The sequence below is a fragment of the Puccinia triticina genome, chromosome 6A (assembly GCF_026914185.1).
Source record: "Puccinia triticina chromosome 6A, complete sequence".
NCBI lineage: Eukaryota > Fungi > Basidiomycota > Pucciniomycetes > Pucciniales > Pucciniaceae > Puccinia > Puccinia triticina.
Window position 1 is genome coordinate 2580843 of NC_070563.1, and position 70891 is coordinate 2651733.

The window sequence follows — 70891 nt, forward strand, 5'->3', positions numbered from 1 at the left end:
CCCTCATGTACAAAATTAAAGTAAAAGTCAACTTGGTATTATTGGGTTTAGAATTTTGGAATGTGGTAATGTTGCAGTAAAATTAGTGAAACCCATTTTCTTGGAAATGCTGTAATTAATTTGAACTAGAGGCCAAGGCGGCTTTGCCGCTGCAGGTTTATGGTCCACCCTCATAGCTGAGTACTGCATATAAATTACTCTATTTAGGTTGTGATGGATAATAACTTTACCATAAGTTCCACCTTGACCAAATGCATATTCTACAAATCAGCCTTCATGCCCAGTTCATTATGCTTTAATTGAACATGATTGAGCTAATCTCTTAGATTACCTGCATTTTAGATTAAATATGCTTGTATGTATTGATGCCTATACTGAGACTATCTTGTCTAATCTCTATCACATGAGGAATTACAAGGTAACTTTTGAACTGTGGCCTGACTCCAAGAGAGAAAAATATAAAATCACTTGCAATTAGATTTTATTCAAGTTGGCACATCAAAACCTTTTTCCCCCAACCTGAAAGTATGCCACCTTCATCATATAGTTCATACCAAACTAAGCCTCAACCTTGATTAATTATAACTCATCCATTGGCTTGCTCTTGCAATGAAATCTGATGGACAAGTCATCAATCCATACAGTAATAGATCAGAAAATATTGAATGTAAATAAAGGATATATAAGAAATAATCAGGAAAGGATTTTAAAATAGGAGTGCTTTGGAACTGCTAATTGAGAGAGAAAATAACAAATCTGCTCAGCCAGAACAATTAATCCGGAGGAGCAAATGGAGAGTCTGTTTGGCTTTGATTGTGTTGGCAAGGGGGTTGAGTACAATAGGCTTGTTGGAGTCGCGCTGGAAGACGGGCTGGACCTGCTCGCTGGGGAAGGCGTTGTCAAGGGAGTGGGCAAGTAGCTGCTGGCCGTGGTCGACAATCTTGACGCAGTCAAGGAAGCTATTGTTGCGCGACCCCGGCTTGCCGTCCTCCAGCCAGCCCTTGCTGCACGCCACCCTGTGAGCCAAAAAACACGTCAGTCTGGGCTGGGGGCAGGGGGGAGAAAGAGGAGGGGGACATACTCCCGGATCCAGCAACGGTACTTCTGGTCCCACTTCGCCTTTGTGATCAACGGCTTGAACACCCTCTTGTCCGCCGAATGGGTCGCGAAGAGCGTCTCGGGCCGCGCCAGGTCAGCCAAAGAGGCTGATGGCGTGCCCCGCGAGGAGGGCGGCGCCCAAGGCGGTCGTCTTGGGGAGAAGCCAGAGGGTGAGCCCTGGCTGGGAACAAGGAGAGAGAGAAAGGGTGTGAATTGATCACTCACTCTTTCATCAAGGAGCGCTTGACCACCACGCCCAGCAGGTCGGCCTGGAGCTGCAAGAGGGTGTCGCTGGCTGACATCCCGCCGTTGACTTTGAGCAGTTGAGCGGGCTGGCGGGGGCGGGGTCATAGAAGGTGAGGCACTCGCGGGTCTGGAGATGGGGGCGTCTGGGCAGGGAGCGTTTAGCGGTGGGCGTCTGGGGGAGGCCGCAGGTGGGAAAGGTGGAGGTGGTGGAGGAAGTGGAGGCTGAGTGGCTGTGGGAGAAGCGCGATTTGGGCGGGCTGCCATGGCGATGGAGGTGGTGAGACTGGTGCAAGGCATTTGCATGGCGACAAGTATTTGCCCGTTTGGATAAAGCAGTGGTGCATTGTGTGACGGTTCGGTGGGCAAAATGGTTGAGGGGTTTGTGCTGTTGGGCACGTGTACATCATTGTAGTCAAGATGGTCCAGGTGTATCGTCTCCACATCAGTTGCCAGGGTTGCATCGAGGCATGTGGAGGCGGTCAGAGCTGCAAGTTCGGAGCAATATATAAGGGGAGGGGGGGCCGCGTGAGGATTGATTCCCCAGCCGAGTGCTTCACTCGGCTCACGCCTCTCCCCTGTCGCACTTGCGCAGTCCGAGGGGATATACATAATGGTGACCCCCCTTTTGCATAATGCCTTGACTGCGCGCGCTGGGGGTCATCCGTGTTTTGTCTTCTAAACCTGCTAGACAGGAAGGGACAATTCACAAGTTTTTTGTATTTTTGGGGTTAAACTGTTGGTATTAAATATGTAACTATCTAATAATGTTGTAAAAAATACTTAGTGGCCCCTTTTTTGTTTTATTGATTATTCAAAAACAGGGGGAACCCTTGATCCTGAATTCTATGTTTTGCTGTCTTTAATAAACTTGGATTTGGCTAAAAAAATGGTGATAAACTATTGTATTGGGGTGAAATTCTGAGGTAAGTCAAGGTTGGATTGCAGTGCCACCCCAGTTTGGCCACATATCCTGGCCTCTTCACAAAAATGATTGTGTGATTTTTTGTCTTTTTTGCTTTTCAAAATCCACAGGTGCACATGCAAGTGAACTTTTTTGCACTTTGCTAATAGTCGCCCTAATGTACGCACGTACATTGAGGTGGAAATATCACAGGATGGGCCTTTCACAGCCACATGAAAAGTAAAAACTTTGTGTTGAGACACCAATTTTCCCCCTGATTTACGCGAGTACATGAGGGGGACAATATGACATACTGCCCCTTTCACATCATGAAAAGGACACACTGGTCATGGAGCCAAGAAAGGCCTATATTTTGGATGAGTTCTGGATGAATTCCAGATGAGTTCTGGATTATTCCTTGGCAATTTATGGTTTATTTTAGGATGATTTCCAACTGATTTCAAGCTGACTCCCAGTCTTGTTCATACCTATTCAATATTTCTTTACCAAAGTCCTCCAGCAAAGTTATGGAAAAAAGTTACGGTAAGGCACTCCCTGGGGAGTGGAAACATATCTCCCCTGGTGATACTAGCATTCATCAACTTTATCCTTGAGAAATATCATCAGAGACAGATAACCATCATTGAAACTAGAACACATTGCCTTAGTGAATAATTGACAGAGAACCAGACACTTCCTTGAATCCTCAACCATTCTCCCTTCTCAAAACCCTTACTCCTCTCTCTTGCAGGTTTGTCCTAGTAAGACTCCAGTAATAGTTCTCACTAGAATAGAAGTCAGCCACAAAATTATTTTATTCTTAGTGAACCCTTTCTCCCAGAGTTATTCCAGGAGGGCAGTCTTACCAACACCCAAGTATATTATCATACTTATCCCCTCCAAGCTCATCTCACCCAGTTGAGAGGTTCCACACTGGATGGCAGGTCGCTGAAGGGAGTGTGTACCTGACAATGATCAAGAGGATATTCACACTCCCCTAAATGACCAGAATAGACAGGCCATCAATGGGAGTGTATACCCCCTCTTGATGGCCGGCTATCAAGTAGTGTGTTGCTCTCAATGACCTGTACAAGCGCCGGCCATTGAGAGGACATTTCACACTCCTTTCAATGGCCGGATGTACGTGGAAGTAGAATGTACACACCTGGCATCAAGAGTTCAGTCTTGATGACCGGTATGGACCAGCTACCCGGCCATCAAGCGTGATTGCTGATATATGCTGACACATGTATGTAGATGAGCGGTACAACCGGCCACGGGGAGGGGGAACACATAACTCCCCTCAATGGTCAGGTTGTTCCGGTCATTGTGCCTCAATGAATGGTCCGTTCCAGCAGTTAAAGCACCTGCTTCCCAGGCAGGCTACTTGGCATGTTGGTTGCTTTTTTTTGTTGCACATTTTTTTTGCTGTTGTTGCAAATCCACAACCAAATTAAATTGGTGATCTTTGTCTGGGCTACATTCAGGTTTGCAACAACTGCCTCACGGTTTTTGATGCAGCCAAGAAGAGCAAAAAATTTCATAAAGACCAAATAAAAGAAACCTAGAAAATTTCCCCCTTCTTCATTTTTTTTGGTCTCTCAATAGCATCAACCTATACATACATGATACAGAACAATCTTGTAGTGCACATATAGACGAAAATATCAGCTCAAATAGTCCAATAAGATCATTTACTGCCCCTTGACAGCGCTCCAAGTCGCTTTATAGCGACATTAACACTGCTAAAATAGTGTTTTTTGCTGCTACTTTAGCAAATAGCGTAGAGAATTGCTGCTACTTCAGCAACCCTTTTCCATGAACTTCTGGTCAAATCCCTTCAAGAAGGTCCGCTTAGTGTATGTGTAATTTTGTGCTGAATTTTTGCTGAAGTTATGCTGAATGTTTATGAAGTCATGTTGGAAAGGGTCTGATATCATATTGATACCAACTGCAACTTGACCGTATATATTAATTTAACTCTTTAAAAACATATGTACAACCACACTGCAATGAATTGTCAACTGCTTGGCAGAAACAATGGTTTCTTCTATTGAAACTATACAATATATTTTGATTAATCATGGGTTTTTACCAGGGGAGCTTTCTCAGCACTTGCATGCAATTTTAATTATTCAATGATTTCTTTTACCTTTTAAATTTCCTGGCGGAACCCTACTAAGGAGACAGTGAATGTTGTGAATTTGGAAATTATCAAGGATGGCATTTCAAGGCTTGCCTGATGCGGTGGAGCATACATTTTGGTTAATTGGTTATGTGGTTCCATTAGGGGGGTTCACAATAGGATAAAAGTAAAATTTTAGAGTCAATTTTAAGGTCTTTATCAACAAATTTTTAAAAATCTGGCAAGGTGTACAGGACTGGGTATCCCCTGAGAATCAGAGCAACATCTTTATTTTTTAAAAAGTTGTTCATAAAGGCCTTAAAATTAGCTCTAGAGTTTTATTTTTATCCTATTGTGAACCCCCCTATTGTGTTTGTTGTGTGGCACTTGGTTTGCAATTAAAACAAAGTTGTGTTGCGTTGTTTCATTTGAGGGTGTTGGTCGCCGGTGATACAGACCTGGTGTTTGGATATCTACCCGCTGATGGTGCTGAGCTTGGTAAAGGTGGTGCATGGGGTGCTGGTGATCATTTCCTGATTGGGAGCACAGCACAGCGGTGTGTTCCCTAATTTCATAAGAAATACATCAAGCATGTAGATCAACTTGATATATGATCTTGGAAAAGAGGATTCTGATAAAAAACTCTTCAGCAAAATTCCTGGTAGCTTACAGGAGCGTAGCGGATGTGGGCCGGTCCATGGAGTGGCGACCAGTGAGCCCCAACACGCGCGCGTGCAGGCGACGCAGCGCAACCAGGGAGGTGTTGCGGCTGCGGGCGAAGAACCACGGCGTGGCTATCAGCGCCAAGGTCCCGGCAGCTGAACCTAGAATATCTAGGACCCAGCGCCGAGGACTCATCGCCGGATCAGCATCCTTTCGCCGTCGCCAAACCGCAAGAGAAAAATTTGCCCAAATGGCTAACCGATTTTCCAACCTTGCAAGCCTCGCCAGATTGTCAATGACAGGAAGTCGCCAACAACCAGAACCAGAAGGAGAGCCGACCCAAACACAGCAGGATCCGCTCACCCAGCAACACGACGAAGAGGCCCAACAGCCAGCTCACCATCAAGAAGGCGAGGAGACGAGGCAGACCAAGAAAGGGAAGAACAAACCCCCCAAGAAGACCATCCCCCCGACAGACCGCGCAACAAGGTCGACCTCCAAGGCACCAGCCGGATCGAGCACGCCCCGGGATGATCACACTACCCCTGAGGAAGGTCCGTTGACCAGCGGCGCCCCCCCGGTACCACAGCTCTACCGAGACCTGCTGGGGGATAAGTCGCAGAGGCCCAAGGCGAAAGGAACGGAAGCTGGTAAGTCGTCGATGGGAGTAAAACCAAACTGGAGGAAGAACTGAGCGCATGTTGCTACCACAACTTGGCTGCCCTTCTTGTCGACCCCGACAAGATTGAGTTGTTGAACCCACGACAAACTCAAGCCCCAGGGGCCGGTGCGCAAACAAAAGTGTCCTTGATGGTTGATTGGGCGCTAGCAGCAGAAGCCGAAGGGAACGCCGAACTAGCGTTGATGTTCTTTAAGATCAGCGAGAATCTAGGGAGGACCGAGCCAGCGACGGATCACCGACAAGCCCCCCTGACCGACCCGGTCAAGCGCTTGTCCGAGGGAACCAAGGCGCTATCCAACAACGATAGGACAGTCACCGTGAACCCCGCATCAAATCCCACAGATGCCCCGACCAAGGAAACAATCCCTCCCATCGGCCCGGTGGACACCATGCCTTCTGGTGTGGTTTTCGATGATGCAGCACGACCGACAAGCGGTGACGTCGGCTTCACGCCGTTTTTCGAGCGCAATCTGCGGGAGCTGAGGAGTCCGCTGCCCTTGACAATCTTTAATGAAGTGTGGCAAGATAAAGCCATCATCCACTACGCGGAGAAGCACTCCAAAGCGGACGATAACAACACCGATAAATACCGGTACACGGGATACCCATACCCATGCGAGTATACCCAGACGTAAGCCGAATGGTCCATCAACCATCAAGGTTTCCAGGCAGCATTGATCAAGGTCTGCAACTACGTCAAGTTTGCAGGGTGGGTTCAAGCCCACAAGAGGATTTGCGATCAACTCGTCACCCAGCACGGGTTCATGACGGGGCTCCGGTACGACATTAACGTCCGGATGAACGCATTTGCCCATCGAGTCGTGATGCCCGACGGGCGGATCTCCATCAGCAACATCTCAGTCAGGAATGAAGAGATAGCCCAGAAAATCATTGCTCGGACTAGGAAATTTGATGAAATCAACTTCACCGAAAACCCCTACGCCAAAGGAGGCAAGAGGAAGACATGGGATCCAGTCACGGCTCAGGACCCCGCCAAAGCCGCCAACCATCCAAACCCCAACCCAAATCCGAAGAACGGCAACAACAACCAGGCAAGGCAGGAAGCATCCTCGAGCAGGGCACATTCACCCGGAGATCAAGGGCCGAGCGGAGGCAGGCAAGGCCAAACCCAAAGCTATAAAGGCAACCATTGGGACGTCGGCTACAACGACAGAGGTCGCGACCGCAGTAGGGGCCGAGAGGACAGAGTAAACAACCAAGGGGACACGCGAGGAGAATGGCGCGGCGGCGGGAAGGGCAGAGGCCGACAAAACCAGTAAGGCCCCGTTGGTTGATACCATCATCGTCTAGTGGGCTGGTTCGCGCAAGCAGGACCGGGGAGTTGCAGAGATCAATATTGGATCTCCTGCCCCAATACCCTCACCAATTTTGGTGGTTCACCCCTCATCCTTGGCGGAGCGCCCCCCCCCCCCCCCCCCCCCCCCCCCCCCCCCCCCCCCCCCCCCCCCCCCACTTTTTGGTTACCCCCCAGCCACTCGTGCACTTTGTACCTCCCGGCCACCAGCCCTCCTTGTCCAAACCAAGAGTATGTACGGTTGCCTGATAGATTTGAATCAAAATTCCGTTTCCTTTGTTTTTCCTACGCAATCCAAGCATGACAGGTATTGAGGCCATGAAGCCTGAACCATGTGAGAATGTGAGAACCCGGAGAAGTAAGGGAACGGCCACGGGCAGCAGGTGCGAAGGAAGGAGAAGCGGAGACGGCGCAATGTGGCCAACCTCAGTGTCATGCGAGATGAACGTTGCAGAGTGGAAGAAGGCGCTCAAAAAGTGGGACCTGCTACCCGAGTACGAGGACGTACTAACAGGCTTTGCTAGAGGTTTTACCCAAGGAATCCCTCCACACTTCATAGAGTCGGCGGGGAGCTTCTACTCGCCACCGAACCACGACTTGGCATGGCAGGCAAAGGCTAAGATTGAGGAATCCTTCCAGAAGGAACTAGCGGCAGGGAGGATGTTTGGGCCTTTCAAAAAAGAAGAGGTATCACAACATTTCAAGTTCTTCCGGACAAGTCCGCTTGGCACCGTTATAAACGGTGACGGCTCACTGCGCCCCATAAACGACTTATCTTTCCCCCACGGACGGCAGGGCATACCCTCAGTTAACTCGTTCGTGGACTCAAACAACTTCCCAACCACCTGGGACGACTTCAATACCGTAGCCAAGTTCATCCGGGAACTGGAAGAACCAGTCCTCCTCGCCATCTTCGATTGAGAAAAGGCATACCGCCAAATTCCAACGGCGCCGGACGAATGGCCGTACCTAATGGTAAGAACCTTTGACGACAAATTCATGCTAGATACAAGGATAACTTTTGGTGGAGTCGCTGGATGCGGGTCGTTCGGCCGGCCAGCAGACGCATGGAAGTCGATAATGCTGAAGGAATTCGAGGTCCTCGCCATCTTTCGGTGGGTGGACGACAACTTGTTTGTCAAAAGCGCACATTCAGACCTGGAGATGATCGACATCGTGAAACGCTCGGACCAACTAGGCGTGAGGACAAACAAAGAACAATTCTCTCCTTTTTTGGAGGAGCAGAAATACCTCGGGTTCATATGGAATGGCCGGCACAAGACGGTCCGACTACCGGCAGATAAGCTCAGCAAGAGGATCAACCAGATTCAAGCCTTCCTTGAACAAGGGGCAAAGTTTGGCTACGGGGAAGTCGAGATATTAGCAGGTCGGTTGAATCACGTAGCTTACGCGCTACCGCAACTACTGTTGAGGTTGTGTAGTTTTGTTTCTTTTCTTCTCAAGTCTCTATGCTTCAAACCTTTCTTGTACATATCACAGCCTGTGACATTTCTGCTTTGTAGTCACCTGGAGCAGCAGACGTGGAAGGACCTTTCCTCATCCTTCCACGAACATCCTCATCTATTCTGCTGTTCCAGATTCATCACTGCAACAGGTTATGAGCGCCATTTGCCGCTAAAGCCGCAGTATCTCTATCAGCGTGGAGGATCCGTACGCTTCTCGTTAAAGCTTCTGGTTCATGACACCATCACTACCGAAATCTGAACCCAAACCACCAACCAACCTGCCCACTAATCAACCCACTCCGACTATGTCATCTAAACCAGACCCGGAGACCTGGACTCATCCAGCTCTCAAGACTTCCACCATCGAGCGACTCAAACCTCCCGGACCAGAATCCAACTACAACGAGTGGACCTGGTTTATGAGGGCTCATCTCAACACAACAGACGTCATGTACGTTATTGATGACGAGGTCGCGAAAGCTAGAGCGAACCCAAATTGGGCCCGCGACAACCAAGCAGCCTTTGGAGCAATCTCAAGTACGATTCATGCCGCGCATGTTCGAAAGGTCCGTCATATCACAACGGATGCTCGAGCGCTTTGGATAGCTCTCAAGGAAGCCCATCAAGACTCCTCCGCTGGTGGCATCACGTACTTTCTTCGCAAACTCACAACCGCCCGAATGACGGGCGACGATCTTCTTACCCATCTGGAAGATATGGCTAAAACTTTTGAAAGCCTTTCAGCCCTTATCACCGCCGATGCCCCGCTGACTCTAGACAATATCTACTCCTCGTCCATCCTTACATCTCTGCCATCCGACTGGCTCTCCTGCGTCTCGGCCATGATGAACAACCCCCGAGTTTCCCCCATCAAAATCTTGGATGCTCTAAAGGCCAAACACCTTCGCCAAAAATCCAGGAACGAGGAGCAATCGATAGGTGAATCGGTTGCACGTGCAGCACCTCCCCATCAAGCCCCACCCAGAAACTCTCGACCACCGCTCAACCACTCTCTTTATTGCACCTTCTGCAAAAGGTCCGGTCACAATCTTGAGGTCTGTGAGAACGCCGCCAGGATTCTGGCAGATCATGACCGTCAAAACTCCAACTCATCTCGCTGCCCTGACAACTCCGGCCGACCAGGCAGGCCGTCCGGAAACCGCTACCGACAAAAACCCCCTGCTAAGGCAGGCCAGACAACCGTAGTGGATCTCGGTGGTGACAACAATGGCGAAGATTTGGATTACTCCGGCTCAGATGTTGACGGACCCGCACACTCTTCAGCACGAGCAGGAAATGCCGTTGCGGCTGTGGAACACGTTGCGAACATGGTTGTGATCCCTCACAAGGATGCAAATCTCGACTCTGGTTGCTCGAACTGCATGACGCCTTACCGAGCCAATGTCAAAAACATCAAACCAGATGCCACTCCTATTCGCCTGGCCGACAACTCAACTGTGAAGGCTTCTCACCACGGAACTGCCGTCCTTCCCCTCGCCACAAACGTGTCTGTCCCGACCCTGGTTGTTCCGGATCTACACAAGCCGCTCCTGTCAATCGCGGCAATGTGTGATGCCGGCCTCACCTGCATCTTTCAAAAAGATGGATGTGACATCGTCAAATCCAACTCTCTCACCGTGGATGGCGAGATTGTCGGACACGGCTATCGCAAAGGTGGCTTATACTACCTGCCATCCAAAGAGGTAAAGTCCTTCTCCACCCCAGTCCACGGTCTGTCCTCCGTTGACAGTACCCTCCTCGGCTATCATCGGCGTCTCTCCCATATAGGCCTCCGGCCTCTCAAACGCCTACTCAAAATCTTGAACGTCAAACCAAGCATCATGAACAAAGTGGACGTCCAACGGTGCACGACTTGCGTACAATCAAAGATGAATGGCTCATCCTTCAAGTCTTGCTCGATGTACCGGTCAGACGCTCCCGGAAAGCTTATCCACTCTGACGTCGGTTCCTTTGAGGTGGTATCCAGAGAGGGATACAAATATTTTGTTACATTCGTCGAGGACTTCTCCAAAGCTGTTTCTCTGTTTCCCATGAAATCCAAATCACATGTTTTCTCGTGTTTTAAAATCTATCGTGCCCACTTTGAGAAGGATGGTTCTCACAAGATCCTGGCGCTGCGGTCCGATAACGGCGGGGAATATATCTCGAATGAGTTTACCTCATACCTTAATTTTGCTGGAATCTCTCATGAACCGGGCCCTCCTCACTCTCCCGAATTGAATGGGGTCGCCAAGCGAACCAACCGCACACTCGGAAATTTAATCCGCTGCTCTCTTCAGAGCGCTAATCTCCCAAAATTCTTCTGGGCGGATGCAATGCGCCACCTTTCTTTCACACTGAACTCAATTCCTTGTTACACCCCTGCAGGCTTCAAGGCGCCAAACAAACTTCTTCATCTACCTCTAGTGAATCTCTCGACCCTTCACCCATTCGGCTCCCTGGTATGGTACAAAGTACCAGAAGCAAATCGACAAAAACTCAATGCAAAAGGCCGCCCATTGCTTCTCCTTTCCTATCTCAGCAATGGAAATGGATATTGTCTCTGGGACTTGGAGAAGAAGTCAGTCGTAAAGTCCCGGGACGTTTTATTTGACGACAAATCTTTCCCGTATGGAGCCGAACTAAAACTTCAGCCTCCTCCCTTGTTTGTTGAAGTCCCGTGGCCGGCGCATCTCTCTTCTCCTCCTCCTTCAACAAAACCGCCAGCTCCGCCGGCACCTCATCAGACTCCTTCAATTCTAGACTCCCCGCCGCTCAACATTCCGCTCAAGCCTCGTTTTGATTGACGTCTGACCGCATCCATCCACGCCCCTAAGGATATTCCAACCTTTCCTCAAAATCCCTCCTCTCCTCCAGTTTCTCCCCAAAATCTCCCCCCTCCTGTCCTCCCTCTTCCCCTCTCTCCTCCCTCCGTCCCTCTTCCTTCCTCTCCTCCTCCTATTCTTCATTCCCCTTCTCCCTCACCCTCCCCTACACCTCAGACATCCGCGCCACCTCAACCCCCATCCCCACCTACCCGCCGCTCCGGCTGTCAAAGGCGAGCTCCAAATCGTTACGGGTCATGGGCCAAGTCCGCCTCCATCGACGACGAAGTGGACACTCCTAAAACTTGGAAACAGCTTCTCCGGTCTCCACACAAGGCTTGTTGGCTCAAATCGGCAGAAGAAGAATTTCTCTCTCTTCTCGGCATGGAGACGTGGCGCCTTGTTCCTCGGCCCCTCAAGAGAAAAATCATAAAGTCTAAATGGGTCTTCAAAATCAAACGACGACCCAACAAGTCGATACAAAAACTCAAAGCTAGGCTTGTCGCGATGGGGTACACTCAGGTACAAGGTGTCGACTATGAGGAAGTTTTTGCGCCCACCCTCTGGCTCAAGACTCTCCGATTGATCCTCAGTCTCCTGGCCATCAAGCAGTGGAAAGGTAGGCAGGTTGATTTCAAGACGGCTTTCCTTAACGGCCGTCTCGAAGAGCCCGTGTACATGGAGCAACCTCCAGGTTTCGAAGATCCCAACCATCCAGATTGGGTCTGCGAGGTCCACCGGTCAATCTACGGCTTGAAACAATCTCCTCGCGAATGGAACCTCGAGTTGCACAACGGGCTCTTACAAGCGGGCCTCACACAGTCAAAGTATGATCCCACGTTGTATTTCCGCGTTGAAAACGGGAATCTTGTAGGTGCGGTGACTGTCCACGTTGATGATCTAGCAATAGTCGGAGAACCTTCTTTTGTGGATCTGCTCATTGTCAATCTCGGACGGCGTTTCAAAATCGGTGCGGATGAAGATCTCCATCATTTCCTGTCCATGAAAATAGACAGAAATCTGGACGGCCGCCTCCTCTATCTATCTCAAACCCACTACATTGAAGACCTTCGACAGCGATTCCTAACCGATTCCCACATCTCAGTGAAAACTCCCACAGACGTGTCTTTTAAGGATCTTGTTCCACGGAAGCCGGCCAAACAGCCATCCTCCGGTCCCTACTCGCAACTCATTGGTGCCCTCCTTTGGGCATCCCAGTGCACCCGCCCGGATATCGCATTTGCGGTAAACCGACTGTCTCAATTCCTCTGCGACCCCTCCGAAGGACACTGGAAAGCCGCCGTCCGGGTTCTCAACTATCTCATATCCACCAAACATCTCAGATTACGTCTAGGGGGTTCCTTAACCTGTTCTGGTTACTCGGACTCAGACTGGGCGGAAGATAGACACAACAGACGTTCCACTTCAGCATACACATTTCGCCTCGGGGACGGAGCGATATCTTGGAAGTCACGAAAGCAAGCAACCGTGTCATTGTCGAGCACAGAAGCCGAGTATAAGGCCTTATCAGACTCTTGCAAAGAGGGGCTCTGGCTCCGCTACGTCCTGACAGAACTCAAACTCCGACCAAAGTCCGCAATCCCGCTGCATGTCGACAACGCTGGCGCTGAAGCTCTCGCCAAAAATCCGGAACATCACGCGCGCACCAAGCACATCGATGCGCGATATCATTTCTCCCGTGAATGCGTCAAACAAGGAAAAATTTTGGTTCTCCACGTCTCAACAAAGGATATGCTCGCCGACATGCTCACCAAACCTCTTGGTCGTACCCTCCTGGAAGAACATCGCGCACGATTTGGGGTTCTCTAATTTCCTTCTCTTTCTCTGATATTGTTGTTCTTCTCTTCCTTTTTTTTCTGGTTCTCAGCAAGGGGGGGTGTTGAGGTTGTGTAGTTTTGTTTCTTTTCTTCTCAAGTCTCTATGCTTCAAACCTTTCTTGTACATATCACAGCCTGTGACATTTCTGCTTTGTAGTCACCTGGAGCAGCAGACGTGGAAGGACCTTTCCTCATCCTTCCACGAACATCCTCATCTATTCTGCTGTTCCAGGTGAGTGTCTCTTTGTTTTTCTTTTCTCTCTCTTTTCTTCTTTGTTTTCTTTCTCTGATGCAATGATGAATCCTTCCACGAACATCCTCATCTATTCTGCTGTTCCAGATTCATCACTGCAACAACTACGCTGTTACATCTGTAGTCTGTACAAATGGATGATGGAGTGGCAGAACAGACGGTTGCGCCGACCAGTACCACGAGACATCAATGAAGACTTACACAAATGGCTCACATCCCTGAAGGAATTCCAAGCAACCAGGCTCATCGCGAACCCAGACCCAACAGAAGTCGGTTGGGTAGGAGACGCATCTACAAAATTCGGGATAGGAGTTCTGATCGGCTGCAAGTGGGCACAGTTCAGATTGCGCTCGGCAGAACTGCTGGCGAAGGGCCTAACCTTGGACTCAGAAAAGGAGCGCATTGCAAGGCTAGAAACTATTGCCGTACGACTGGGTCTGCTGATGCTCATCAAGCTGGGCGCTCAGGGGAGCAAGACGTTCATTGTGTGGACCGACAACTCGACCACGGAATCAGTCATCCTCCGAAGGAAATCCGGCGACCGCTTCGTGAATTCCGAATGGAAGATAATTCAGAAGATACTAATTAAACACCAGATAAACTTGGTAGCCAAACGGGTAGTATCCGCCGAAAACTGCGCAGACGCGCTCTCCAGAGGACGACGCGACGGTCACAGGGCGCAGGATCAACTCCTCATAGAGTTCCCACGCGACCTAGAGGAGCTTATAGTTCAAGTCTGACATCAAAATTTATGATTAAGGGCACAATGACAAGCTATACAGTCTGACTGGCGTGAGACAAAGCGGGCAGGCGGGTCCAACCGCTGAGGGACGGGCATAGGCGCGGAGCCAGGCTCAGGATTTCCCCCCCTGAGGTATGGGTGCGGGATCCGGCCTTTTCAAGAGTGATCCACGCCAACGCGTGAGATCAACCGCCTAAAGAGGCAGGTCTCACTGTAAGAGGGAAGCACCGCTTCCCAAAACAGCTTCTCCCTCCCCACTCCTGAGTACAGGGAAAAGGAGGAGAAGGAAAGACCCCCCTCACCCTCAGCCCGTACGGGTTAGCCTTGGGGACCTACCAGAGTAGCTCCCGGGACTACCCACGCAGACCTGAAGTAGTCTGGAAACCCCACAAAGGGAGAACGCCGCCCCAAAGGGGGCCCGGCGGTGACCACACAGGTCAAACCAGTGAACGCCCAGCCAGGGAGTGGATGACGGATCTGTTTTCTAAAATAAATTCAAGTCTGAACAAAAAGATTTGGTAGTAAATTTGAAACATTTTGATGTGTTAAATATTTAACAGTGAATTTTTGGTGTGTCTTATCTAAAATTAAATTCCTCTCTAACAGTTCTTTTGGATTAAATCTTCATTATTCTCCATTTCAGTTTTCCAGTATGTATTCCCCAGGTTGCTTCTGCTTGACATGTTAAGTGGATAATCTTGGGTATCAATTTCAATCTCATCATGTTATTCTTACTCAAACTTCTGTTTCTCTCTGGGCTGATTTTATATTGAATCATCATATCTTTGATTGTTTCATGAATGATGTGCAGAGTAGTTTTTTGAAATATTTGCTATCAATTCAATGCACATGATTTTCCATGCCAGTTTTCCCACCGGCAGATGCTATATTGGGTCTGCTTGAAATGTTGAGTCAATGGCCTGCAAGCAATCAGCTCTGCAAGAATTTCGAGAGCCTCAACTGTAGTTTTCTTTGGCCAAAATACAAACCTTGAGAAATTGAACATGTGAAGGAGCCTACCCAAAACAACACCAAAGATTGCACGGTTTTTCAGGAGCTTGGTAGAAAGAACAAATGAAAGAGGTGCAAGCAAAAAGATTACCATCAGCTTGCAAACATTCAGCATGCTTTATTACTCAAGGGAATTCAAGAAGAACAAAAGATCACCTTGGTTAACAAGGTATCCCCATGATATTTTTTGCTTGCAAGGTGAATGTCTGATTCCTCAAGGTCAGCTGTTACGTGAACAGATCATAGCAAAAATATCACAAGGCTTAGATCTAATTGGGAAAAATGTTTCAAGGATGATAATAAGGCGACTGAAAACTTGGCACCAAAATCCATGCAAGGAAACAAGCTGTGATTCATTTTCAAAAAGCAACCTGCCAGAAGTGATCTAGTTCAGCATTTTTGAGATTTTCAAGGTTTGAATCAACATAGGGCATGACTTGTCTCTGCAAACCTATAGGAAGAAGAACCGTATAAGTCATGATGTTCACTTGGATTTGAGGAAATAATTTATCCAAGACTCAAAAATCTGGTTGTGATTGATTTATATGTTAGGTAGAAGAGGGAGTTTACGTGCAAGTTGATTTCAAATTCCAATTTTTCCTTTGATTGTGTCTGGTGGAATGGGGTTGTTGAATGGTGATGATGTTTCAAGAGAGTATCTTCTATTATCTGGCTGGTAGTGGCTGAGCCCATGTTCAAATTGAAGCAGACCATTTGAAAATTTCAATAGTTAAGTTCCAAAGAGTAGTTATTTGAGAATGATGTAGAAGTTGTGAATTTGTGTATTTCCAATCCCCAATTGTACCAATTTGAAATTATCTGGGATGTGAGATTCCTCTTCTAATTTATTGGCAGAAATCAGCCTTGGATATGAGGTGGAGTGGTTGTACCATTGGCTGGCTGATTGTTGAAATGACAACGTATAAAATTACACCCTTGGAAACTGGTGGCGTAGCCACCTTGGAATATAGTTGCAAATTCTATTTGTGTTCTGTAACTGGCTCCCTGAAGTAAATTTTCCAAATTTTCTTTTTTTTGGTAGGGATTTAAGGGCAAGCCATGCACGAGTGAATTGGGGCATGTTGAATCACCCTGAATTCCAACTTCCACTGCACATGGAGCTTTCTGAAGGAGGATGTGGATCAATTCAATTCAGAATGAGAATTCATGATTTTCAAGATACTGAAGGCGTAAATTCAGAATCCTTAAGTTGTTGTGTAGTGAATTAGATGCCAAGTTTATAAAAGAACTGTCTTTCTGGAAGGATCACATTTTGTTCCCATTTTTTCTGGTTTACTGCACCATTTCTGTCTCCCTGGTTCAAGAAAGATTTTTAAATAAATAAAAAGTAACATTCTGATTTACAATCAACATTGATCCAAATATTTGATTCTAAACTACTGTTGATTGGTCTGGAATTTGGGAATTTCTGTCTTCCCAAGTTGTGTTACTATTTTTTTCCTCTTCATACTTCTTTCTATTTTAAAAATAGAGTGATTGAATTCATTTTTGAATTAAATTTTTGGCTTCTTTTGGTTTTGAATCTTCTGAGTTGAATTGGTCTCAATGACCAGTCTGTACCGGTCATTGAGGGGGGAGCACTTGGCCATTGAGTGGGGTACACATGTACTCCACTTGATAGCCATTGAGTGGCATTAAGCCCCAGTATGCCGCTTGATGGCTGGTCATTGAGTGACCTGCGCAGGACTCAATGGCTGGTCATCATTTGTGGAGTACACACCCCAGTTGATGGCCTATCATTGGGTGGATTACATACTCCGCTTGATTGCCATTCATCGAGCAGAGTGTGTACTCCACCCAGTGGTTGGCCATTGATTGGAGTGTTCTGAGGGGGCATGATGTGTAGTGCCCCCCAGTGATCCCCGTTGTCACACAAACGTACGGGCGTACGTTGGTGTGACACACAGGAGTCACACCTCCCCTCAATGACCGGTCAGCACCGGTCATCAAGAGGTGGAAGTCCCCTTGATGACCAGTCAGTGCCGGTCATCAAGGGGAGGTGTTACTCCTCTAAATGACCAGTCAGTACCAGTCATCAAGAGGTGGAAGTCCCCTTGATGACCGGCACAGACTGGTCATTGAGGGGAGGTTTTACTCCTCTTGATGAACTGGACAGATTGGTCATCAAGGGGAGAGAGGAGTAACACCTCCTCCTGATGACCGGTCTGCACCGGTCAGGGGAGGTGTTATTCCTCTTGATGACCGGTACAGCCCGGTCATTGAGGAGAGATGTACTCCACTCAATGACCCGTACAGACCGGTCATCGGGGGGAATTACTCCTCTCAATGAACAGTACAGACTGGTCATTGAGGGGACTTCCACCTCTTGATGACTGGTACAGACCGGTCATCAAGGGAAGATATTACTCCGCTGGATGACTGGTACAGACCGGTCATTGGGGGGAATTACTCCTCTAGATGACCTGTACACACCGGTCATCAAGAGGTGTGAGTCCCCTCGATGACCGGCACAGACCAATCATCAAGAGATGGTGAGTCCCATCAATGAGCGGTCTGTACCGGTCATTTGGGGGAATCACACCTCTCAATGACCGTTGCGTAAGGTCATTGAGAGGAGTAATTCCCCCCAATGACTGGCACGGACCAGTCATCAAGAGGAGATGTGGATTATGTGGATCCACTCAAATTGAGATGCTTTTTTGCACCCGTGGTGTACTGGTGATCAAGAGGTGTCAGCTGGCATCTAGTTGGGTGTGTACATAGCCCACAGGATGGCCAGACAGGGTGTGCAGTATGTATACCCTGCTTGACTTGGGTTCAAGTGTATGTACTCCAGCTCTGCACTCCCCTTTTGGGGAGGAGAAGTATCATGAATGGACTGGGGATGTGCACTCCAATCTTATGGAGTGAAACTCACGGGCACTCATTACATTTGCCGGCCACGGGAGTTCTTCATGGTGCACTCAAAAGACTGAGTCCCCAGTTCTGCACTAAGGGTGTTCAAAGTTGAAATCATAAAATTTCCAATGCATAAAATCATAAAATTATAAAACTTTCAAGTGATGATTTCATATGTACCATTCTAGAAATGTTGCTCTAATTTGAGTGCTTGGGTGCAACATATTTTTTTCAGCTTAGAATTTTATGATTTCATGGTGTTATGATTTTATACAAGTCAACTTTGAACACCCTAACTCTAGCCAACTTGGAGTATTCCACTCTGTAATCCAAAAATTGTTGAAGTGCACACTCCATACACTCATTTTTGGAGTGCTTTTGGAATTTTTTTGGAGTGCATTTAGGCTGACCAAAAAAAATTAAAAACATGCATCAGAGCAATCTACAGGGTATGGGTATACACAGAGGTAAAAAATCAGGTCAAAACATTCATATATTTGGTCAACATCGTGGATTGAGTCCACCTAATCATGGTTGGGCTTAGTTTCAGTATAGGGATGGTGTATGTTCTACATGTACCTTCCACAATACATCTCATATAATTCCAGTTAGCATCCGGTTAGATTGCACCTGACATTAACCATTCTTTGAACCAAGATCAAACCAACATCAAACCAACTTCAAACCAGTATCTAACCAGCATCGGACCAAATGATGGCATGAATTGTGCGAAGGCACTCGCAAACAGGTGCTGAGAAAATGTCTGTGGTGCAGGCCAAGGCCAATTTAGCTGATGCTCTCAGAACCCAGAACCCACCCCTCCCTACAACACAAGTACCAACCACAGGAGCAGAGGTAGCCGCACCCAAAGCCCCCAAAGTTGCCCAACCAGAAAAGTTTGATGGCAAATGTGGAGTGGCAGCGGAAACATTTGCCCTCCAGGTCGGTATCTATATGACCCTGAACAAGGCCTCTGTCCCCACCAAAACAACACTGATACTATTTGTGTCCTCCTACATGACCGGACCGGCGGGTGTATGGGTTGCCCCGTTCCTTGACCAGACAGTGGCGGACCACTGTGGTAACCCTGTTCCTGTTCATACTATCACCCTCATATCTCATAAACCCTTCATAAATACTTCATTATTACTTCATATTCAGATTCTATACCCCATTTTACCCCTTATAGTCACCCACTCATTTCACCCAGGATTTCCAAATGGATCAGAAGTTATTGGCATGTATAGTTTTGGCAGGTATTTTCTTCATACATATCCTTAGCATTATTACATACATCATTCATTAGTATCATAGCTACATAGGACTGCAGATTATACATAGTTTCATTACACATTTTTTTCTTCATATGATATCAGCAGTACATTCCTTCATAGTTCTTGTAGCCATTACCAAATGCTCATCTTCATTATGTACACTTCTTGGACCTTATATCTGTTACTTCTGCTCATCATTATTGCATCTTCTACATAGTTACCTTTCATGTACACTCCTTGGTCATTGCACCTTCATCATTACTGCTCATCTTCAGATTCTGTTACTATGTGCTCATCATGTATCACCCCCCCTGTAGTACTTCTCACATATACAAACACCCCTCTAGATGTTGTATCCCCATCATGCAATTTCACCCACTACTCTTTGTATGCACCTTCCCCCCCACATACACTCAGTAGTACCTTTTACACCTCACTTAGATAAACTTTCATCACCCTAGAAATATATCCCCCAGCATATATCTCATTACCCATTTCAGAGTGACTCCAAAGAGCTTCTGCTTTTTCCCCTTCTCACTTTTCCTCTCTTACTCAGTCGGATTGATACACCTCAAACTCATAAAGTGTTAAAGTCATCTAAGTAAAAGAGAATCACCAGCCACGCCCTTTTCTTTTTCTTAGTGTAACCCTCTCTCCATCAGCATTAGTCTAGAGGGCAGCCTCACCAGCACCTGTAGCCTCATCTACATTATTAGTAGTGTAGTTGACTATTTCCCCTCACAGCTCTTTCCTGATCTTTTAGGAGTTCCACACCGCCCACTCTGACGTACGCAAAATTCTCAGTGGGCTTCCGGGGCATGTATTTCGACCCAGAAAAGAAGGCTAAGGTGGAACAAGAACTTTATGCGCTAAGCAGACCAGGTCTGTGGCGGACTACACCCACTCCTCCGCCGCAGGATGGGAAATCCCCACCCTTATCAGCCAGTACCGCCAGGGCCTGAAGCGGGACATCCAGATGGCACTCATTGTTTCCCACACCACATTTTCAACCGTTAACGGGGTTGCTAGCTTGGCACAGCAATGTGCGGAGGGAGGCCAGGAAAGTGCCAACCAAACCAAGGATTGAACCCAATGCCATGGACCTATTGGCTTTAAACGGCCAACTCTCTGACTCTGAGAGGACTTGGATGATGCGGGAGGGCCTCTGCTTCCAATGCGGATCACAGGGCCACATCTCTTGCAAGTGTCCGACCAAGAAGGGCAAAGGTCGCGGGAATGCCAGGATTGCAGCAATGGAGGATCAGATCCGACAGCTGGTGGATGGGATTGCGGCAATTGGTGGAGGCAGACCAGCGGATAAGGGTGGAAAAGGACGGGCCAACTTGTCAAAAAATGGAGGTGCTCAGGAATGAAGTTTGTGCCTTTCCTGAGCGCGGAGGAGTTGGATTGTAGTATTGGTGCTAGTCAAATGTTAACTAAGAATGAAATTGATCCCCAATGTTTCATTTCTTACACCATCACAACTCCCATAGCCACACCCCAGACCCCCTTGCCCCCACCTCCTTCTTGATTGATTCCGGAGCAACCCACAATGTCCTAAGCAAGTCTTACGCTGCCGCGGCGGGACTACTCTGCAACACCACCGCCTCAAAGCAGACCATCTCAGGATTTGAAGGCTCCACATCCTAAATGGTGTGGTGATTTATATAGGCATGGGTGGTAGAATGTCCACTCGGAGATAGCGCGGGCGGGAATTCACAGAGCGGCTGAGGCAGAGTGCATTCCGGTGACATAAGCACTGAGGATGATGTCAGAAAGCAAGCTAAGAAAGCTTACATAAAGTCGCGCGCAGATGGAATGCACGGATTGCGGATGTTGGATTGGATATTTGAACCGGAGAAGAAAGACAGGGCTGGACCGCAGAGGACTACACTCGTTGGCTGGTAGCAGCGGCACGTTGGCAGGTGAGCCATGGCAGCCAAAGCGGGTTCCACCAGCGGGGGAAACTGGGGTGGAGGCGGTGGCAACAGACTGACTGACAGGGGCTAGACAAAGGGCGTGGGAGTTTAAGCGTTGGAGAGGAGCAGAGTCTGGGACAATGACGTGCGGGAAAGCAGGCAGAGCTGAAAGACTAGTGCGGAAAAGTGTTGGATCTGCGGGATTGTGTGGGAAAGGCAACATGCGTGGAGGGGGGTTCACAGTTTCTCTTCTCTTTTCTTTCCTATCATCTGACTTACTACTCATTTTATTGTACTTACACTTACGAATGTACAAGATTATTGGAAGAGTTTTACGTGACCTTATCTTTACTTACGGGATTACTTGCGGAGTGCAGAGCTTTATTCATCTGCGCATTATTACGCTATAGATCAGGCTCATTGAGGAGCGCTGAAGGCTAGCGGATAGTAGCAGTGCGGAGCTGAGTCACCAATAATCACTCAGCCTGGACACATATATTCTTGAAGAAGGCAGATAGTGGAAATTTCTACCCACTTACCATCCTTTATTCTCACAAGTGGGGGTCTGGCCAGGAACCCGACTTTGTGTTGTTATTGGATACTTGGGAACTACATACTTGCGGAAATGGTGAATAAACCCTTTGGAAGGCAAATTCTTTGCCCCAGGCAACGAAGAAGCTCAAATCAGATCAGGTGGTTCATCAGACAGCAGAGACACGGTAACTGCGGAAAACAGAGAAGGTTCTTCCTTGTAAGAATACAGACCTTGGCAAACGGCGCAATCTAAGGAAAGCGCCGCAAACCACAAAAGCTGTGGAATCAGGTAAGCAAAGCAAACCTCTTTCCGCAGCCTAAGCTGCCCGCAGAGATGGAAAACTGACTTCATCAACTCTGATGATAGCAGGTACATCTACCAAGGACAGCAAGATCAAAAAAACGGACAACCACCATTGATCCTTGTTACTGGACAGGATCACATCCAAAACCGCAGGTGAGTGACTGTGAACTGTACAGCTAACTAATCAGTTGTGGCTAAATGCTTGACTGTTTTACTTGCAGCATCAGAACTCAAGAACAAGACCCAAACCACAAACACTCCAAACCAAACAGGAAAGGAGCAAAGTAAGTGGAAAGGTCCTGAGCTAGAAACAACGGTGTGGTAGACGGAAAAGTGGAAAAATGAAAAGTTTTTTCTAAGTCACATAATTACTCATACTAGGCCTCAAGATACCATCAAATGGACCCCAGAAATGGATTCTACGGCCAATTTTACCTCTAGTCACCACTGGAAGCGTCACTGGAGCCCCTCTGGTTTGGAACCTACACTTCCTTGGACACGGGACACCCATCACACGTTCAACATACCCAGTCACCAGCCTGTCACAAGCCTCAAGTCAAGGATCACAGTATCATGCTTATACACATCACAGGATACAAAGATACATCTCCCCATCAGACTACAGTCATTACATATTATCAAGTACTCTTCTATTTCCATATTATGATGTCATCACACACTGACTCTGCAGCCTCAGACTTCATTTATGCACCCCCTGCATCCACCTGTCAACTCATGCAGTCTACTGTCACTTTACGCAGCCTTCATGCGGCCCTACTGCATTCTTCTGACATCATTTATGTACCCTTCACCAGGAAAAAAAAATAGTCACTTGATGACAAGTGACATCATGCCAGCTCCGGCGGGCTACCCACCATCTACCCACCATCTACCCATCATCTACCCACCATCTACCCACCATCTACCCACTTTCAGAATTTCCACAGGAGATCCTCAGTTTTTGCTGGGCACCACTGATCCCCATTTCTGGTCAGCTGATACTCAGATTTAGCTCCCAGCTTATGCTCAGCTTTGGTGCCCAGCTCATGCTCAGCTTTGTTGCCCAGATCAGAACCATTCCTTGCGCCGCTGATTTTCAGCTTTATTCCAGTCATGGCTCAGCTTAGACTCAGATTAGGACTATCATTGGCCCAGCCAATGCTCAGCTTTGGACCAGTATTGGCTCAGCTGATTTTCAGCTTTGAATAAATATTGGCCCAGCTAATTCTCAGATTCTGAGTCTGACCACTGCTGTAACAGCTTATGCTCATCTGTGGACCAGCCTTGGCTCAGCTGATGCTCAGCTGTGGACCAACCTTGGCTAAGACAATGCTCAGCTGTGGACCAGCCTTGGCTCAGCTGATGCTCAGCTGTGGACCAGCCTTGGCTCAGCTGATGCTCAGCTGTGGACCAGCCTTGGCTCAGCTGATGCTCAGCTGTGGACCAGCCTTGGCTCAGCTGATTCTCAGCTGTGGAACAGCTTTGGCTCAGGTGATATTAATCTTTTGAATAGTCTCAAAACATCTGATACTCAGCTTTGGAACAGCCTTGGCTCAGCCAATGCTCAGCTTTGTACCAGCATTGACTCAGCTGATGCTCAGCTTTTGAAAATTTTTGGCCCAGCTGGTTTTAATCTTTGGAACATTATTGTCCCAGCTGATCCTAAGCTCTTCACAAGCCTTTTCCAAGATGATGCTCAGCTTTGGACCATTGTTGGCTAAGCTGATGCTCAGATTTGGAATATTCTTGGTCCATCTGACACTTGGATTTGTATCAAGCTTGGAATATCCAATGCTCAGCTGTGGCCCAGGCTCAGCCAATGCTCAGCTTTGGCCCAGGCTCAGTCAATGCCTACTGCTCAGCTTATGATGAGCATCAGCTGTTCCTGGGAAAAAATTAGGATCAGCTGACTGTGCCACATTGAGTGCTCTGGTGCAGTCCTGCAAGCTCTCCAAGTGCTGGTGGAGCAGACTTGGAGCAGCGCTGGAGTAGCTCTGGAGCAGAAACCAAAGCTGCATCATGTCACTTGCCATCAAGTGACTATTTTTTTTTCCTGGTGCCTTGACATATTATGACATCATTTGTATCTACTCCCACCAGCTAAAATCCCTCACACTGTTGTCTAGATTAGTTGAAACCCTAACCCACAAGCCCCTCTGGGGCTCCACTTTTGTCTATATAATGAGCTCTCTCCTCCCCAGTTGTCAGCTCCTCAGCTCAGTACTCACCAGTTATTTACATACCACCCTTCACACTTACCATCACCACCACACATCACTACATCCTGTATATTTGCAAATAACCACTGAACTCACTCTCAAAAATCTCACATACCTGTCATCAAACAACTTCATCTGGAATTAGACCAGACCTATCACTTGATTAAAACCTGCCAAGCATAGCTTGGTGGGTCTTGTTATCTGATAGTAAAGAAGGGCAGAGTTTTGCACCTCCATCATCCCCTTCTCCATTCAGCAAAAGGGTTTCACAACCGCTTTTGAGTCTTACAACGGCCGAGTAAAAAGAGATGCTGAGCTCATCACTACGTTCAATAGAAAGCGTAGGAAGCGCATCTCTATTGGACCGCCTCAGCTAAAGGTTCAAGCTAGGGAAAAACCCGGCCAAGTAAGAGAAAACTTACTCCCTAAAATATCAAAGCGGGAAAAAGCTGCTAACGGCACAACGGTGACGCGCAGACAACGGCTCTCAGGACTTCTTATTTCCAACTATGAAGTCAGCGGCGGCCACTCGCACTGCTTTCAGGTAAAACTCATTTACCTGCCTAACACTTGTAACTAGCTTTACAAGCCTAAGAACAAAATGTCTAAAAAATAAATGTATTTCAGTTCTCCGTAGATATCCAAACACCAGGTCTATATCACCGGGGACCAACACCCTCAAATGAAACAACGCAACACAACTTTGTTTTAATTGCAAACCAAGTGCCACACAACAAACACAATGGAACCACATAAACAATTAACCAAAAAGTATGCTCCACCGCATCAGGCAAGCCTTGAAATGCCATCCTTGATAATTTCCAAATTCACAACATTCACTGTCTCCTTAGTAGGGTTCCGCCAGGAAATTTAAAAGGTAAAAGAAATCATTGAATAATTAAAATTGCATGCAAGTGCTGAGAAAGCTCCCCTGGTAAAAACCCATGATTAATCAAAATATATTGTATAGTTTCAATAGAAGAAACCATTGTTTCTGCCAAGCAGTTGACAATTCATTGCAGTGTGGTTGTACATATGTTTTTAAAGAGTTAAATTAATATATACGGTCAAGTTGCAGTTGGTATCAATATGATATCAGACCCTTTCCAACATGACTTCATAAACATTCAGCATAACTTCAGCAAAAATTCAACACAAAATTACACATCACTTGGAGCCAAGTCCTTAAAGAGATCTTAAAGGGTTCCTAAAGAGAGGGGTGATGGCACTTGCACGCAAGTGCTGAGCAAACATCTGTGGTGCTGGCAGAGTTTTTCTTCCTCTTCATTGTCCTTCTTAGTGATGTTGGCCAGTTTTTGTTGGAGTTTTGTGGCTTTGGAAGCATCCATTTTATAGCTAGGACCAAGGGTTGGGTGTGATGTTGGAGCGGGATATTCAAGGTTTCTAAGAGCGGATTTGGGATATTCAAGGGCTTGGAGGCAGAGCAATCTGGTTTCTGTTGTTCTTTTTGGTTTGTCCTCTTTGTCTCTGTTAATTGATCCTGCAATATGTTAAGGTCTGTTCTGTGGAGAGGAAGAGGAAGTCTGGGGTCTGGGGTTCTGGATACTATATGGTTGATTGCAGGATGAGGAAGCAGTCCGGGATCTCTGGGCTCTGGAACTTTGAGAGTGCTGTCTGTGACATGTACGTGTAATCTATGTGCATGGAAGCCTGCGCTGCAGAGCCCGCGCCACGGCTCATAACACTCAGTAACATGTCCCCCCCCCACTACCCTATCTGGGCAGGTTCCTGAACCTGTCACAGCTGAAATGAGGGGAGGTTGGCTGGAAAGGATGTTTTGACATTTAGGTGTGGCCCATCCTCACTGTTGACACAGGAACCTTTCTATGAGCAGGAACATGAACCTGAACTGATTGGGAGTGGGGTTTGAGGCAGCTTTCACCTTGGAGAACCAACAGACAATGCTCCCAATGGACCCAAAAATTCTGGCAACACTTCCAAAGACTCAAGATTCTGTATTAGTTGCAACCCCCTGCAATAAGGTTGACTGGGGAAACCAATATAATATTGTTCTCCCAGACCAATCTGATATTGGTGGGGGCCATATAAGGGTTGATCCCTTCACTTAAATTTAAGACAGAGGAGAGGTGTCACATTATGGATCTTCTACAGTAGGGGGTTTCAAACATGGTGCAGGTCCCATTTCAGGAACCCCAATTCAGAAAAACAAAGTTCCTGCAACATGAATTTTTAAATGATTTCTGTATGTTGTTTCAGTGAAATTGGCTGGGTGTGTTGCAGGTGCCCTGATTTTGTGAATTGGGGGTTCCTGAAACAGGACCTGCACCATGTTTGTAACCCCCTAGTGTCAGGCTGTAGCAACAATGGGAGTTTACACTACCAGTAATGGTGTAAGACTCAAAAGTGGTTGTGAAATCCTTTTGCTGAACGGAGAAGGGGATGATGGAGGTGCAAAATCTGCCCTTCTATACTATCAGATAACAAGACCCACCAAGCTAAGCTTGGCAAGTTTTAATCAAGTGATAGGTCTGTTCTAGTTCCAGATGAAGTTGTTCGATGACAGGTATGTGAGAGTTGAGAGGTTTATGATGATGAAAGTTGACTTGATGTTTCCGGTGGGGGTTGAACACAGGTCCTTGAGAGGGTGATATAAGAAGTTGAGAAGAGTGTCTGGACTGAGAAGGGTATATGTCTCAGTTGGGAGTTGAACCAGGAACCGGGTAACTCATGACAGGTGCGTGATATGCAACCAGGAGATATGAGAGTATGAGAACATGAGAGTGAGCTCAGTGGTTATTGCAGATAAGAGGGGTGATATGGTATGTTATAAATGTAAGGGTGATGTTTAAAGACTTACGGGTGGTATCTGTATAACTGGTGGGTACTGAACTGAGGGAAAAACAACTGGGGGGAGAGAGCTCCTTATATAGACAAATGTGAGGGATTTTAGCTACAAGGGGGACTCTGGATGAGGGATTTTAGCTGGTGGGCTGCGTACAAGTGGTGTCAGAAGATACTAAATACAGGCAAAAAGTGGGGTGAGAAATGAAAGATGATGTCATACTAATGCAAGGAGTGCATAAACGCAGCGGGGAAATGTCAAATACAGGGGTACCTCATGCAAGGGGTGCATGAGTGGTGTCAGACTAATGCAAGGAGTGCAGAAATGGGGTCAGAAGACTGCATGCAGCTGCAAGGGGTGCATAAATGAGGCGGGGACATGTCAAATACAGAAGAAATGGGGTTGGTCCCCTGCATAAGCAATGGAGATAAGAGGGATAGAAAAGAGTATGTGTTTGGCTGGGCTGAGTATGCATATACTTGGGAAAGGTGACTTGAGGTGTGTGAAAGGTTGATGACTGGGGCTGGCCGTGTCCATGAGGGTCCAAGAGTGTCAACCTTAGAGACTTTATAAAAGTCCAAAAGGTTTCAAACAGAACATAAATGTATAATACAAAGATAAGAAATGATAGCGCCAGGACCACGGGAGTAGTTAATGAAGAATGTGTTAAAATGAATAATATGTAAAACATGATAGATTGAGCGCAAGCGCTACAACTAAGCAAAGCGCTGAGCGCTCCAATAGAATAAAACAAAAAAAACAATACAAACAAGAAACACTGAGCTGCAATCCAAACAGAGTCTACTCAGGAGCAAAGATTAGGCAAGATGAGGACTTTGATTACACATGACTCTGCTAGTAAAGAGATGACTTCCGGTGATCAAGAGAAAGAAGCCGCTCTCCAGAGCTAACCAGAACACCCAAAAATTCACTAAAAAAGAAATCGTCACTCAATCTCAACTTCCTGTTACATTTTTACTGGCTTGTAGTGAAGCACAACCTAGTAACAGTCTAACTTTAGCGTTGTCAAATCTCAGTAAGATTTCCTTAGAGAAGTTTCCGTTTAGGATTACTCCAACTGACCGATTAAAACACATCACTGAATAGTAACTTGCCGAAATCATAAACGTTTGAGGACCTACTAAATCATCCATGGATTACACGCTTAGCTGTAAGTCCCTGTTATTGACTACCTCATAGATAGATAATTGAAATCCATCTTGAACCCCTTTAATTTCCTTATACCACCTGTTTTCTAATCTTAATTAATATCGAATATCGAATCTCTGGGTTTGATAGTAATAACCCGTTGTGCTCTTTAGACAACTACAAACTATCACAATCTGAAACATATCTTGATCGTTCCTTTGATACCTTTTATCAAAGAGGCCAGGTTTACCGGCTAATTCAGTCTTCATAAGACTAGCATTAAACCGCTACAATAGCGTGGAAATAAATAAACGTGAATTATACGTTATACTTTCTTTCTATTCTTCTTCTATTCCCCTTGTATTCATTGTAACTGCCTTCTTAAGGTAATTCATATCCAAAATTATCCTTAACTCTTGTCCAACTTGCTCTCTACGAGAGAGCGCCGGTTGACACCAAGAGGGTGTAACTTCCAATCCAGCGGGGTTCCAGTGACGCTTCCAGTGGTGACTAGGGTAAAATTGGCCGTCAAATCCATTTCTGAGGTCCATTTGGTGGTATCTTGAGGCCTAGGGTGAGTAAATATATGTATGATAAAAAACTTTTGATTTTTCACTTTTCCGGCTACCACAACGGTAGCGTAACAAAAACGTAACAGAATCTGTGTTGTTATTGTTACAATGACGGTGGCAAAGCTTCCGTTACTTTTTCTTTAATTTTTTTCCCTCTCCTCTGAGCCTTTTTATGTTATCCCTTCTGCGCAAAAAAGAGGAGCTTTCCCCCTTTTATGGAATTTTTACCTCTGATCACATGTTTAATGTGTTATCTCCGTTATTTTTCCCCGTATTTATGGTGAAAAAACCCACTGGCCCAAAGAGCAATGTTTCCAGATAACGGTAACATATTATCTGGTAGCAGTGGGAAGTTATGTTACAAAAATCTCTCTGGATATTGTAACGTATGCAACTTCCCATTGTTTACTGTAGGCAGCGCAGTGAGGGGAATGAGAATCAGGAAAATAAGGTCAAAAAAATGGTGTCAGAGAGGCGCAGAAGGGAAGCACAAGGTTCAAAATATGAATTTTCTGGAATGGGAGGATTGTAGACTTGGAAAGGGATCAGGGAATTGGCTCAAAAATTGGTGGAACTCAGGAAGAATCAGGATCAGGATCAATAATGCCCAGAAAGTGATGATATCCTCCTTGGATCAGGATGCAATTGCATGGGGGAAATTGTCCAAGGTCAGGCAGGACTTCAGCTACAGTCTGTAGGTTAGCAGTGTGCATCCAATCCTTGTGTTTGGCACACGTCTACCACTATGATAACCAGAAGCACAAAAAAAAACCAATGCAACAACCGTGCGGCACTCCACAACCAAAACAAAACTCCCAATGCAGAGACAATCTGCGGGTACCAGCAACACTGAAAGCACTGTGCTACACGCAGCAGAAGCATACCAAAAGTGCAGCATTTTAATTTTTTGGGCCCACTTTGCTAGTGCTTTAAATAGCAGGCGCCTGCTATACTTTTCCCTGATGGTTTTCAGAGAAAAAACACATAGACTTTTAGCAGCCTGCAGCGCGCTTTTTTGGTGGCCCATATTGGCGTTTTGCTACGCTTACTGCTGAAATAACGGAAAACCTGCTATGCTACAAGCTAAATAGCAGACAATTTTGCTGAAATAGGGGTTCACGTAGCGGTGTTTTGCTACGCTTACTGCTGAAATAATGGGAAACCTGCTATGCTACATGCTAATTAGCAGAAAATTTTGCTGAGATAGTGGTTTATTCTTTGCTAAAAAGTGGTGAGATGAGTGTTTTTTTCTAGCAATATCCAATTATTGGCAATATTTTTTAGCTAAACATTGGCGAGGTATTTTTTCTATTCTTTCATCAAAAGTCTCATGTATGTTCTACTACTAAATAATTAGCACAAGTGAAAGGGAGGAAAAAGGTATGGGAATGGAGAAGATAGTGGAACATTGAGATGCGGAGTCCTATAGAATGAGTCCCGGCAAAGGCGAGCTTTGGGGGCCCATAGCACTTGCGCCTCAAAGCCTCCAACCACCCACCAAACTTCGAGCAACTGTCGTGACCTTTCATAAGCTAGGAATTTATCACAAGATGGCGACTCAATCAGGTTCGGCAAGCAATCATGCTCCTCAGCCCAGCCTTGTCCTCCCTACCAGCAAGCAGTCCAAGTACTCTACAGAAATATCTCAAATGGTACGTGCTCCATCTCCACCAGTATAGATCCATTCTGCTTCAAACAACAAATTTTGGTTTGAATTTTTGTCTGGATAGCTTTTTGTATTTGGAGAGGCGAAAAATCCAGACAAGCAAACTGTAAGATATATTGAAGATGCTGTTTGGTGTCAAGTCGCTGAATTGATATGTGCAGAAGTTCAAGTCTCCATCCAGCTCATTTAATTCCTCCTGAAAAAGTCGACTAACTTTCATCTTGAAACCTTCGGTTGTCCAGCGTGGATTGGCTCAGAAACAAGGGCTGAGAATCCCGACCACAGAAGATTTGATATTTTGGATCCGACATGACTGAGTAAAAGTCAACCGACTGAGAACATATGTAGGATGGAAAGAGGTTCGTAAGAAAGCGAGAGAAGGCGGGGTTGATGTGAAAGACATCGAGTCATTTGAACCCAATCCAAATGGGACATCTACTAGAATGAAATCAGAAAAGTTGAAGCTCAGGATCCCGTAGGAATTAAGCTCAATATACAATGACATACTGGTAGGAAATGAAGAAAATGATGATGAAGAGGAAGATGAAGATGATAAAGAAACCTATGAAGCCTCTGAAAAACATTCACAAGTTGAGCAGCTTCTTCCAGCTTCTTCAAAGCTTTGTTTGAGCTATCAAACTTTCATATAATTTGAATGACATCTTTTCCCTTTTCATTACCCCACATATTTTCACTTATCAATTACAATACTAAAGAATGTTTATGGTAGAATACAAGTAGAAGATGAAAAAACCTGAATAATAATATATTTGGCTTAAAATGCTTGGGTCGGCCCGGCCCCAAGGCAACCCAACCCAAACCCAACACACCTTTAGTCGGGTTTGGGTTTGGGCAGCATATTTTCATTTCTGCTCCGACCCAACCCAACCCAAGCTAAACATTGGGTTGGTTTTGGGCACTGTTTTCCGACCTGAACCTGACCCTTTTACACCCTGAGTGCAAATACAGGAGTGGCTGTGTACAATTTATGCAAGGGGTGCGTCCATGAGTGACGCTGTGCTTAATTTATGCAAGGAGGTGCATAAATGAGGCAGGGAACAATGGGGTTGCGGGGCACAGCCCGCAGGGGCAGTGCTACATGATGTAATGTGGATGGCAAACAAATACAAACTGGAGCAGGGGGCATATGGAAGTGTATGTGTAATACACACATTGTGTATAGTGAGGGAAAAGGTGACTTGAGATGCGCAACAGGTTGTCAAAATGGGCTAAATACCAGTGTATTGGGGCTTCATTTACGCCTATGGTGGTGGCTAGGGGTCAATTGGGCCGCAGATTCCATTTCTGGGGTCCGTTTGGATTTACTGTGAGGCCTTCTTTGAGTAATTATGTAAATGAGAGAAAAACTTTTAATTTTTCTCATTTTCATCTACCACAACGGGTGTGGAGGAGAAGCCTATGGCCAAACGCAGGGGGGGGGGATTGATTACTGTTTCAGAGAGACGGCTATTCAGTTCTCTCTGGAAGCATAAAAGTGAGAATAGAAAAAAGGGAGGAAAACAAAGAAGTGCTTACCTGGTTCAGAGAGACTGATATTCATTCCCCTGCTGAACCAGGAAATGAAGAGTGTCAAGGTCTGTGACATGTGGAATTCACTAATGACTACTTGCAAAAAACAAGGGAGGAGGGGTCTACAGCCCATCAATACATTACAACATTCCTGAGCAACTCCACCACGGGAGCTTTCCATGGTGCTAAAATTTTGCCATGTTTAGCTCCCAAGCCAATGCAGCCTGCTGTGGCATCCAACACACAGGAGGTATCCTGAGAATTAAACTTGGTTTTCATCAAGTCCAAAATGCCCCTACTTGATGTAGTGGCTGGGTGTTTGGGGTGGTGAGATGTCACAGGAGCTATTGGGGAGCTCAAGTGTTGTTATGTTTGGCACCACTTGAGCTCCCAAGTGAGCTCCCAAGGCTCCTAAAACCCAGGATAGCAACCCGGGTAGCCCTTGATTTTGTTGTTGTGGGAGCTAAATGTCAGATAGCACCCACAGTGGAGTTGCTCTTACACAAATAAAAAAGTGTTTCCCTCCTTGGGGGAGCAAAGAGACCTCAAAAGGAGGGACTTAAGCGCTATGTCTACCCCGCAGCCTGAGAGAATTTCAACTTTTGGTGGGCACTTAGTTATAATCAACATAGCACATGGGTCTCTGGACCAAATTCCTTCTAGTTTTTGTTTCTGGGACCACCCAAGCTGTCCCCATCTATGTACTATTTCCATCTCCCCCCATCCCTTTATTTGATCTGCAATACCCTTTGTGATATCATTAGTTATGGATCCTGTACAGTGCAAGATGTTTAATGAAGGATGAAGTAGACATGATGGTGGTCATAAAAAAAGTAATTTGAGTGCCACTCAAGGCTTCAAAAAAATTTAAAAATATGTAGGAAGATTCTCCATGGTCTTCTGCATCTTTTGTTCCCCCAACACCTAATCACCCAATGAGAATTGGTGCTGCTACAAAACATCAAAAAACAGCATTTTTGAAATTCTCTCCGGCCACGAGGTCGACATAGCGCATAAGTCTCTCCTTCGGAGGGTCCCTGCGGGACGGCGTCCCCCCTCCACATAGAGAGGGACTTAGTTAAGTTAGGGTTTGCGGCTCTCTGCTGCAGAGAAGACTAAAATCTCCTCTGCCACTAGAGGCTCAGTTGAGCGTGATCTCTTCTGAAAAATGGTCACATAGTGCCAGCCATCCAAGGTTCCGATTCGGAACCCGAAGATCCGGCAATACCCGGCTGGATACCGGGTCGAGTCGGGTCACGGGATGGGTCCAGAGATCGGGTATCTCTATATAGGGGAGGCGCACAGGAGAGGGATTGAATTGCTTCAATCTTCTGCTCTTTGAGCTCGACTGCAATGTGGCAGGGGAGCCACCCAGTGTGGATGGCATTTTACATTGCTTTTTGTGGAGACTGGGGCTTGGGGAACACGGATGATGCGGTAAACTGTGATGGTAGATAACGATGAATTATCTGACATTCTGCAGTCCACTATTCCCATGAACCAGAGAGGATCAAGTCCTGACATACGCTCTCCGATTAGAGAAACTGTTATGTATATCAGCTCGCGGAAACCCGGGGCACAACATCTTAGGTAGTCTTATAAGAGTATCGGCATCATGGTGGACTGGGACCGTCTTGTTGGGAGCGAGGCTATTGCCCGAGCTAGGGAGAGTTTGTAACCTACCGCTACGGACCATTACTCAATGAGGCTATTTGAATTATTGCGATAAAGTAGGGCACACGAGGCCGAGCCCGAGCACCTATATCGGTCTCAGCCACCGGAGTGTTACCATAAAAAATTGATCAAAGCGGTTATGCGAGATTTTGTTTTACCTTGTCCCGCCCTGTTGGGTATACAGCGCTGACAATTTTAGGCGTGCTCCAATAGTTGCCGCAGAGATGACCAGACAAGTGACTCTCTGGTTCAATTATTACGACATTGGGGTCTTCCTCCGCTCCATTCACTGCTTGCACCAAGTGTCCCGGCTTTTGCCTTTTATTATATTTTGGTAGATTTTCCCTTGGATTGTTCGAGCTTAATAGAAGGTCTCTCTCTGAACAGTTGTTTTCAATCATCTATCTTTCCCTCAACGGAATTCAGGATATCTTTTCTCTATCTTTGATTGCGGATTGCACTCTTAACCGGCCTATTCGCCCAAATCTCCTTAGGGTAGTAAGGCACGTTCACCCGACTCATCTCCTTAGAAATAATCAAGTTCATCGAAATCCGTCTTTGTATTGCACGCTAAAATGTGCATTGCGATTTGGTCGACAAACAACCAGCTTGGGTATAGACTGTTAGTCCAAATACTTCTTGGTAGATTTGTTAAGAGAATCCTCTCCGGTTTTTTCTTCGTGCTTTCATTTCTCAAGAGATTTATCGTAAAACTGCAACTAACGAGTGTCTGAATCAAAATATTGCTTAGTATTCTGGCTTTTAACAGGGATGAATTTTTAAATCGCCCTAGTTTACCAGCTCATTGGCATTCCTTCGAGCAACTCAACCCAGAATATCAAGCCTTTCCACCGGTACCGTGTTCGTCGTCGCCGACCTCTTCTTCTCCGTCAACAACCTCAAAGGGCTCAACAAACAAAGCACAGGACTGTGTGAGTGTTGGCCGCCACATCAATCAAAAAGATCAAAGGAAGGAGAATGATATTCTTTCAGGAATAGATACTGTTACAGGAGCTACGTGGCTCGGCATTAGTAAACATTCTGGAAAGTTTGCTTTCTTAACAAATGTTGAAACGCAAGCCGATAGAGACCAAGAAGCTGTTCATTCCAAAAAACTTTCATTCAAACTAAGCAGAGGTAGAATCATCCAAGATTTCCTACAAAGTAACGGCGAAGGAATCGAAAGTTATGTAAATAAATTGAAAGCCAGTCCTTCATCCAAAATTATGAAAGGATACAACTTAATAATTGGTCAGATTGGGAGAACGGGGAATGAAGAGGATCAAATTGAATTTTTCTGTAACAAGGATCCCGAGGGATTATACGGAGCCGACTTGTCGAACAATAAGGAATGTGGTGGCCGTTTGGAGGATCAACGCGTTTACGGAATCAGCAATGGAATCGCAAATCAAGCACCGATTCTGCCTAAGGTTGCTCATGGAGTTCACCTGATGGAAGATTGTCTCTCGAGGCTAACAGTAACTGGGGAAAAGTGCGATCAAGTTGATCAGAGTGCAGTCGAGATGAGCTTGTTTAACTTGCTATCGTGCGTCAAAATAATTCTCTAGCTCCTCTTGTGTTCTAATGCCTAATAGCAAAACTGGCTTCAGTGTGCGCTCATGTTGATCAACTTTGGGGGTAATTTAGACAAGTGACGAATGATTCTCCTAAAGACACATCTTCCAACATTTTAATCCGACCCCATCATCGACTCATGACGCCAGATACACCCATCAGCTCCGATACGTGGTGCGGAACCAAAACTCAAACAATCTTGTTCGCCTCTAAGTCCCCGAAAACCAGAATCACATTGGTAGAACGTGATGCTTTTCAGATTCAGCCGAAGGAGCCATCTACAAACACTCATCCAGTTTGGCTGGGAGATGATATGTCACATTGGAGGAGGTTTGAATTCGATTTGACATCCGATTCCTGATCATCAGCTTCCCTGTACCGGAAGTCCGCTTTTCTCCTAGAATCTCCCGACGAAAATTACTCATGCTGTTTATTTGATTATCTTATCTTCATCGATTTATCGCATTACATAGCTTCACTCCTAGTCATGCATATCGCTTTTCAGCTCATCTTTCTCCCATTTCCTCCACTCGAGTTCTAGTCACTTAACACGGAGAGGATCTTTGAGCTTGTCTTTCTTACTGCATTAAATTCACCTTGTACTACTACTGCTTATATTGGCTTTGAGATTACATCCTCTCCTATCATCAAAAAAGAAATAAGAAGATATATTATTTCACTTCACTCTGAAATTCTCTCATTCTTTAAATTGATTGTGAGCTTTTATGAACTGACTGTTCCACTTGAGTGTTTCTTTGAGAGAATTTGACCAACCATGAATATAAAAAATCCATCAACCCACTCTTTGCTCTTGCTGATATATTAAGATATCAACACTAGTAATGCAATTTCCAGGGTTTTTCTTGTAGTGTCACTAAAAGAAAAACTCTGGAAATTGCCAGCAGTTGAAATGTGACATACTCCAGTGTAACTTCCATTTTGACTCTACATAATTACCTCATACCCTTTCATGCACAGTCACTGTGCAATTTTGAGAGCCAAAGATCTTCACTGGTCTAGGGCGCTTGCAGTGGACTGGCAGGTGCAAGTATTAAATTATTTTTTCTTCACTGTGTCTCCAAAAATGAAAATGAAGATGTCATAAATGTGTGAATTTTTTTTTGATATTCTTGCTCTCCCCATACCCTAGAATCAAATCCGCTTTTTTGAAACCTCTGCACTGGGAGATCTTCCTTGAAATCTATGAAACAACATTGCAATTACAGCTATTTTTAGCTAGCTAAAAATAGCTGCAATTGCAACATTGTTTCATGGATTTCAAGAAAGTTCTCCCAGGTCAAACACACCAAAAAAGCGGATTGGGTTCTAGCAACACTGGGTCGCTACGCTAACCATAGCGGTTAGCGTAGCGTAGCGCAGCGCAAATGCGCTATTTTTTAGCGTAGTGTTAGCGCAATTGCACGCATATGCGCTAACGCTACGCGCACGCGGTGCGCAGCTATTTTAGCTGATAGCGTAGCGTTAGCGCAGATGCGCGCAATTGCGCTAACGCTAAACATGCAGGGCGCAAAAGAGCGCGCGCTACGCTGCGCTACAGCGCCTTTAGCGGGAAAAAAGGGCTTTTTTTCCGCTAAAAGCGCTGTAGCGCAGCGCAGCGTAGCGTAGCGACTGTAGCGGCGCGCTAACGCTAACAAAGAATTGGCGCGCTGTTAGCGCCGCTGAAAATTAGCGTAGCGTAGCGGCGCTAACAGCGCGCTAACGCTATGCAAAATAGCCGGGCGCTTTTTGCCGCTACGCTAACGCGTAGCGCTGAAATAGCGTAGCGTAGCGTAGCGTAGCGTAGCGACCCAGTGTTGGTTCTAGGGTATGGGGGGAGCAAGAATATCAAAAAAAAAAACACACACATTTATGACATCTTAATTTTCATTTTTGGAGATAAAGTGAAGAAAAAATAGTTTAATAGTTGCACCCTCAAGTGGCACAGAGGAGACAAGGGTCTCAGAAGTTCTGATACCAACTTCAGGGATGAATGGCAGTATCTAGCTCAGGAGAGACAGTCAGAAGGGTCAAGGTCTCTACTTATGTACAATTGATATCAAGGGAGAAGGGAAAGAGACAAAGGAAGAAAATCTCACCTAGCTCAGGAGAGACAGTCAGAAGGGTCAAGGTCTCTACTAAGCTAGAAGGGGGACGGGGATAATGAGACTATATGGAGTCGAGTCGGATCCTTGTGAACGGCTTGTGAAATCCACGGCACCCACGGCGCGGGGGTTTTACACTAATTGTCAGACACTGAGACACTGAGTCCATGGGTCTACAATGCTGAGTACATGTCTCATAGCCTAATGGTTAAAGACTTCTTTACTGATTGACTCATGTACATAGAGTCAAGAGTTCAATTCCCTGTCTTTACATTAATTATGTACCTTTTATTTCAATGTAATATTATTATGTATTTATTACATATTTCACACTCTTTTGAGTATGTAATTAAACTTATTTCACATTGATTACATATGTGTTTATACAGAGAGAGATAATCTTATCTCTCTATGTATTTGTCCTGTTTAAGTCTAATATATGTACAAATAGGGTGATTACATACACATTTATGTAAATCCCCTCTGAATTCCGTGATCACTCCTCTCCTTGGAGTTAAGGATCCCTCAGGTCCTTGACTCGAAGGAGGGAGCTGATCCCTGTAATATAAAAGGGGAGGTCTCTCACCTGTAGAGATTCCTCCCCCAAGATTATTATCATACAAACCCGCCAACCTTACTATAAATCAATAGCGAGTGGGGTTTTCAATAATCAACTAACCTTATCTTTTCCTTTACAGCTACTTTGACCTCAACTTGTGTAATTTCTAGGTACAGGTGATTGTCATGATTCATCACACCTGTAACCTAGAAAATAACCTCCCTTTGCTCGAAGCTACGGCGCTTGGCTTGAGTTATTGCCGCGTCCCCTTACATTTGTAAGGGAGCTAGCCCCTCCGCTGTTCAGCGTTGAGGTGAGGTTTATTCCCACTGGCTTTTCAAGCTATAGTGCGGTCCATTTTGCGCTAACAGCCTTCTAGGCCGTTATTGTGCGAACCAAAACCCTTTCAACTCCTTGTCACCAAAGTGACAGGAGCTGACACTAATCTTGAGGTAATTGTGTGGTCTATCTGCCCATGGGCAGATCTTACCAAAATTCCAGCATTGAGGGGTAAGCTTAGGTAAGTTTCCCTGGGCCACAAAGTACCCACTTCTGAAGGAGGGTCTGATGCAAATACAGAACTTTTCTGCAAGAGAGGTACAAAAAATTTACTGATGAATACAACCCAATATATCTCCCCTTTTGAATCAATTGGGATTTATTTGACATTCAGGGTGGCATTAACAAGCAAGAACCCCCAAACATGCCAGTTTTTTTCTCTTTCTAATTTTTAGCATTTTGCTTGCACACTGCAAAAATAACTGGGTCAACTGCTCAGTTTCTGACATGCAAGAACCCTGAAGAAGCTTGTGATGTTACCTGGGCCCAGCCTTACTCAAGATTTGACTCAGCCCAAGTTTGAATTCACAGTTATCATGTACATTGCACAGCAACTGTGCCAACAAAATCACTGACATATCCAGGTGTAATGACAATGGAAAATTGAATTGATTATCCTAAATGTAGTGATTTTTTCAGTGCTGCTACTCAAGTGAAAAGTGAAAGAATGCAAAAGACTAGGATTTATTTCTTATGTTAGTCTTTGCTTGTAGCTACAATATTCTGTACTTAAGTTAAGAATGAGGGAAACTGTTAAACAGCTATTTACCTAGGAGTAGACGTTTGACCGCTCTCTACTCAAATGATAACAATAATAAGAAAACAGTTGATCAAGATTTCAACTGTGTGAGTTTTGCAGCTGATCTGTTTCCAACATTTCTAGTTAGCTTAGTTTCCTTGTGAGGCTGGGTGGACAGACATTGTCTTCCTTACTTGGTCTGCCTTGATGAGTCTATAGATCAAATTGATCCTTCTCGTTTGCTTTGGAAAAGTGGCGAAGGAGGATTGTGATATTATCTATAACAGTGACACAACTCCTTTTTAGCCTTTTGCTTTTCTTGAGCTTAGCTCGGAACCATTTCAACTCACCGACTTTCTTTCCTTCTTTGTTAGGGAAATCAGCTTGTTTGGTCTGTTCTACTTTGACTTTGTCTAGAGAAATGAGAACGGTGCTTTTCGCCACACATCTAGTTATTCCATAGAGAAAGAAAGACAAAGCTGCTCACCTTCGGTGCTGGCTGTGATTCAATCTCTAAGTGACTGAGGACCGGGATTTACCACTGATCTGAGCTTGCGTGTTGCGGAGGAAGTATCTGCATTCATCGTGACAATTCAGTCAGTATTTTCTTCCTCATGCCACAGCTTGGACTGCAGAACAGGATTGCTTTGCTTACCTGTTGCCGCAGCTGTTTTAGCTCCCAGCACCTTTCTCAATTTATGAGAAAGGTACTGTTCACCTAGACGTGAATTCTCACAAAAAGTGTGGATTTCTAAATGGAGATACACATGTTGTGTCAAATGAGTAAACCGCCAGGATTCCCTGACCTTTTCTGAGAACCAAAAATTATTTGGGAGATGAGTTTCATTCCTGTGGGTTCTTGTTCAGCCTTAATAAATTCCCGCACAGCTATAAGATAACCCATGTGTGTACATAATCCTCCAGGCTTACAGGGAAAAAATCCTTATGGGTAATGTCATACAACAGACAATGGGCTGACTTTCTAGACGAAAGGACCAATCATTTTCTTCAAGTTTTGTTTGGCCAATAAACAGTCTCAGCCGTTCATATTAGTCTCCAGCACCAAGTGGTCAATAACCCTCTTCTCAACCTCTTGCCTAAGCCTTTAAACACATCTAGTCAGATACTCCAATATTGGCTAGCACAAATTCTGAATCACTGAGACAAGATCATATCATCAATCTCTCACTTCAAGTCTTGATCAATATTCCACATCTTTCCGGTGCATGACCTTGAAGCAAACACCCCTTGCCTTGCTCACGGTCATCTAGTGGCCACTTTGCCATCCAAGCCTCTTAGGACTCAACAGGCACCCCAGGTTCCTCTTTCATTATGCACCCCCTTTCTGCCTCATCTTATGGAATACCTGCATGTGTGCGCTCTCCATATATATTGCAACCTGTTATATGATTTCCTTTTCCCTCATCAAATTAAGATTTTAAGTCCTCAGCCTCTTGGTTGCCTTCTTGTGGATTCTGCCATTCCTAGTCCCCTTCTAGTGTTCTGACTGAAAACCTTGCCTAGCAAAAAGACTTCTTGTATCCAAAGTAGAAGATACTTTGAACTCAGCCTTCATCACTGTTAGTATCTCTTCCAGATACCCTTGATCTTCATCCAAGTGCCCACCTGCCTGCCTTTACCAGGCGCTGTGTGACAGGTAAGTAGGTATGTACCAAATTGCTGGTGAGTCCCCTGACCTTTTCTGAAACCCAAAAATTATTTGTAAGATGACTCCATCTCCGTGGGTTCTTATTCAGGCTATATTAATTCCCACAGCTGTAAGATATAATCCTCAAGGCTTGCCAGGGAAAAATCCTTATTGGAAGTAGGTGTTTACCAACTACATAGCTGGTGAGTTTCCTTGAAAATTTTAGACACTGTTCTAAAAATCAGTACCATGTTGTCACACATCACACATGGTGCCTACAAGCAACAGTGAAAAAAAAAATGCAAAACATGTATTGTATCGTTATATACATTTTATTGTATTTATTTTTGAATACAAAATGTCTTGGCATATTTGTAGGGTCACCCTTTATGCACTCCAAAAAAACACCACATGCACAACAAAAAGGAGTGCATTGTTGTGCACTCCAAGGATTCTGGTGTGTACAATTATGCACTCCAAAGATGTTGGTATGCACACTGATGCACTCCAAGAAACTTGGAGTGCATATCCATGACTCCAAAGCCCATGTTTTTTTTTGGAGTCCATTAGTGTGCACTCCAAATTACTTGGAGTGCATTTTGCTGTACTCCAAATGTATTGGTGTACACACACCCATCACCTCCGCTTCTTTCCAAGTGCTTGTTCCCTACTAGCCACCTTCACCCATCTCATCAACCAACCATCACCTTGGCTTTTTTCCGCTTGTTCCCTGCTAGCCACCTTCACCGGCCTCATCAACCAAACCACAAACATGTTGAAAACCAATAACACTGGATCAAACACACCAACAAACGGTGTAATGGTCACTCTGGAAGTCTGGAATCAAATGCAAGCCCTTCTTGCTATGTATCCGGTACCAAATCAAGGTATTTGTGGAGAGTAAGAGGTTTGATCTTGTCGTTATTTGAATAGAACAACAAGGCCATACCTCTACTTACTGATTTTGGATGGAGGTTGTGTCTCCTGACGGAGACATAGTCTTGTCCAAAGCTGAATGTACGCTCCACATTGACCGTGGTTGCTACATATAAGCAATGATCAATAAGCAAGCAAGAAGTTTCTATGATTGATTGCAATCTCACCTGGGCAGCACATAACATCCAGGGCCATCTGTAAGAGGCCATTGTGAGTATAGCTGTTTCTCTTCTGCTCGCTCCACCAAGCAAGACCGTTTACCAGTGCCCTGTCATCCAAAAACAGGCCGCCTGAGAGCCAAATATCCAATGGGTCCGTTGATGATTTGGCTGATCTGGCAACAGCCACTGCAAGTGCACCTAACCCTGCCAAAACACCAGGCTGTTGTACAGGATGTGGTGACATTCAAGTGATCAGCTGTCACCACATGTCAATTAAGTAATACATTATTTTTTTGTCTGAAATGCTTTTTGAGGGGCGGGTATCCGCTGATACCCACGCAGGTATCCGCTGATACCCACGCAGGTATCCAACCAAACACAGGGGCATCCACCAGCGGATGCGGATGTCAAGAATTGGGGGAAATGGGCCTCAGATACCCAAACAAGTGCAGGTTTCCAGATTCAAAAAGGCCATCTCTAGAACCAATTCAATATTGGCTGATCTCAACCAATGAAATATAAATCCAACAAACCTACCATGGATTCATATTGTATGGCTTGAGATTAACCAAAGTTACAAGTGCATCCCAGTTCTGTCCGTAGGCCATGATACAGAGTCCAAATCAAAAGACTTGTGTTGAGATAATGGAGCTAGAGACAAAGGCAGCATCACTCATTGAAGGGAATATAGGGTGAGATGGACTGAATTTCACAGACTCAAAGTATTGTGACACTTGAGGGGTGCAAACTAAAAGGTGTAATTTGAATTCAGTGAGCAAGAAACCAATCCAGAGTAGAGCATAATACATGATTGTGTTTGAATCTTTGGTTGGAGTATCAACTAACTATAAGCATACCAACATAAGAAAAGACAACACTGACCAAAAGTTAAAAAAAAAGATAACACAGAGAATAATTACAATCAGATGGATCAAGTACATGGAAGGATTTTTAAAGAAATTATTCTCATTTCATCAACAAACAAAGGCCAAGGAACTGAAGGGGGATGTGTGGTTTGAGTGTTTTTGTTCTTTCTTTTGTAGATGCGGCAATCCAATTGATCAACTGATACAATTTTATAATTTGATGAATTTGTTTTCTTTGAAGGGGGATTTTTTTTTTTGATTTCTGGATGAAAGATGATGTGAACACTGCGTGTCTTTAGACCCCATTGGGGACCGCAGGGACTACCTCAGAGTTGGATGAATCGCTTAATTGGTCAGATTCAGCGGTAGATTCGACGGTGGCTTCGCTTTCGATCTCTTCTTTTTCAGCCAGTTCACGAGCTTTCTTCATCGCCTCAGCCTCGTTACTACACAAAAAACAAAAAGGAGGCCAGGATAAGAAAGCGCCAGAGTCATCATCAAAGTAATCGACCAAGGTTTCATCTTTGATCGGTTTGTGAACTACGTACCCGTAGTGACCCTTTCTAGCTCGAAGAAACGCATCATGTTTTGCCCGAGCATCCGGGTCCAGATCCGCCCCATCCTCCTCATCATCTAATGCATCGTCACCGGCAGTGGATGATGGGCCGACTGGGGGCTGAACCAGCACTTGTCTTCTTTCAGTAGACCCTGAACCACGTCGGGATGATGAGGATGAAAAGCGACGCATGGATGATGATGGGTTTTGGGATTGATCTTCGTCTGTGGCCATCGGTTCTTCATGGATAGCGGAGGCTTGATGGGAAGATGATGAGGACGATGACGCGCGACCGAGATCGAAATCAGGAATAGCTGTGATTCATGACGATCGAGTGTAGATGGTAAGATTAAAATCGGCTTGGAATTGAAGTAAGAGATAATTGCAGACTCGTAGATTAACGTCCAAGAGATGTAAATGGGTACTCAACATTCCAGATCCATCACCTCATCAGTTTCTGCATTGTAGCGAACCTTCAAGAGAGAAAAAAAAATACGGGTCAACAACTTGTGCTATTGTCATACATGGAGAAGAAGGATGATTACAAATGGAGTCTTAGGTTCGGTGATCTTCATCGTGGAATCTCTGTTTCGGGGAAGAAGCAAGCAACAAGAAATCCATGTCAATCAATTGAATTTCTGGCGATAGATGTCCGTTGAAGCCACGAAGGCGTGAGATAGATCAAAAGAAACGATAAGAGTAAGGCTGCTCAGACAGACCGATTAAGATCGTTCAACGCCAAGTTTGGTTCATCCCATGTTAAGCTATAACAGAAAGGACAGAGTTGATGAGTCAAGGGCCTGTTGTCGGGCCTGGTTGATTGGAGACGCACTGGGGTGAGCGAGACTCCTGTGGGCCGATTTTGTTCTTCAGGATACCTTTGGGTGAGAGGACCGAGGTAGAATTGGCTCTGTTGGTCATGAGCGCCGACCGGGCAGTGTGAGCACTCGATTCGGTTTCGGCCATGCTTGGTGGTGAAGTCTGAAGGGGTGTGTGTGGAGGGAGCGGTTCCAAGCAGCGCTTGATGTTTGATGTTTGATGTTGATGTTGTTGTTGTTCTCGGACACTCTGACTCGACTCACTCGCCGGTTATATAGGAATTCCCATATTTGAATTGCCCATAACCTGGCCCTGAGCTCGGCGGCCGGATGACCTCATTGAGTGCATCAGCATATCCTCTATGATCTTGCCATCGCAGTCATGGGGCTCAGACATCCAACATCACTCTTGACCCTTCTTAAACAAAGAAATATATAAATAGGTATTTAAAATACAACTTTAAAGCTGGACCACAAAGTTCCGAATGTCTCCTGATCAATTAGCTGTGGGGCCGAATGATCGTGCCGAGAAGAGGAATCGAACCCAGGATACCTCCCTGCCGTGACTTTTGCGAGCCCGAAGCACTGCGGGGTGTGGCTGCGGAGAAAACCTTGCCCGTTTGTGGGTGGTTGAACTACAAAATTATTCCTCAGAGCACCAACAGTCGATCTTGCACTTCTCGATCATGAAGCGACCAGCCCACCAATCACAGCCATCGGGGACATCGACGCCGTCAGGTCCAAAATCCAAGAAAGTCCGCAACCCTGCCAAGCCATCTCAACCAGAAGCTGTCGCCATTCGCTCGCCTCCCAAGCCGAATTCTATAACCATCGTTATCGGCACATATGAGCACATTCTCTATGGGCTCAACCTGACTTTTCCTCCTTCTCCGGCTATCCCGACCTTCACCACCTTATTCCATTTCGTCGCACATCGCAGTCCGCTCAACGTCCTCGCCGTACCATCGTATCCTGCCACGCCGATATTAGCCAGTAGTGCTGCAGACTCGCCGCTTACTTTGTGGTCGTTATCGAAACGACGATGTCTTGGGACACTATCATGCGGGGTGCTTGCCACCGACGCTGGTGGGGCTGGTCGCGAGCCTGGTGTAAGGATAGCCCGGTTCGATCGTTCAGGCAAGATTCTAGTCGTGGGCGACGAAACAGGCGGTATGACGGTCTATCGAACGAGTGATTGGGCATTGGTCCGAAAATTCTCTGGGGGCGGGAAAGGTCGAGTCAACGATCTGGCCATCGAACCCCAAAAAGGCCGCATCATGCTCAGTGTCGGTCAAGATCGTTGTCTTCGGATGTGGGATCTCAGCGGGGGGAAAGATAAGGGGAAACCGATGGCGAGTGTCCGGCTAGGAACAGAAGCTGATTGTATCGGTTGGAGTCCAAGTGGAAAAAAAATGGTCGTGGTTACTGGGACAATCGTCACTGTTTATGACATAGTTGAGTGCTGTGATCTACGAAGAATCAATAAGAATCTCATCGAGCTGAGACAAGATTCGCCTCGCCTGGTTTTTGCCTCATCCTAGATGATGGCACCCCTATTCACCTTCACCTCTCCCCGAGGTCGAGTCCACGATGCCAAGTTTTTCATCGACAAACGATCCGAAGAATATTTGATTTTGGCTTGCGATGATTCAGTTGGTCGGATTTTTCATTTAGGCCAATCAACCGTCAACAGCGACACTGAACCGCAATGCGTAGCTGAATTACTCGGTCACTCCAATCGGTAAGTCAAACTTCTCTTTCTCTTTTGTTTGTTCTGACGCTTCTTTTTTTTATGGCTAACATTTCCGGTTTCAAATTGATCATTTTCACTCAGACTCAAATCCGTCGAGTTGGTCAATCTGCAGAATGAAGATGACGCCACCTATGCCGTAACAATATCAAGTGATGGGTTCTGTCATGTCTACCAATTTCTGTCGGAGCAATGGGACGATCCGGATGGTCCTCATGAACTCGAGCCAGTTGCAAAATATGACACGGGAGGGTGCCGACTCACGTGTTTGTCAGCAGTTGCAGTTGCCAGTGGTCACGATTCTCAAGAAGAACAGATTGCTCAAGAAGATGTTGCTCAAGAATCAGGCGAGGATGACGCGGATGAGTGGTCGGGGATCGACTTGCAGGCGAATGGTGAAGAGATATCATTAGATGATTCGGGTAGCGATCCATCATGCGATTCAGAACCGAACTAGCTCGGACAGACCCAGTTACTCAGAGACATTGTCCTTTTGTTTATTCATATCATCCTAATCGGAAGTGCCCATCGGAATTACAGATATACAACCAATTTTTAATGATTCTCACTGACTCGAAATACAATGCTTCATTTGGTGAGGCAAAACCCAGGTTGAGGCATCCCAGCAGGCCACTCTCTTCAGGGGAATTGCGAAATTCATCAACAGTGCCTGTCACTGTCAACAAGGCAAACACTGGGAGTATATAGCCTTGGATTGTGAGAAAGCTCAAAATGTGGGTGCTCACAATCATCATGCTGACTGCGGAATTCGTTCCACAGAAGAGATGTTGAAGAGAACAATCAACGGAAGCTTATATTTCATCATATCTACATTTATTGCCAGTCAAGTAGAAAGGGGATGGCAGGATGGAGGGAATGTTGTACTCCATTCCTAGGCATGAAAAACGTGGTAACACAACAAGCCAGGCGGGTGGGGTTAGCCAGTAGTACGATCGCTTTAGGAGATTTCCGAGAAGGAAAACCACTTCTGCACCGATAGCGCCCATATATCCATTGGAGAGGGATAACGAGCGACTCGATCGGGTTCCATCTGGAGAAGTGTTGTTTGACAAGGAAGAAGGGGAGGCGCCCGTCGGGCTGGTCCTCAGGACGGAATATATAGCGAGGAACGAGAGGCGCAGCTTGTGGGTGCAGAGCTTACATAATTGCATATTCAAAATGTGAACGCCCGATGAGAATATCCGAAGCCTCGGTTTTGTCAAGAAGCGCAACCCTGGCCGCCAGTACAGCCAGTAATCCGGAAGCTCAGGAGATCCTACGGATTGTAGGATCAAGCTTGATCACTCGACAGCTGCGCCAAGCTTAACTAAATACATAAGCCTCTCGGAGGAGGCACAAATTGTTTACAACTCTCCTACAACTTGGTATCACCTCATAATCCAAATCCCAGTTGACCATGTCTAGCCCTTGATCTCAGCTGTCTGGTACATGTTTTTTCAAGTAAATTCAAAGAACTGACTGCTCAGCAGCCATTCTTGTAAGGGCATTTTCTGAGCAATGTGACAGACCCGCCGGGCCAAAGTTACAGGTCAAGTTCGGACTCTTTCATATGGTTTCAGCCTTGCAAGGCCTCGCAAGCCACACTTCAATTTTTTTTTCCAAGGGATGGGGGTACGTGGTCGGGCCAACCCAAAGCCAACCCAAGACCCGTTGGGTTTTGGGTTGGATTTGGGCACGTTCTTAAAGAAAATGGCAAGACCAGAAGTAAAATCGTTGGGTTGGGTTTGGGCAGCCTATTTTCTAATCTGGTCAGCCTGCGACCCAACTAAGACGCCTCCAACAGTCAAGTTCGCCTAATAGGTTGGGTTGACCCAACCCAAAATAGTATGACATTGGGTTGGGTTTGGGCAGAATATTTTCAAATCTGCCCCAACCCAACCCAACCCACACTAAATGTTGGGTTGGGTTTGGGTGCTGTTTTGCAACCCAAACCCAATATCAGCCTTAGAGATACATCAAGTATCCAAAAGACTGCAATGACTTAGTAAATAATAATAATTAGTGAATTATTATTGCAGAATCAGATTCCTCATCATAAATTAAGGGGGTTCACCCACTCAAAGTAACCCCTTATTCCTATTCCTTCATGTACTATTTGTACAAATAAGAATTGGCCCCAGAAAGCGCCCAAAAAAGGTATTGCATACAAAAAATTAGTAAAATAAACAAAGTACATAAAAATAAACTATTGTACATTGAAGAGTAATATTACTTGTGTAAAAAACCCTGTGAAAGCATTATGTAGACTTCTACTGAAGCTCTTTCACATGACAATTGGTTATAAACATGTCATGTGACAGAGTCAGGGAAATTAGTCTATTATAATACAAATAAATTACCCACAGCCAAGCCTTGTTCACGGCTACACCTCAGGATACTCCCATAGGGAGAAAAGGACTTAGTGGTTGCGCCCACTGAAGTCCCCTCTATAAATAGAGGCCTATTTGGCCCTCAGGAAAAGATCCCCCAGACCGTTCACCACCCATAAACTGTAAGTTGCCGTGAATATTCTCCTCTGCTACTACTGTAGCCCCTTTTCCCTTTAAACCATCCCCAGCACGCAAAATCCACTGGATTAATCCCTTTAAATATCAAAAATCCCTTATTAGCATATTTAAAGCTTTATCCTTATAAGTAGTTGCCGTAAGACCTCCGCCTCTGTCAAGCAGCCAATCAGTTTAAGCGCTTACCACCTACTTTTTACGCCAAATTTATTCCCTGTAATTAATAATTATATATTACGGACTTACTTCGCGCACTGCGAAAAACACTTCGCGCACTGCACAGTGCGCGGATTCCCAAACACTTCGCGCACTGCGGGTAAACTACGCAAATTTTTGGAGATTTTTCTTGACAAATCAATAGACAGGCTTCTCATTGGACTCTCTGAATTTTTTGGAAGTTTTTCAAAGCATTCTTCTATGTTTAAAAGAATCATTAAAAACCAGAAGAAATGTAGGATTTGGGCGCCTAAAAAACAAGGTTCCCATAGACCAAAAATTCTGAATCATTTTTTGAGTAATGTAACATGTAAGAACAGCTACTTCAAAAAATTTCAGCCACTGTGTGCAAGCATACAGGTCTGAAAAATAAGAAACTTGACCACATATTAGCACATTGCATCCAAATTATCCTCATTTTTCAGACCTGTATGCTTGCACGAAGTGGCTGAAAAGCTTTGAAGTAGCTGCTCTTACATGTTTCATTACTCAAAAAATTATTTGAATTTTTTGGGTTATGGGAACCTTGTTTCTTAGGCGCCCAAATCCTACATTTCTTCTGGTTTTTAATGATTTTTTTAAACATAGAAGAGTGCTTTGAAAAACTTCCAAAAAATTCAGAGAGGCCAATTAGAAGCCTTTCAATTGATTTGTCAAGAAAAACCTCCAAAAAGTTGCGTAGTTTACCCGCAGTGCGCGAAGTGTTTGGGAATCCGCGCACTGTGCAGTGCGCGAAGTGTTTTTCGCAGTGCGCAAAGTAAGTCCGTATATATTATCAATTACATAATAAATCTTCCTTTTTTAAAGAGTGCTTAAAACCCTTGTAGTGGCCATGTTTACCACATAACAAGTTTAGTAATTTACATTACTAGTGTTTACATCAGCACAGTTATAGTGCTAGGGCCCAAAACCCTTAATTTTGACGGGTTTTTTACCCCAAGCTTCATAAACAGAGCTGTCACCCAACCCGTTTACACCTTGAGTGTACGGTGATATGGGGGTTAGAAGGAATTTTTATATTTTTGGCTGGGCAGCCTCAAGCCAGATGTTGGAAATTGTTAGTGTAGTACGGTACAAGAAAGATTACAAACCCATATTCATGTACTTAGAACTAAACCTAGTTAGTGGGACCGGGGAATCTTCCCCTGGTTAGGTCTAGTCTCATGTGGTCAATCCCGCGCCCCGGCTCCAATCTTTTTCCTCACCGAGATTGGAGACCAGGATCCGTCAGTGCCAATAGCTGATCTGCAACAGGACTGTATTGACCAGGTATGTAGTTTTCTCCCCACTCCCCATGCAATCTATACCGAGATTGGAGACCGGGATTTGTCAGCGCCAATAGCTACAGGCATCTTATAGAAATTAGGCACAAGTCCCTCCCACAAGCGGGAGGGAGTTTGGTGGCGGGAGCACAGGGAGGGACTTGTGTTAAGCTTGCAGCTGAGCACAGTTTGAACTTGAACAAGTCCCTCTGCTGCAAAGCGTGATCTTGCCTACATGCATAGCCACTCAAGCAGAGGGTCCAGGGGACCTCGCGGGGAGTTCTCTCCGTAGGGGAGGCTTATGTACTTGCTATGCCTCAATTTTGGCAGGAGTAGAATTGATATTTAGTGCAAAAAAAAACAAAAACAGTGCTATCAAGTGTAATAAAAACATGAAAAAAGAGATTGAATAGACAATCTTGTAGCATTTATTTCTGTGCAAGTTTGGACACAGCCTATCAATCAGAATATTGCAATCCCTAGGGACAAGAGTGTCCCAAAATCTAGGTCAAGGATGCAAAACAAGATCCCAAACCATGTATTAATTTTTGGAGATCTGCATTTGGTGACTTGGATTACTGGGCAGATACTCAACAGCCTGATGTTTTCTGGAACCATTACCAGTTTTGAAAAATTCACTGGTAGCATGCTTCAAGTAGTATCTGTACTTTGATGGGTTTGATGCTGGTGTTGATGAATGTGTCTGGCCAGATCTGGCCAGAGGGAAGCATGCTGATGATCTTAGATTACATGCAATGTGTCAAGAATCTGCATAGAACCTAGAAAGCAGCCAGATTGATGGATACACAGGATCTGCAAGCAATACAGCCTTGTGAATCCTTGTGCAGGTCCATTTCTTGGAGGTCTTTTTTCAAAAATTTATTCAAAATACATCAGTCAGGATGAAAACTTTCTGAGTAGACAAAATTGTAGAGGAGATGCCAAAGGGTCAGAAAGCTGTGGTTCAGACCCTTTGAGGTGCTGGGGGCGGATCTATTAAAAGTTAAAAAAACCTTACAGTCATTTGGTACTTTCTGCTCCCCTATGAAATTGGGGATAACATGCAAGTCCCTCCTTGCGGGAGGTGCTGCTTTGTGGCCAGCCAAAGCAAGCCTCCCACCAGGGGGACTTGTGTTAAGTTAGTGATCTTGCAAGGCAACCACCCTCTGAAATTTGAAGTACAAAGACATATTTAAGTATTTAGATCATAACAATGCAAGTGGGAAACAGGCTCTGCAGCCTTTTTCCTGGACACATGTGCAGGCAAGTGGCACATACTGAACCTAACAGGTCAGTTTATGTAAAACACACTTGCAAGGAGGGACTTGCGCGCTATCAGCCCCCTTTTTGGAGCCAAGATTTGACTGGTGTTTGGGGGGAGGAAATTTTGAAGCACTACAATTCCTTTCCCTCAAAGCTTTTTTTGGGCCATTAAAGAAGGTTAGGTCACTTTCACTGTCAATCCCACAAAAATAAGGTGGTTAAAATCCTGCCACCAAAAAAAAATCCACACAGCAACAGTGGGTAGTTACGTTACCGATAACAGTAATATAACAGTTATGTTACGGTTTTTAAGCCTTTATTGTTACAGTTACTCATAAAGGTGGTGCGCTATGTTATCGCGCCACTTCTTGGACCATTTTTTTCTGTTTGTTACGTTATCCAGGCCCGCGGCGCGCCAGATAACAAGCTGATTTCAGAGCCAAAACGGCCCTTGAGGGCTTGTTATTGCGTTATCCAAGCAATAACGTAGCGTAACCGTGTAAGACTCAAAAGTGGTTGTGAAACCCTTTTGCTGAATGGAGAAGGGGATGATGGAGGTGCAAACTCTGCCCTTCTATACTATCAGATAACAAGACCCACCAAGCTAAGCTTGGCAAGTTTTAATCAAGTGACCCAATGGTTTGGGGGCCGGCAGTGCTCTCTTCAAAAAATACCCGTTGGGTATTCTCGGGTATAAAAGCCGGGACACTCTGCTGATCTCACGGGGACCAACGGGTATTTGGTCTCAGGGGTTGAGCACACCGGCCTTGCGCCGCTGCAAGGCGCAATGCCAGTGTGCTCAACTTTTTGCGCCATCTGGCCGCCCAAGGCGCGGCATGAATAGGCATCTGGGTGCTCACACCTGATGCCAAAGCCCTGGGGAAGTTGTCTCAGGCATAAACAACCCAAAGTCCAATAAATAGGCGTAAGAGACCGGGTACCCGGGGGTATACCCTATAGTTCTGGGGTATATCCGCGGGTACCTGCCGCGAAAAATACCCGCATCTACCCGTCTACCCAACCCGTTATCCGCGGGTATTTCCACGGGAGCAAAACCTCTGGTTTTACTCCTTGGGTATTCCCGACGGGTATTACCACGGCAGGGCTGGAGGCTCTCGGGTATCACCCGGGGTCCAGCCCTAAGTCAGGGAATTCAGGGTTCAATGACTACAAGACATATGATCAGACTGTAGACATACATAACTAGACACCTCACAGCCTATGATGTGTGAAAAAAAAGAGCAGAAACATTATAAGGGATCTGGCAATTTGGGGTGAGTAAGAAGAAAGAGGCAAAGTTTCAACAGGTGGCCACTGTGCTATGCTATTAATTCTGCTTAAATCACCACACCCACAAGTTGATCCATGTGTATGTAGTCTATATAAGCTAGTTAGACTACAAGGAAATCAGTTATCAATCCTGACCAGCTTGATCTCTTGTACGCACTTGAACCCACACATAGTTCTTATCTACGAAGGCACTTAAGCCCCTTTGAAGTAAGTCTCATGGGTGTATTCATCACGTGCAACCCCCGGTGGTTCAAAATATTTTGCCAAGATGGGGGGCAAACTTTGGTTGCACATGATAAATTCACCCATTTATCACATATCAACATCACCACTGCTGCACTGAGCTACAAAAAGTAAAGAAATAGAGAAGATTGTCACAAGCATAGTGGACACACAAAACGGGTGACAGAAGATTGAAAAGAACAATTTTTTTTTGGGAGAACAAAGACATGTGAAAATCCAACAAATTCAATCCTGATCCAAGGGGAATAACATCATTTTTGAGCATTATTGATTCTGGTGCTGATTTCCTGAGTTCCACCAAAATTTGAGCCTGTTCCCTGATACCTTTCCAAGTCTCTGATCCTCTGATTCCGCAATCTTCATAGCTTGAACCTTGTGTTTCCCTTCTCCCCCATTCTTCAGACCTTATTTCTTCAATTCTAATTCCTCCAATTCCACCAAGGGTATCCATTCCCTCTGTCATCTCAAACCAATCCACCCCCACCTACACTATCTATCATATTGATCCTTTGTCTGCTTAAGACTTTATTGACTGCCACAAGGGCCGCTACACAGCACTTTCCCCTCACCTTGCTGCCTAAAGTCTGAAACCGTAGGATATCTATGGTGTGTGTACTCCATGAACATTTGAGTACACACCTGACCACTCCAAGTTCCATGGAGAGCACAGGTGTGTACTCCATGGGATTTGGAGTGCGTGGGTGTGCACTCCAGGAACCTTGGTGTACATTTTTATGCACTCCAACCTTTTGGAGTGCACAGCAATGCACACCTTTTTGGTGTGCATGTGGTAATTTCTTGGAGTGCATACAGGCTGACCCTTATAAAAAACTGGGGTTTGCCCGCTGCAACCGACACCGTGAAGCATGGGCAAGAATCCAACATTTGTTCATTTCCATCGAGTATGTAGGAGAGACGTTGGAGCACTGCTTCTCAGTCGATCCCGACATGAGCGTTGTTTCTATGGGCCATTCAAACCAGTTTTAGCGATTTCCGAGCTTTTTCTGCCCTTGCCGTAGCGAAAGACCTTGGCAACAACCCCTAACGGCGGGCAGCAGTGCTTGAGTTTTAGCACCGTCGAGCTCATGCGAGGCACATTAGAGCCTGGAAATCTTGACTAAGGATTGGGCTATGCCTTCCAATCTATTATACCTTATCACTCTTTTTCCTACCCTCATTCTACTTCACGATACGCACAGCATTGAACAAAATGAATGCTTTGAAATTCTTAATTGTGACCAGTCTGCTAGCCCACGGCTGTTCCTCTAGCCTTGCTTCTTTAAGAGATCTGGAACACGTTGGGTCTCCAACAAAGTAAGCTAAGTTTTTTTTAGCTATTGCGCACTCTTTTTTTCCTTTTTAGTCGTCAATTCTAGCGTTGGCGACTTTTTTTACTCGGTGAAAATTTGCAAGGACTATACAAATCATCGCTTACAAGTTCTTCTTGATCTGGATCAGCCTAAAAGCTTACAACTCTATTTCAAAAGCTCCAAAGCTCTTCCCGGATCAAGTGAAGACAGTTGACTCAAAAAGATAGTAAGCCCGCCGTTCTTTCAGAATTTACACTTGCCGTCATTCTTTTTCAATTTTCAGTGCTACCGTTAGAGCCAGTTTATAGCTATGCAGCAGTGTGACTAATTGCCGATTCTTCTTCATCTTGATCAGCCCGCCAGACTACCATTTCACAGAGTTTCCAAATGATACTCCTGTGGGGAAAGGAAAACCAGTCTATCCTCAAATTAAAAGAAAGTAAGCCTAAATACTTTACTCCAGCTGTTGCAATTGGCACTATCTATAAATCTCTTTCAATATCCAGTGTTGGCACTGGTAGGAAAACCCCTACTCAATCCAATAGGCATTCCTGAGACCATTCCGGAGCCTCGAGGGCAAATTTTGTCAGGCCACCTGACCAGGAAGCGACGTGAATAGCTCATCCTACTACTGGTCAACCCTCAAAAAGTTTGCTCGCATGGCTATTTAAATATTTGCTTGCATATATTATTTTTTTATATTATTTCTCTGTATCCCTCTCGGAGCTTCAATGACCTTTGTCCAATTAGCGATATAATTGTGTTTCCCAGCCCAACTCAATCTTTAATTGAAATTCTTGTTAATCCATTCTAGAAAATGAAAAGAAATCATTTTGTTGGTTCGTGTGCATTGATGTTTTTTTAATGGATTCGATAGGTTCAGGAAAGCAAAATGGACGGAACGCGAAAATCAAGTGGTTAATTCTGGACAACATTTACCGGCATACCGGCCCCAGGATTGGGGCTTTTCCCCAGCAGACCCTAAGCTAATTGAGGTAATGATCTTGATTCTCCACTCCACTTGATGGTTCTAATTCTATTTATTGGTGTGCTACATAAGCTATCCAAATGGACAATCTAACTCGACTTATTTCCTGAGTATTCTTCGACACAAGGTGCCAGCCAGCCAGCTGATGTGAACTCCTCTTGCTTTGATTTTAATGTCTTGCATGTCGGCCGTGATATTTAATTTCTTACCGCAGACAAAGAGCCAGAAAAACGCCCGTCGTGTTACGGTGTTGCGCGGCGCGGCCGCCCGCCAGGGTCTCAATATGATGAAACTGCGCAACAAAGCTTCCCTTGCCTCCAACCCCAAGTTAGCCAAGTCACTTAAAAAGCAAGCTGAACGCCATCAGCTGGCACGAGATCGACTCAATGATGAAGCAGCAGCATTGATCTACAAAGGTGAGTGACTGCTCCTTTCTAAGAACTTGCAATTTCAAGACACTGCTTCAAAATTTAGTGGACAATGTGACACCTACTCAAAGCTGAACCTTTTTCACAGAACATAATCAGAATTCGCTTCCTGGTACATCTGACCTCCACAATCTCTACGCAAGGGAAGCCAAAATGTATGCCAATGAGGCTATCGATCAAGCGAAGAAGGCAGGAACCCCGGAGTGGTTAGTATTCATCGTCGGGAAGGGGAAACATTCTCCAAACGGTGAGGCCCAGTTGAGGCCGGTGATTGTGGAACTGGTCCAGACAAAAAATCTAGAGCATGAAATTCCGAACGGAAATGAAGGCAGGATACTTGTCAGAGTAAACCCTCCGCAGGCAGAGGTTGTTCCCACAGAACGTCCTAGTGTTTTCGACCGTATCGGTTTCACAAAACGTCGCAGCGTTTTCGACCGTATTGATTCCACAAAACATCGCACATAACGTTTTGGACCGTATTACCTTCCGATAATCTTAGGGAAAAATAAGTTTACCGTTCGTCAGCCTCCCAACAACAAACAATGCAAGAAAATTTTGTTACTTAATTTGACAAGTGGTTAACATTCCTTTCTGCAAAGTCTTCTCACCCATTCAATCTTGCAAATTTCTGCTGAAAACTTAAGTGAAACCCACTCCTGTTATTTACTGCAGCTTTGGCACTATCTATATAGGTATCTTTATTTCAAGGACATGCTTGATTAACTCTAGCAGTACTATCTATAGAATACAAATAGCTGTTTTTGACATGGGAGGAATTCCCACTGACCTGAAAGTGCCTTCTAGATCCAAATTGAGACAGATTAAATACTGCTCCCAGATCTATGATAGTTTCCCGTGGTACCAGTTTTTCAAACCTATATGGGATGTCTTCCATAATTGTTTAACGCTTCACTACACTACTGGCCAAGTGGCGCTAAAGCTTTGAAACTCTGGAGAGGATTCTAACCATCACATGTATATTGTTGTGGGGTGTACAAACAGTCAAGAGGTGGGAGCGGGCCAGTAATGAAGATCAAGGGTTTCTCTCTATTCTGCTGAGTGACAACATATGATACATGGATGATGAATACCTTTCCGAGTAGAAATTGAATAATTCCAAGCACATTTGATTCCAGCAGGAACAATCCAACGAGTTTGAGAATTATAGGAGATTATAGACAAAGCACTCACTTGGGCACACAGAAATTGAAAAGCATTGTTCAACCCTCCCTCCATGTACTCCACACTGTCAAAATAGAAATGTGTTGAAAAACTGGATTCCGTTAAAACGCTTAACAAAAACGAGACTGCTTTTACATGTTTATGTACAATTTTTGGGTCTGGGCACAACCAATCTAGATGGTGAACATTGATCTGAATGGTAGCAGACAATGAGGTGCGAAAATCTGCGATGAAAACAGGCCGGGCCTCGCCCATGTCTCTGCAATCTGTGGGTCAATGGATAGTCTTCTGACAGTAGCCGCTGAAGACAGTTTCGCTAGAGTCCAAGATTGTCGGTTGATGATTTCGGCTGATTAAGTGCGATATTTTCCAAGCCATCTTCAATCTCAGCAGTGGATGTCTGTTCCTGGTCGGACACTCCTTGGACCTTTTGAAGAGCATCCGGAGTCTGTGATCGCGTCTCGCTATTGGAAGGGAGATTGGACGAGACAAGTGATGATATGGACAGCTCAGCATCTTCTTTGAGCATCTGCTTCCGCAACCTACTCCCAGTGCGCCAAGTCAGAAATTGCTGCTGAGGATCAATGATGAAAAGATGACAGGAGAGATGATTGACCTCTGTGCGTTCTGACGATGCTTCTTACTACGCTCATGATTATCCCATGCCCCTTGACTTTTGAAATCTTTGCTGCAAGCAGCACAATACCAATCATTAACCGGGGCTTCTGGTTCTTCTTCTTCTTCTTCTTCTGATTGCTCCTCTGTTGCCGACTCGGCTTGGCCATCCTCAGTACCCGAACTTTCCTTTCTCTCGTCCTTCTGACGTTGCCAGGCTTGCTCGCGAAACTGGCGGGCCTCGTCTTCTCTTTCCTTGGCCCTTCGTTCGGCAACCTCGCGCAGCTCACGCTTGATCCGTTGGATCTCCTGGGCTCGCCATCTTTCCGGATTGCTGGCCGCACTGGCGGCAAAGCGTGGGTCGCGTTTCTTGACAAAACTGACCAGGCTCCGGATCGTTTCGTTGTATTCCCGTCGGGCGTTCTCTCGTTCACGTTGGTTCTCCTTTTCGATCAGTCGCTTGATCCGACGGTCAACTTGTTGATTTGTCCGATGAGGCTCAACCCATTCAAAGCTCTTCTGGGTGGCGAAATTAGTCCAGGACGAATAGAAATGTTTTAGAGCTCGTGTTCCATCAATATCGTGGTCGTAACTCGATCCACTGGTACCAAAGGAAGGATAGACAATTGTTGTGTCCTTTCTTGCAATTTTTTCTTCAACCGATAACTGGTTGAAAAGGTTTCTGTAGATTGTGAAAAAAGATGTAGCTGAATCTGACAAATCGCCCTTCCAGAGCGTCGAATCGAAAAATTTAAGCAGTTGTTTTGAGGTGATACCCGGGTTAAGTGACGAGCGAGAGGTGGTCGGCTTGAGATGAGTCGGGTCAAAGTCATCCAAACCTGCCCAAAACCGAGTTGATAAGGATCATTATTCCGGCCACTGAAAGGCAAACGATCTTGATGACATACCATCATCGTTCGCATTTAAGAGCTCATCACGATGTCTATCATAAAACGCACGCTCGTCTTCATCGCTCAAGATCTAAGCCAGATGAGAAACAAAGGAAAACCCCCTTCCACAACTTTTGTCAGTTGACAAAGACAAGAAGGATTTCTTTTTTTTTGGGTGTTCACTTTTGAATGAATTGGGAACATACCTCATAGGCTTGTTGAATCTTAGCAAACATTTTAGTTGCATTTTCAACATTGTCGTAATTCTTATCCGGATGGTGAACCAGGGCTTGTTTCCTGAACGCCTTCTTGATCTCTTCACTCGAGGCATCTGGGCTAACTTGCAAGACTGTGTAAATCGAGTTGAAAGTTAGTTAGGATGTTGTATCTTCCGGCTCTGATTGAATTTTAAAAATGAGCACCAAACTTTGGTAAAGATCCTCCGTTGAATCTTCGCTTGCATTATTCCCGCTCGATGGATTCTCGCCAGCCGTCCTTGGGCCACCATCGGGCCGAGATTCATTGGCGCCCATTCTTCTTCCCAGTAACGATGTATTCGGCCTTCCGATGCCTTGGCTGGATCAGGATGCTTGACTGGATGTTGGACTGGGCGTGACTTGGTGACTGTTGAATAATGGATTTTTAGGTGGGCACAACTTTCGCACGGGACAGGTCCCTGACATCTTCGTGAACCCCGCAGAAGATGCCTGCCAGCTCAGGCTTGCTGGACTCTACATAAAACCGCTGAATTGGCAATGGGTGGCATGTCGTCCGAAGATTGGCTCGAAGAATCTCTTCAAGTTCCTCAGCACCAGGGCCACCAACAAATCTCGGAAGTCGAGTACACCCGATTGGCTGAACAATTCCACACGGTTGAGTCCTCGTATCTCTCTTCCCTCATCAATCTTTGTGCATACGTCTAAGACAGCCTGGTTTCAAAATCGGACGCTGATCTCGGTCATCTTCTTCGTCTGCCTTCCCTAGACAGGCTATCGGGAGGGTATTCACAAAGGGAAAGACGCTGCGATACAGGAAGGATTCAACAATGGTTTTGCGGCGGGAGCTCAGCGAGGGAAACGATTGGGCTCACTCCGAGGACGAGCATCGGCAACGTTGAACATACTCCTAAAGCATATGGAAGAAGACGCTCGGGTACATCGAGTACGCCAATTGATCAGAGAACTTAACCAGTATGGGACCGCCCAAGATCCAAATCATCCAACACAAGGGAACGCACTTGAAGACTTGACCAGCCGAATGGATGGATTGATGGCCCCATCCAATCCTGCCCAATCTCAACCTGTCACACAACAGTATCAAGATGAGCAAGATAATCAACTTCTCGACCGATGTCAATTCGAACTGGATGCTATTCTAGCTAGTATGAACATCTGGTTACCAAGCCTTTGATTGCAATAAATCTCTCTGGAAGTATAGCTCCTTAGAGATGGTCTACTTACATTGCCTCCAAGAAAAAAACAGGATTGCATCATGAGTAATGTATTGGGACGTAAAAAGCCAATTCGATATCCCCACATTACATTCCATTGCATTACACCTGCCTTCATACTCCATGATCTCACAAGCCTCTAATAGGTCATGAGTATCTCTTCGCGCTGAAACATTTTCCGTTGTAAAGTTTCTGAATAAACAATATTTCCTGTTACTGCGTGGCGCAATTGGTGTAGCAATATTGTTTCTTTCTTCTATGCGTGTTTTGTGTAGTTCGCATCGAGGAAGGATGTTGGCCAGTAATTGTATGTCACACTGCATAGTGAAATTAGAATAGAAATAATGGATCAGAACAATCTGTGCTTTCCTTAGAGTCAAGCCCAACAAACAGCCAGTATGATGATAGAGAAATGGTCGAATTTAGGACCGGTAGGAAGCCTTACTTAGCACACTTCCCTCTCCACAGGCCTGGGCTGGCGTGACGGTGCACGAATAGAAGCGAGCCACCTGCAATATACGATATGGGCATATGAATTTCAATTGGCTTAATGAGATCGGCCTGATAAACAAAGTCCCCCAGACTTCAGTGGTGGTGAGCTGATCTGGCGGGGTGATCCTCCCTTCGTCAGGATGGACCTCTGTACACTGGACCACTTCCCCAAACTTGCATAGGCAGTTGGGGTTTTTCATGTTGGATCAGCTCGCTGGGAGCTTCCCATGAGTTGGATTTGACCAGCTCGCCCCGGGGGTCCGCGAGTAGGATTTGTATGTACCAGCTCGCTGCTCGCTGGAGCTCGCGGGGAGGAATTCATCTGGCCCAGCTGGATTTGTGCCGGCTGGGGTGAGCGGGGGGAATTCATCTGGGTGATCTGGATTTGTTGTACCAGCTTACCGGGGTGAGCCCACCTGGGCCAGCTGGATTTGTACCCTACCAGCTCACCGGAACATCCTCTCGGTGAGCGGCGAGCGGGATTTCTTGTAGCCGCGAGGAATTCCTCTGGCCGAGCTTGATTTGTACCAGCAAGCTCGCCGAAAGGAAGTCCTCTCGATGCGCTGGATTTGTGCGTACCATCTCGTCAAGAGGAGTCGCTCCCGGCAGGACAAACGCTCGCCGGCACGCATCGCTCACGAAATGATGGGCTGCCGCGGAGAATGCGCTCCAGTGCTGTGAGCTAGATCATGCATGTGCACACGAATGTGGCCTTCTAGTCAAGTCGAGCTGAAGTTAAGAATCAGTCGATCATCGGCTAGCCATACCAAAAATAATGATCCGAACAAGTCATCTGTTTGCGCGAGTCTAGAATTATGCAGGTCATGAAAGCCACCGGATTTGAGAATTAGTGTGATCGTCAGAAAGCCAGGGTAGAGATGAACGACCCTGCCAAACTTAATTACAACCTTGGCAAGGGACATACAGTCCAAGAGGAGCCTCCTAACACGAACATCCTCAATCCTAAGAACTAATCTTGGATGTGTTTTTCATAGCTGATTCACTGCAAATATTCATGTTGTAGCTAAACCGTTTTTAGAAAAGACAAAAAGAGATAATAGTGGTCTAAATTAAGTAAATAAAACACACAAACGCATATATACAGATCAACGTACTTGCGAGAGGAAAAATTGAAGCAAGATATGAAGGGGGATCCGAGCAAGGGTTCGCTCAGGAGTAAAAGACCAAGACGACACAAAGTATATAAAATGACGAGATAAACAATATCTGGCAGGAAGCACTATGAACAGAACGGCAGAGTTCGGTAAGATTTGTTGTCAAGTTCATCGCGGGACAGGCATTGGTTTAATTCCAGCCGAGCTCCCACCAGCGGTGCGAGGGACGAATTTCTTGAAGTTGTTACTCGCAGTCGTTTTCGAGCCTTGAGTAGTTGACGCCACGTATTTCGAAACGTGTTGGTGAAAATCAACGGGCCGGTTAGTCGTCGAACTACGATCAACGTCCCGATCAAACCATTAAGATGCGAACAATATTAGCATGCCAAGTTGTTGAATTATGTGAAAGATTAAATGTGTGAACACACGTGGTCGATTTGCTTTCTTGCCGGGTATTGTGGCTGTTTTTTTGCGGTGGTTGATTCAAATCTTGAGATTTAAATTTATTCAAGACTTTCATAATAGATGCGCCATGTTGGTCAATACACCTAATAGAAAAATAAAAATCGATTATCAGTGTCTAAGACTCCGTTCTATTTATTTATTTTGTTGAGTTAAATTAAATTAGGAAAAAGGAAAGAGGAAGTACGCAAGGGGAGCGAAAAAGGGAGGTAATTCAAAATCGAGGGCAAGTGTGAACAAGCAAACATACTTACTGCTTTGAGAGTCCATCAATAGCACCTAATTCTTGTAGAGCTAATTAATATAAGAAAAAAGGGTAGGATCAGCCAACCAAATCAGAAAGTGAAAATATTTCTGGCTGAAAAGAGGGGAAAGTCTTACAATGAGGGTGAATGCAAGCTATTGTCTGCAGGGCTTCCTCGCTAGGAAAGTCTTCATCCACAACGTCACCATCCGTTAAGATATCCTGGAAACAAAACAGGCCCCCGCCAAAATTTGGTTAAAAAGGAGAAAAAGGTGGGAAGAAGACTTGTTCAGCGGAAAAGGAGACTACCTTCACACGAAAAAAAGTGGAAGAGACCTACCCTGAGTAGAAGAAGGGCATTATAACAGTCTTGGACCGAACCCGCCCCAGTAGATTGAGGCTCGTTTAACTGATGTTTAGCTTTAATAGTAGCGAGGGCTTTCTTGACGCCACCTCTGACGGGGGGTCCGCCGTTTTGAGTGCGTGAGGCTCTAGCTGGTCTTGCGGGCGCGTCGGATTCGTGAGAGTCATTGACGACGAAGTCTTCATCTGAATCTTCCACTACGCTGACCTCCTTCCCCCCGCCTTTCTTGGCCCTGACCACTGTCTTCTTCGGCGGCCCGGTCGGCGCGGTCCGTTTTGTCGTACCAGTCTCTCTGCTGAATGCCATCATCACCGGCCCTTTATTGTTTAGTAGCTCCTGATGAGCCGTCCCAAGCTAGCAAGATGACCGATAGATCTATCTTTCAGTTCTTTATCCCCTCTGATTGAGAAAGGTTGAATAAATTCGGCGGTTTACCTGGACATAGGCATTGGTGAAACCCATGGCATTGGACTCATATCTTTCGTTCAAGATGTCTCGCGAAACCATCAGATGAAGTAACCTCTCGCAATCCGTTCGATCGAGAGTACTGCCTTGTCCAGCACCGTCTAGTTGATCGTGTCCAGCATTCGTGATCTGGATTCAACAGTGGGAGACAGCGGTCATCATTCACAGACAAATATATTTTAGCATATGACTGAGGACTCCAAGAAAAAGAACAAGATTGACTTTTTTACTCTTACTACCTCTAAAGACATCGACGATATGAGCGATGGTAACCGACTCGGCTCGACGGGCGGTGATTTGTTTGACTACTTTGACGACCCCCTTCATCAACTGCGAGACATCTTTCATCACAACTGTTTCTGGGTTCATGCACGTATCGCAGGTCTTCATACACTCCGAAGCCGAGAATTTCTCGCCGAAATAACTGAGGATCTGTGACCTTCTGCAGTCTACCTTATTAAGACAGAACCCGACCACTTGTTTCGCATTCGCCTGTTGCCGCTCGATTTGGTCTTTCGAGGTCGTCGATTGCTCCACCATTCTCATAAATACAGTCTATTTTGCTCTCGTTATAATGGCAAGGGCAAGGACGAAAAAGTAAAGGATTATTTTTGTGAGTATAGGTTTTCTTATGTAGAAACCGGACCCACTTGTTTTTTTTTTTGCCAGATCCATTGACGATACAATAAGGTTTTTTTTTTTTTTTTGGGGGGGGGGGGGGGGCTCTCTAGGGTTATGTTATGCAAGACTCACAAAATCTCGATAAGAGTAGAACAAGATACATTCAGAAATCTGACCATCTCTCCCTGCTCGACCTGTTTCTTGATAATATCCTTCGAGAGAAGAGGGCATCGAATGATGAACGACAAACCGAACGTCCGGCTTATCAATTCCCATCCCGAAACTGATGAAAATTTTCAATATAATACATTCGTCTCTTTCCTAAGTTTATGAGGATAACTGAGATGATCTTGTGACACGTACGCTATTGTTGCACAAATTACTTGCAACTTGCCAACTTGCCAGCCATGTTGAATTTTCTGCCGATCCTCCTTGGACATTCCCTAATTTATAGTGAAAAAATCAGAATGAGGATTGGGTTTAAACATGGAACATAGCGACACTATTGTGGATATGAATAGCTTTCGATGTGGGATAAAAGAAAATGCTTACAGCATGGTAATGGTGAGCTTTAATCCGGTTCTTTGTGGAGAGGTGTGCGGCAACTTCTTCGCATTGCTTCTTCGAAAGACAATAGATTATCCCACTTTCACCCTGATGATCAACGGTGATGATCCGGATGATATCGCTCAGCACGTCCTTGGTCTTAGGTCGGACCTCATATCTCAGATTTGCTCGGTTGAAGGATTGGGTCAAGACCCGACAGCCAGTTATCTGCAGGTTTGACATCACATCTTGCTGGACCCGGTGGTTTGCTGTTGCCGTCAAAGCGATAAATGGGATAGTCTTGAATTCTTTTCGAAGCATAGGACCGATGTCCTTATAATCGGGACCTAAAGAACTCCCCGAAGATAAGAAGCAGATTAGGCTGAATTGAAATTCTATCCATCAAAAAAGGAAACCTTAGAGTCTTTTTTTGGGGGAAGGAGGGTTTTAGAAGCTGAAAGAGGAGTAGATGAAAGTTTGTGCGGATTGATCCTATCGACTCACGGAAATCATGCCCCCATTGACTTACACAATGCGCCTCATCGAAAACAAAGCGGGCCAGCAACTTCCGGTTTTTGAGGTCGGTTAGGATTCTGGATAATACAGAACTTCGCATGATCTGAAACACAAAAATAAACCACAAAAACTCTCCATGAGGAAACCCGGCGAATCATCGGGTGGGGCTCTTTCCATCCCGCTTCTCTCTTGTGACAGTTTATCAGGGTGAAAAAAATGACACGTACCATCTCAGGAGTGACGTAAACCAGACACAAGGCAGGTTCGTCTGATTGGAGATCGTTGATCACGTAGTCCCTCTCTTGGGCTGTCATCGTACCCGTGAACGCAGCGGCTCCAATATCTTTAGCACACAATGCCTGAACTTGATCGGTGATCAGACTGATCAAAGGACTGATGACAAATGTTACGCCTTTGGTCGCACCCGACCTTACCACGGCTGGTAATTGATAGCACAAAGCTTAGAAGGAAAAAAAGAATAAACATTTGTAAGCATAATATATGAGGGACATGATGGTCTGTTTTCCAAAGGTTGGCGACGCGTGTCACCCACATTTTCCCCCTCCTGTGGGCATTAAAACAAAGCAGTCTTTTCCAGAGAGTGTAGTATTGATGGCATCGACTTGGTTGTGTCTCCAAGTGTGCAGTTTGAATATTTTGGCGAGAGCTTTGCCGACGTCTCTAGACCAACGATGGTTCATTTTCTTAGAATAGTCTTCGACAGTTTGTGTGGTCTTTGCAACTGATGTTTCGATTGGTGGTACATTTGATTTGGTCGCTGAATGTTTACTTCGAGTGGGTTGGATGATGTCTATAGACCCGCTCGGTGCCGCATTTTGGGAGTCGTTGGTTTGATCTGGATAGCCATTCTCTAGCTCTTGAAGGTCATCCTCATCAGCGGAAAAGATACCCTCCAGAAGATATGGATCTATTGAGTCGTGGCTGGCTTCTTGCAAGGGTTCATCAATACATTCAGGTTCTGGCTCATCGGCTGGATTTGGACTTGAAATTCTAAGATCGTTGGCAAAGTTCCTATTTGATTGAAAGTTGCTGTTTGGTTGAAAGTTGCTATTTGGTTGGATGTTACTTTTTGGTTGAATGTTGCACTGTGATTGATAGGTTCTTGTTGAATTAGAGGTAGCAGGTCTTTCAAGGTGAGCAGGTTGATGGATTGCTTGATTTGGGCGGGTCGTTTTTGGTGAAGGGGGGTTGGGAATTGTTGTTGCAGAAGCTGAACGATATGTAGATCTGGGGGTTTGATGATCGGTTGAGGATGGCTTGGTTGGAGGAGCGAGGTTTTCGTTCGAGAGACGCGATGATGTTGAAGGAGAAGTGACCAGGGCAGGAGCAACGCGACTGATAGGAGGGTCAATCCTACTTGTCGTAGGGATCGGTCCAACGGATGGTTTGGTGGATTCGAGTATGGTTCCGATGGATTCGCGCCGCTTGACTTCCGCATTGAATTCAGCAAGTCTGCCGTCCAAATATGACCTGCTTGTCGAGCAAATGAATACCAAGAGATAAGTCAGAACTTCAAAACTTTTGTGACGGGATATAAAAACTTGGTCACAACAGGAAAAAGGGAAACGGTCATAACTTTGTATTGAGTAAACAGCCGAAGTCTTCACCCGTCGAGCATTCTCCAGTCTGAAAGACACTGATCATGTTCTCTAGAGTCACCACGAGCCTAGAGATGCATGTATGTCGCTTAATGTAAAGAGTTTCAAGATCAATCTGTAGGGAAAAACGAGACGATCGGATCAGGTGTTTTTCTATCGAGAAAAGAGAGAGGCGTGAAAAAGGGGGAAATTCAAGTTAATGAAGAACTAACTTCTTGCATGGTGGGTTCGACAAATACCCGACCAAGTGGGCCAAGGGTGGGTCGACCATGAAGATTGGAAGGTGTTGAGACGGCTGAATTGGGTTGGGCGATATGGGAAGGTCCCAGTGGTAAAGGCTTGGGTTGGGCGGTAATGTTTGCGGGGTGGGTAGGTCTGACTTGTTGTTTGTCAAGATTGGAGGGCTGGCTGCGGTCTGATTGATGAATCTGCTCGAGGAAGTCTATATCACCGTCAACGGGGAATTCGTCGAGGTTGTCTTTGAGCCGAAGGTCTTGAGTGGGTGGGGTTGCCCGTGATTTTTTGATCGATTGGGCTGGGTGGCTGTCGCTAGGAGGGGGCCGCTTAGTGTTAGTAATCGGTGTTGAGTTTTGAGTCGATTGTGATAGTATCGGGCATGGACGGGTATGAGCTTGAAGGTTTCTTGCTTGGGTTGAGCTATTCTTCTGCGTTGATGTGGATTGAGATGGGCGGGAATCATCCTTGAAGGCGAAAGGAGTCATTGAGGAGATGAGTCTTGTTATGTTCTTGAATCGTTCGTCTGAGACTGTGAACTGGATGTTGTGAGCTGGATGAATGGCTGGATATTTATCTGCTGTTTCGTTTGAAAGGCATCTTCGGATAACTCTTGAGAGTCGTGTGTATGATAAACGTGTATGCGGCTCGAGTCAGGACTCAAGAGACTCAAGAGTGGTTGGGATCAGCAGACAGGGAAACACACCCCCTTTAAAACAGAAACAGTAGTTTACAGGCCCATATCATGCACTTCTTTATTTTCTTTGTGCTACTTCTCCCAGAGCTACAGGAGGGAAGCCCTTAGAGCATTTCAACCCCTCCAAGCTCATTCTCCCTGCCATGAGAAGTTCCACACCATGCAGTCCAAAATGGAACAAAATTTCAACAGACTGTCCAGGTATTTCACCTTTTTTCATGGCCAGAAACAGAAGACTTGTTATCTCAAGGTGGTACCATAAAATTTCTGTTGGGTTCAACTAAACCACATCCATACTAATCTACGGGCCTCATTAATGGCACATTTTCAAAACTATGAATCCACAAATTCAATTATGGAGTGATGGATTATTTCCACAGTTAGATAATCAAATCAAATAGAGGAAGGAAGGAAATTGAGACAAAAAAGGTTCAGTAATAACTCAGGCATAGGCACAATTCCTTGGTTTTTGAGCCAATGCCTTGCCAAAAAAACCTCAGTATATTCACATGATCTTTGGGATGTATAGTTAACTTAAAGTGTTCAAAAAATGTCAGAAATACTTATCATGATTTAGTGGAGAGATTGGAATATAGCTTGAGAGTAATTCCAGCTATTTTAGAACACATTGATTTTTTGTTTCCTTGTCTGTATCAAGAGGTTTTAAGGCACTTGAGCAAAAGACAAACTTGAATTTCAAGTTTCACATTGGGACATGGTCATCAATGCACTTCTACTCTTGGCATCACTTGAATATTGACCTGATCAAATGCATGTTGAGTTAAACCAGGCTAGGTGACTGATAGTAACAGATGGTAAGTCTTGTGACAGGGACTGGAGACAAACATAAAATGTGGTTTATATTTTGGGAATGGGCAGGAAATATCACAATATCCAGAATTGGGAGTTGAAAAATTTACTCCCAAAAATTAATAAATCGACTCCCAAATGTTGCGGACATCCCAAAGACCGCAATTTGACGTCCGCCTTGGGTTGCCAGAACCCAAAATTGGTCCGGGAATTTTTTGGGAGTCGGAAAATTAATTACCCTATCCAGAATGGGAGTTGGAATTTTAGGCTTTGTTTGGAGCCGATATAAATATAGGTGATATAATCATTGGTTAATTCAATGAAAACTACAAAATTCAACATAAAGCCTCCAAATATTTTTTCTAGGCAACCTACAATACTGGTCTCTTCAATTATGAAGTCAGATTCAACTGATTCAGCCATATTCAGTACCGTAGTACCATTATATTGCTTTTGACCAAAACAAAGCAATATAATGGTATTATGGTGCTGAAGATGGCTGAATCAGTTAAATCTGACTTCATAGTTGATGAGACCAGTACTGTAGGTTTACTACAAAAAAAAATGGATTCTTTATGTTGAGTTTTGTATTTTTTATTGAATTTACAAATGATTATGTCACCTATATTTATATTGGCTCCAAACGGGGCCTTAATTTCACAAAAAATGCCAAAAAATAAGGAAAAATTTATACCCTCACTGGGTCGCCCAAAGCCCCCCAAAATTTTACAGCAGTCAGAAAGCACTCTTAAGAACACGTGGTAAGCCGCACGGCATTAGCACACCCCAGGAAATGGGTGTGCTACTGTGGGTCTAATTTGGGGGACTTCCTACTAAAGAAGCCCGCCAAAAAACTAGCTACAGTGCCCCAAAGCCCCCCCCCCCCCCCCCCCAAAGTTTTACAGTGTGCATGAAGAAATCTGAGAAGCACCTTGTGAGCTGCTTGCAGGAGCACACCCCAGGAAAGTCATGTACAACTAGCGATCTAATTTGGTGGATTTCCTACTAAGGATATCCAGAACCTTAGCTACGGTCCTGCAAAGTGCACCAAATTGTGGATAAGTTGAATACTCTGTACCCAAATAGTCAGCTGAAATGCAGTAAACCACCAACAGAAATAATTTTGAGGCAGCTGGGGCTTTGGCACCAGGAAAAAACAATGATCACTTGCCTACAAGTGACATGAGAAAGTAAAAAGGCCCCTTTGTACTTTACTATGTCACTTGCAGACAAGTGATGATTGTTTTTTCCTGGTGTGGGTCATATCTACTACTAATTGCCTCTGCCACAGTTATCATTCCCTCCACCACAGCTATTAGTCCCTCCACCACAGTTATTAGTTGTTGAACTTTATGTAGTTCTTAATTATCTATTCTTTAATTTAACCTTTCCGTTCAGTTATTATACACGCGCCCCGTTGTTGTCCCCAAAACTTAGTTGATCTTATAAAAGTCCGCACGTCATTGTAATTGTCTTTTCTTAATCAACTTAACTTGTTTGTCTTCAACACAACGCTCACTAACATATAATCTTATTGATCAGGTCCGTATTCCTTTATTACTGATATCATGTACCTCATCACTCCATCCTTAACTCTTCTATCTCTTATTGTTTAGGTTAGTGACCGTCTTTGGTGTTGTTAGTAGTATCATGTAGATACTGACTTCACTACACCTATAAAGGTGTGTATAATGTAATCAAACTTAACTTGTTTGTCTTCAACACAACACTCACTAACATCTAATCTTATTGATCAGGTTAGTGACCGTTGTGAGAATGAAAGCTGGTTGGCTGGTGAAGAATGTCCGCTAACCGCCTCCTTCAAGAATATTCACTGCAAGAAAAACTCTAGAAACTAAGGGTGTTCAAAGTTGAAATCATAAAATTTTCAATGCATAAAATCATCTAAGTTTATTAAAACCACAGTTTTGCCAAAAAAAAAATCAAGGGTTCCCCCTATATACAAGCAATCAAAAAAAAGAAAGTAAAACAAGCTAAATTAATGAACAAACAAACAATACAAATCTTAATTGAAACATATCTACAAAAAAAGCAAAGGATTTAACAAAGTCCCAGCCTGTGACATGCCACAGGTGAAAAGAGACCGGTGTTAACCCGCTCAGCCTGGCGCAAGTGCGTGGGGCAAAAGTCGGGGCTGCAAACCCCTCAGCCGATTGCAAGTGCAATTAGGGAGGGGGAGGATCACCACCAGTGCTCTGCAAATGCAAGAGCAGGGAGGATCACCTGGGGCATGAACCTTGGTGCAGTAGAAGGCCCCTTATATACTGAAGAAGCTGTGATTGCAGAGCGCACCATCATCACCTTGGCCCAGGATGGCCCAGAAAGCCACAGGCCACTGTGCCCGTTGCCAGGTGAATACAGTGATTCCTTGCTTGTATGTACAGCCCCTCTCACTACCCCTAAGCCAGTGCCACGGCAATCAACAAGGTACATACCAATCTGGCAGGGAGTCGAGCGCTTTGGGAGTCTCGCCAACTGCTCTGTCAATTTTCTTCGCCTAATACGACCGGCCTTTGTGGCCTTCAATCTAAAGCCGCCTGCGACCACCACCTCTGCGATGCAATCCGCGCCCGCAACATATTCCCGTCTGCCACCAATTTCAACTTGGCCCATCCCGCCGTTCTTGTCAAGACCTCTCTCAGAATATCAAAAATTCTTCGCGCTCCATTGACCACTTGCTCGGCATCCCAACCAAAAACCCACCTGGCCCATAATCTCAACTACCTCAGCTCCATTGGCGCTGGCACAGCTGCTGCTTTCATATCTTGTCGTAAGTCTCTAGAGGCCTTCAGTAGGTTGATCTTGTCGGTTCGGGTGGGGTACATGATCTCAAACTGAAGCTAATTCACCCTTTGTAGGATCACTTCGGTCTAGAGCGGCCGACCGGCTTCCCAGTCAAGCAACATCGAGGGCTTGATGGTCGCCCACTCACCGGCGCGCTCCGTCGACCGCAAGATCTGCTCTATGCTCGCAAACTCGGCCGGGAACTCCGCGAGCCCAAAGATTTTCAACGCTGCCCCAAATATCTCCCCCATGCATCCCGCTAAATGCTCCCGCAGGCCTCCGTCTTTCACCATCTCTGAGGGCGCCATTCCACCGGACAGGATCAAGGTCGGTTTCATGGAAGTACTGCATTTAGTTTTTTCATGTTACATCTTCTTGTCAGTCCCATCTGATCTCCTCATAGATCTGCGAAGGGGTCTGATGGACTGACTTGATTTTTAGTTTGTGCCAACGAAGGATCTGGAGCTCTCTTTCGCCATA

The 70891-nt window shown here is 45.4% G+C and overlaps 9 protein-coding genes across 9 annotated transcripts; 5 read left to right on the plus strand and 4 right to left on the minus strand.

Moving 5' to 3' along the window:
- Nucleotides 1-760: 760 nt before the first annotated feature.
- On the minus strand, nucleotides 761-1400 carry PtA15_6A347 (uncharacterized protein; the record flags this gene model as incomplete). The annotated part of the gene is made up of 3 exons (XM_053170042.1): nucleotides 761-1016; nucleotides 1082-1249; nucleotides 1324-1400. The coding sequence occupies 3 exons, from the start codon at nucleotides 1398-1400 to the stop codon at nucleotides 761-763; spliced, it is 501 nt and encodes a 166-aa protein (XP_053021273.1).
- Nucleotides 1401-30390: 28990 nt separating this feature from the next.
- On the plus strand, nucleotides 30391-30823 carry PtA15_6A348 (uncharacterized protein; the record flags this gene model as incomplete). Its single annotated transcript, XM_053170043.1, has 3 exons — nucleotides 30391-30492; nucleotides 30571-30669; nucleotides 30749-30823. The coding sequence occupies 3 exons, from the start codon at nucleotides 30391-30393 to the stop codon at nucleotides 30821-30823; spliced, it is 276 nt and encodes a 91-aa protein (XP_053021274.1).
- A 3462-nt stretch (nucleotides 30824-34285) lies between these two features.
- PtA15_6A349 (uncharacterized protein) lies at nucleotides 34286-35646 on the plus strand (the record flags this gene model as incomplete). Its single annotated transcript, XM_053170044.1, has 4 exons — nucleotides 34286-34332; nucleotides 34462-34847; nucleotides 34944-35256; nucleotides 35358-35646. The coding sequence occupies 4 exons, from the start codon at nucleotides 34286-34288 to the stop codon at nucleotides 35644-35646; spliced, it is 1035 nt and encodes a 344-aa protein (XP_053021275.1).
- Nucleotides 35647-42930: 7284 nt separating this feature from the next.
- On the minus strand, nucleotides 42931-44157 carry PtA15_6A350 (uncharacterized protein; the record flags this gene model as incomplete). Its single annotated transcript, XM_053170046.1, has 6 exons — nucleotides 42931-43081; nucleotides 43184-43505; nucleotides 43622-43664; nucleotides 43737-43776; nucleotides 43911-43955; nucleotides 44024-44157. 6 exons carry the CDS (start codon nucleotides 44155-44157, stop codon nucleotides 42931-42933), a joined length of 735 nt encoding a protein of 244 aa, XP_053021276.1.
- A 538-nt stretch (nucleotides 44158-44695) lies between these two features.
- PtA15_6A351 (uncharacterized protein) lies at nucleotides 44696-46216 on the plus strand (the record flags this gene model as incomplete). Its single annotated transcript, XM_053170047.1, has 3 exons — nucleotides 44696-45463; nucleotides 45551-45750; nucleotides 45844-46216. The coding sequence occupies 3 exons, from the start codon at nucleotides 44696-44698 to the stop codon at nucleotides 46214-46216; spliced, it is 1341 nt and encodes a 446-aa protein (XP_053021277.1).
- Nucleotides 46217-55037: 8821 nt separating this feature from the next.
- On the plus strand, nucleotides 55038-55749 carry PtA15_6A352 (uncharacterized protein; the record flags this gene model as incomplete). Its single annotated transcript, XM_053170048.1, has 2 exons — nucleotides 55038-55272; nucleotides 55373-55749. 2 exons carry the CDS (start codon nucleotides 55038-55040, stop codon nucleotides 55747-55749), a joined length of 612 nt encoding a protein of 203 aa, XP_053021278.1.
- Nucleotides 55750-56782: 1033 nt separating this feature from the next.
- On the minus strand, nucleotides 56783-58504 carry PtA15_6A353 (uncharacterized protein; the record flags this gene model as incomplete). Its single annotated transcript, XM_053170049.1, has 6 exons — nucleotides 56783-57008; nucleotides 57083-57154; nucleotides 57239-57763; nucleotides 57962-58062; nucleotides 58178-58320; nucleotides 58399-58504. 6 exons carry the CDS (start codon nucleotides 58502-58504, stop codon nucleotides 56783-56785), a joined length of 1173 nt encoding a protein of 390 aa, XP_053021279.1.
- Nucleotides 58505-58726: 222 nt separating this feature from the next.
- Nucleotides 58727-59381, plus strand: PtA15_6A354 (uncharacterized protein; the record flags this gene model as incomplete). Its single annotated transcript, XM_053170050.1, has 2 exons — nucleotides 58727-58843; nucleotides 58956-59381. The coding sequence occupies 2 exons, from the start codon at nucleotides 58727-58729 to the stop codon at nucleotides 59379-59381; spliced, it is 543 nt and encodes a 180-aa protein (XP_053021280.1).
- Nucleotides 59382-61196: 1815 nt separating this feature from the next.
- Nucleotides 61197-66587, minus strand: PtA15_6A355 (uncharacterized protein; the record flags this gene model as incomplete). The annotated part of the gene is made up of 15 exons (XM_053170051.1): nucleotides 61197-61362; nucleotides 61457-61576; nucleotides 61745-61784; nucleotides 61872-61956; nucleotides 62075-62452; nucleotides 62534-62692; nucleotides 62786-63118; nucleotides 63317-63467; nucleotides 63548-63627; nucleotides 63737-64077; nucleotides 64235-64349; nucleotides 64474-64706; nucleotides 64800-65737; nucleotides 65844-65980; nucleotides 66078-66587. The coding sequence occupies 15 exons, from the start codon at nucleotides 66585-66587 to the stop codon at nucleotides 61197-61199; spliced, it is 3786 nt and encodes a 1261-aa protein (XP_053021281.1).
- Nucleotides 66588-70891: the final 4304 nt, after the last annotated feature.